This window comes from Podospora pseudocomata (genome assembly GCF_035222375.1).
Source record: "Podospora pseudocomata strain CBS 415.72m chromosome 1 map unlocalized CBS415.72m_1, whole genome shotgun sequence".
NCBI lineage: Eukaryota > Fungi > Ascomycota > Sordariomycetes > Sordariales > Podosporaceae > Podospora > Podospora pseudocomata.
Window position 1 is genome coordinate 1 of NW_026946363.1, and position 66746 is coordinate 66746.

Sequence of the window (66746 nt, forward strand, 5' to 3'; positions counted from 1 at the left end):
CCGTCGTCCGCACAATAATCTTGCTGTTAGGATTATACAGCTTCCCCATACATGTGTACGCATGCAAAACCCCCGAATCATACACAACCTCTGCCTCCTTCGGCACCAGTGTATCTCCTGCCCCCAACTCACTACCTCCACTCATTCAAAACCCTAGATCACCACTCTGTCTTGAACCCCTTCTGCTTTGCCTCCCCTGATCCTCCTCCCAACCCATCAACATTGCTCCCAACAGCCGCAACACTCCCATGCCTAGACACCACATCTGAACCTGCACAATGTCCGCCCTCCGGCAAAGGCCACTCCTCGACCCCAAAACCCCTTAGCTGGTCTATACGGCGTCAAAAACCCCCATCTCCCCAAAGATACCCCCTTCTCACTCCCATCCCCACCCCCGCACTGGCACCTGCGTCTGCACGGCTCGTTCGAAACCACGTCTTCCCATCTTCCACGCCCCACATCTTCGTCTGGGCCAAAAACCCGGCTTGCCAGTAGCAGCTGGGCCCAGCCCATTTCCCCTGTCCTCAGTATTAAAGTACTGAGGCACAGTACTAAGTCGGTTCGCACCCCCACCACCAGCCCCAGGAACAATAAACTTACCGTTTGGTTTCGTGGCTGATGGGGAGGGCGAAGGCGAGGAGTGATACCTAAACAGGGAGCCATCCCCGTAAACAACGCCACCAGCAGCACCAACGGCAACGACACCAGAAACGACAATGAGAAGGTGACTACATCCCTCCTGTAGATCCTGAACGCGCGGGGGTCAAAGTTTCGGGGTGTGGGAGGGAGTGGTTTGCCAGCTAGATCGTCCATTGCGTAGACATTGTTGTTGTTTGTTGTTGTTGTTGTTGCTGTTGTTGCTGTCGTGGTCGGTGGTCGACACAGGGGCGTACCCCGATGTGGCCGGGTTGCATTTTTTGTAACAACAATCAAAACACACAGGCGCGGGCGAGTTGGCGGGCGGGTGTTCTTTGAAGTGTCACAAAGAAATGAATGTCCCCCTGTGCCCTCGAACGGAAGGGAAAATAAAAAATTAAAAAAATTGTACTCCCGTAACGAATGAAGAAAAGGGGGGTCGAGAATGTCGACGAGTGATTGATAATGCCAAGCCCCTCAAAAGTCGGTGGACATGTACCCTCAAACAAATGTCAAACTCGTCATCAACCTATCCTCTCATCTCATCATCCCAACTTGTCCTTTTCCCAGTGTCGAACATGAGCAATGAATGATGAAACAAAAACGGGAAAAAGGAAGCTAAACGACCGACCGACCAAACTCCTACTCCGTGAATTTCCCGCATGTTGATAGAATTACCAGACCATCCAACATATAACGGGCAACCGCGACTTTAATAACACCCTGGCAACTCCTTCCCTTTTGGATCTCATCTCAAAACACACACACACACACACACGTACACAGGTCAAGTTTGACAAGAACGGCAAGTGCGACTGTTGCAGAAACTTGCATGTGGTACACTCTTCATTATGAACGTTTTGTTGCAACAATTTCACAGCCTCTACAAGTAAAGCAAAACGTTCCCCACGTGAGCCCACCCCTGAATTAAAACCCCCATCCCCTAAATCCAGTCAACTCACTGTCATCCATCTAGTGACCATCATCTTCCGACTCTCCTAACGAGGCAGACAGTCTCACAACCCAAAAAAATCCAACCCTCTTGAAATGGCCTGACGAACACACCATTTATGATACACACATAAAATGCCAACAGTAAAAAATCTCAATCTCATATCTCATAAATGACGGGTATCAAAAAAAAACTCTTCGTGTCCCCCTCCCCCTCCCAGTATGTACGCAACGCTTTTAACCCCCCATCTTCTTCTCTTCTCCCTCCCCCACCCTAACCCTAAAAATCATCAACTCCTCCTTCGGATCCCCCTCATCAAATCATACATCAAAATCGTGTGATCCGCATAATGCAAAATCAACCGGTACACCACCGGCCCCTCCTCACCATCCCAGCCGGGCACAGCTCAAGCTGCCCCTTCACCTCGGACCCGGCACCGGCTCAGGCGAAATCGCATCCCCACCAGCCCGCACGACGGCCTGACCTTCTTCTTCTCCTCCGCCTTGCGAGGGAGTACGCAATCAACCCTGAACCCCCTCCGCAGCGGCACCCCATCCACCACCTTGCCTGACTTCGTCAGCGTCACGAGCGCGACCTTCCCACTTCAGACCCAAGCACCACCCAGGAACAACTCTGGCACATGGAGCATCATGTGAATGCGCCCGAGCGTATCTGGCTGAAATCATACTGGCTGGCCCAGCCCCGGCGCCAGGAACGTCAAACGTGCCTCGGAACACCGGCCGCGCCAATGTCCTGTCAAAGGGAACAAGTTCGAGATCCGCCGCCGAGGTGCGCAGCAGAGAATAGTTTTTTGAAGCACCCCTGAAATCGTCCACCCGTGCCAGTTCCGCCTCTTTGCCTGTCGTTGCAAATCCTGGACACCGATTGGTGTCAGCGGTGGTTTCCCCGGGTCCGAGTCTCTCCTGACATCGGGACGATTTCGGCGTAGCTGAACCTCGTCGAATAAATCTTTGATCGCCGAGGACCCCTGAGTTTACCGACCTGTTAAGAGCCCCCAACGCGTGGTCGACGCCGCATTGCCCATAGGGAGGGTTGAGTGCCATGCTCGGAATGAGGCTGTCGTCGTTATCCGAGTCCGAGTCCCCGCTCACGCTTTCCCATTCACTGACAAAGATGAGCTGCCCTCTTCAGAAGGAGAGGGACAACCGCCGGCAGCTAGATTATGCAGCTTTTCGTAAACGGTAGAGTTGGCGTAAGGCCTGTTTTCTGATCATGTCGCCCACATTGACGGCAAGGTCCTTTTGACGGTACAGCCCACACGTGATGTCCAGAACATTGGCTTTGGGCTGAGAATCTCCTTTTGCAGTCACTCCCAATGTTTCGCGGGCACTTTTTGTCGGTTTGAAGGCACTGCCAGGAAGAATCATGACACACCATCCCCGAAGGTACCTGTGTGCTTCCCTGAGGTGGCTGGTATGACAACCGGCCCGGTTCCACTTTTAAATGTCAAGTAGCCACACCACCCCCCAAATGTCAATAGCGGCTATCTTGTCCGCATTGCCATGCTCGTCGTCAAGAAAAGACACGCTGGGTATGTTGTGGCCACTGATGCCAAGCGGCAAAGTAATCTTCCACGTCCTCGTCCTCGATTGGAAATGCTTCTGAAGCTGCAAGGCGGTTTGTCCCGTCCACAACTCGGGCGACTCGTCGAGCTCAAAAGCGTCATCCTCCTGGTCCTGACGAGGGAGAGCAAACGCAAACACAGTGACCTCGTGTCTGTTGGATCCAACCGCAATCAGGCGAGACTGCTGATGAATAGCTAGACCCCACGCCGAAAAGGGTAACGTTCTCGTGAAAGAACATCCTGGGTTTTGGGGTAGATCGAGAAAAAGGCCCAGCCCCGTCCTGCTTGGGGTACGTCTTGATCCAGTGCACCAACGTGTGTGTATAGTAGGCTCCAATGTCGCGCTGTCGTCGCACGCAAACAGGACGATCTCCAGGTTCCCAGATTCCCTACAATCATGTTATTGATTTGGTGAGAAAACCTCCTGTCGAGCTCTCCGGGATACAAAGCCGCGAGCTTTGTGGTGGCCGGGTGAAGAATCAGACATGGCGGCGGTAGAATTCGTGGTGCTCGCTGCGGCTGATACACGCATATCTTGTCTTGATAGGCCGCAAAGTAGAGGTTGTATCGCTGTGACAGGGCCGTCAAATTACACCGCCCGCTAGAGCAGTGAGGAAACGAAGGCGTATTTGACGTTGTTCCTGCCCTCATTTGCGTCCGCCAGCCCCAGCCCCAAGGCCTGACCGGGCCCATCATGTCATCAACTCGTTCGCAGACATCCCGATCACCGAAGGCAACCAACCGGTGCCGGGGGATTGGCATTATCCGACTCGTATTCGTCCTCGTCATCGGGGTAATCATCGTCCGCGCTGTCTGCGTCGTCTTCGTCGAAATCGAAATCGTCCCCGACAGCCGCCGTGTTGAGCATGTCCACATGGGCCGTGAAACTCACGGATACCAGGTCCAAACTAAATGCCCATCAGCAAATATATTCGAGCTGGTGATCAATCCGAGCTTCGAGGCTCACCCTGTTCTCCGGAGTCTGGACATGGCACACCGGGTGGACGTAGACTTCCTCGTACCCCGCCTCTGTTGGTTGCTCGGTTCCTTCGGCGGCGTTCATCATGTCCTTGGAAGAAGATGAGAACATCGGGGTTGGTGCGTGGACATAGCTGAAGGAGACTCCAATACGGCCAGAGAGAGAAAAAAGTCAGAAAGCTCAAAACTGTGGTAAGCGCAATAGGTATGTTTGATCGTTGCAGGAGCTCTGGATCGGCGGCTCGCAGGCGGGAGGGGGAGCGTGGGAGGTCAGTGCCAGTAACGCTATCGATAAGCGTTGCAGCTTAGGGAGCTACTAATCAGAGATACGTCACTGCGGGCCAGCTATCCATACCTTGATGGACACAAACACACACTGTGATGCTTACACACCCTCAAACAGAGACACAAGCAGTTTGATAAAAATCCCATCACATACATCCATAACGCGCCTCTATATAACCAATCTAACGCTGCCAATGGTATCAACCACATCTCCAGAAACTCAAAGCAAACACCCCATGCCAAGTCAAATCTGCTTCAACGCCAATACACATATACAAAGCGCCATAACCAATTTTATACCTTCCCCAACTCCTAACCCAATGCTTATGTAGGAATTCCAACTTCTCTACTCATGCCCAATCCTCATCAACTCCGTCATATCCTTCATCCTGTAATCCAGTACCGGCGTCACCCAGTCATCCTCTTACAAGGCAATACGTCTCCTTCTCATCGTCTTTGGCTTCCCGGGTTGATCGCCCAGTACCCAAAAATCGGCATCAATACTTTTCAGATACCCTCATCGTTCTCCCCAATACCTGCATCCCCCTCCCGGGCTCACTCGGCGCCCCAAACTCCCCAATCCACACCGGCGCCACGTCCCCTCGACCAAATACCCCCACTGCTCCCTCATAGACGCAACAAAACTCGGGTACGTTCTCTGGGAGTACCTCCCCTTCAAGGCTCCCCCACCCGCCCCAATACACACATGTGCCGAATACACCACCCCATCCTCCACCTCCAACCTCACCGGCCTAGTCCGCCCCCCAAATCATTCCCGCTCCGTTCCCCAACAATAATCAACCACTCCTTTTCTTCATTTTCAGCAGTCTGTTCCCCGCCTTTTCCGCCGCACTAGCCCACCGATCCCAAGGCATAGTCCCCAAACCCCTAACCTCATTCCTCAGATCCGCTCCCAATCACCAGCTCATTCCCCGCCAACTCCCCATCACCGTCTCCCCAGTGTTCCGAATCCAATCCTTCCGTCTGCCTCACCTTGCAAACCACCCCGGCAACCAATCATTGCTCCAGCTGGCATCGCAAAGGATCCGCCCCGCAGCACCAAGTCGCAGTCGTAATGTGATCATTCACAATCACCGCGATCCCTTCCGTCAGCGCCTCCACACAAGCCACAAACACGTCCAGCGCCCCTTTTCCATCAAGTCCGGATTTTAGCCAGCAGGTGCGGCAAAATAGTCGGGTTCTTGACAACCATCCGTCGCTGTAGGGCATCCGGACAGAATTGAACCCCAGCCTTTTGATTGTTTTGCTATTGCTTTTGCGGTGTTGAATGTCCAGCCCGCCGGGGATGAACAATGATCCGAGGCGCCGTACCAGTTCACGCTCGACAGCTTGAATCGCTTTGCCGTTTTGGTCGACAATGTTGCGGCCTTTGGGTTTTTGAGGGGAGGGCATAGTTTGATAGTGGTTGGGACTCGGTTTCTTTTGAGGCGGTGGTGGTAGAAGAAGACAAGAACGAAGCTTCGATGGGTGCGGGGAGGGGTCGTTGGCTGAACAGACGGGCGTCGGGGGAGGGTGTCCAGGGATGGCGAGGGCGGCTTCGGCGCGCCAGAGGTGGAAGAAGTATGTCCCCAGGATGAGGATGGATAATAGTGTGAGAAACATTGGTGGCGGTCGGGGACATGAGGATTCGGCGTTGGTTTGGAGGCGGAATCAGTGGAAGGGGAAGAAGGGAGGGCTTTGAAGTGGCTGCTGTTGTTGTTGTTGTTGGTAGCTGTCGTGATTTGCTGCGGTTGGAGTGAGGTGAGTAAGCTGTGTAAGCAATTGATCCAAAGAAGTCAATGGTGTAAATTTACGTGTTCAGGTCTGCGCTGCCGCTCGGATGGGGAGGGACCGTAGGTATGCATATACAGCGCGGTAAGTGCCGAGTTGAATGTCTTGTTGCCCAATGGTATTAGTCGAATATCAGCCTCTTGTGATGTTTGAATACGCCATAATATCCCAAACAAGGCAAAACAACCAAAACAATGTAGAGTGCGGCTGTTGGACCAAGTTTATAAGCAGCCGACGCGGATGCCCTGGGAGTTGGGAATCTCAGCACACAAGTCAGGTTCGTCGCCAGAATCGAACGAAGCAAGATCAGAAAAGTGGGGGAAGCTGTTTCTGAAGGCGAGGCCCGCGCTGAGCGAGAACCGGGAAGGCTGTCGCTGGCCTCTCGAGGGGAGGAGGCCACGACACAAGCGACGATCGTGGAGGGAGCTGGATGGTCCATTCACAAGCTGCAGGGTCTCTCGACACGGCAGGGTTTTCCCGTCCAGCAGCCACTTTCAAACTGTCAGGCGGAGTTGCCCGCACCGGCGCCCACCCACCAGGCCCACAGCTGACAGGGCTGCAGCAGCTCAAAGCGCAAGCAGCCGTTTTGGCATTCTTGGCGCACCTCTTTCCAGGATTTCCCCCGCAAACAGCATTACCTTTCATGATAGGAGCGTTGTTTTTCAAGAAACAGCGTAGCACACCCAGTTCTTGTCTACGTGATAGCACGAGGTTCTGATAATGATGATGATGGCGATATCCTCAAGTTCAGATGTCGTGATGTATTGTACAATAATTGATGCAAAAATGGCGGTTCTGGCACGCGTATATGTCCGCAATAAGGATTAAAAGCAAAATATGTAGTGAATTGAACCCCGGCATCCTTCATTTCCCAACCCCTCCCTCCTTTTAGTTTTTGAGTATTAAGTAAGGTCAAGAATATATTTTTTATGATTGGTTTTTTTTTTGGCGTTGCGTTCGTCATCATCCTCATAACCTGTTCATGCCCAGTGGGTTGACATAGTTGTTTGGGTTGCCGTCTTGGGAATAGACCCTGGTGATTGTCCCCCGAGCATATGTCTCTGTGGATCCCAAGTCACCGTCGCTTGCTGCGGTTGTTGTGGTGGGCGTGGCGAGAGAATGACCCGCTGGCGTGTGATATCTCTGCGTTTGACCGAAAAAAGTCGATGGTGCGACGGCCGCCTCGGGGTCTTGTTATGGCTGTGCATGGTAATTCCCCATTCCTGATCTGGCCAGCGTGGGGGAGATCGGAGTCACTACGAGGGGTGTTACTGATTGTTCCATGACCTTCCGGAATCGTCCTGGATAGCATCCTCCGTACGAACGTGTATCTTTTTCAGGTCGTCGAGCTGCGCATCGACTGAAACAAACTCTCTTGCTTGCCCGGGCTAGGGGAAGAGATCAACAAATCACGCCAGCCCGTAATCAGCGGACCAGCGGCTGAGGAGGAGACAAAGCTAAATGCCGTTCATCTAAAGAACAAAACCCGTATTAGTAAAAAGTGTGACCCTGTGCGACAAACAGGTGGTTAGGAAATTTACCCTGAGAAGGAAAAGAACAGCGCCAACAGTTAAGGCATATTGACTGACCAGGGGCACTTTGCAAGCTCCAGGCAGGGGCCCTTATCCCACCGTTATCAAGCAAGCAGAGAGCCCAAGGACGAGCAATGGTGCTGTCATTCTGACAGCCTCGACAGTGTTGTCTTGGAAAACGAAAAACGACGGAAAAGAAAAATGACATCGGCGATGATGATCAAGACGATAGCGATAGCCTTCCACTGCAGCGCAATCACGCGGCGTACGCGACGATAGGCCTGCTTTGGGAGTCATGGTCCGGATGCTGTTGGTGTAGGATGGCATGTTGGAGCCTCGGTCGAAGCGCGCTGTTATCGGCCAACGATGCGAGGTAAACTTGATGCAGTAGCCGAATGTCGCGAACTGAATGATAATTGTCAGGCCGGAGAAGACCAGAAGCGGGATCCAGAGATCGGCAAGACTGTTCTTGTGGTTGATATGGCAGGTCTGTCCGAATCGGAACGACACACCGCTCAAGAGGAAGGCGAGAACAACGCCCGCACCAGGGAGGCCCCAGCCGACAACCTGAGCAAACCATTACAAAGTTGCGTCCCCACAACAAGCTGCCAGCAAATCTGAAGGTGCAGGAGAGCGCGCAAGAAGACCCAGTACACCTGCCCATCCTCCCAGGATAATAAACATGCCGGATGCCGCGCAGACTGAGCTCGTCTTCATCGAGTTGGGTGTAATTGCGTCGAAACATTGTTCGGGCTGGGCCAGAGGATAACGAACCCAGTTATCAAGGTCATCAGCATATTGACCCAAAATCAGCTTGCAACAGCGGCCGACCCATATTCATAAACACCACTGCTGTCAGGAGATACTGAGATAATGCTGAAAGTCTTTTCTAACCGGCAGCACAGCCAAAGAGCAGGAGGAAGACGCAGCCAATCTCAGGTTTCACGACCGACACCCAGTTGGCCGCTTCACTCATCGTTCCGAAGGTGTCTGGGTAGGCCCATGTCATGGGGCACGGTAAGCAGCACGTTGCGTCAAAGTATGGCTGGCAACACCTGCCCTCAATAACTGCACAGGCACGAGATTAGCAACGTCAGCAAGTCCACCGAGGACAAAGCCGTGACTTACAGCCGCCATTATCAAAACCCGCGACGTTCAAAGAATGGCTTTGACATTCAACCTCTGTTCCGTTCGACATCTTGGCGTCTCTTCTGAATGACCGACGTTGTCGGTACTCCACGTATTCCACAATCCAATCCACCCACTTTCAGTCAATATCCCCGATCCAGATGGCCGGGATGATATGAGGTGTCGATCGTTCAACCTCCAGACTGGGATTCCTAGTTTCGATTCCAGCACAAGTCGAATCCTCCAGTCGACTATTCGGCCACGTGAGTCCGGTGGAAGCTATGGTGATATGGGCGTGCGGATGCAGATCTAAGAATCCATTCGAGCTCGGAATCCAGTCCCAAAATGTTTTCGGTTCGGTTGCTATATGGCGGTACGAGGACGTCGGTCTCGGTAAAACAGATCAAGGTGGAACGTGGCGCAAGGAAGTACCACGGCAAGATTGTAAGGGCCCAACGTGGTCTGAACTGGGTGCTGATTGTTCGTTGGGGTGGGCAAAGAAGGGGAAAAGAGAAGAGAAAGTCACCAGAGAGCAAGGTGACTGGCCGGGTCGCGTCGGGGTGTGGGACATATGTATATTGGGGACGAGCAGTTCTCCTGGTCTCCCGGTGTCGAGATGTGCGCCTGGGTCTTGGGTAGCATCGAGACGCAGCAAGAGTCTGGAAGTCCACACGAGAGGGTGACCTCTCGCCAGGTTGGCCGCCGTGACTAGCGGGGCGTTGTCCATGAAGCTGATCGAGGGTCATCGCCCTGCCGCCCGTCAAAGGTGCATCTGCCCCGAAGTGGCATCTCGAAAAGCACGGCCTCTCATTGGGGGGAGGACGAGGGTTTTTCGTGGATGACCGGGGAGGAGGGTCCAGTTGCGATGGAGGGGCCGAGAGGGGAGGGTGTGGATTAGTGTATTAGCCAGGGGCAAAGCCTGGGCGTATGGGCGTGCAGAAAAGGACCGGCTGCTTCGAAGTCAAGCCATAGCCATGTCCCTGGCTGCCTGGATACCCAGCCGACCCGCATTCTGGACAGGGGCTGATGGCAGGGGTCGATCTCCTCCCTCTTCCATTCCGCTTCCCACAGTTGCCCAATTAAGCATGGGAAGAGCTCTCCATGAATAGAGACAGGACAACGGAATACGTGTTGTGGTAAAAGAGGCCAGAGAAAAGAACTAATTGAGAGACGAGTGCAGTATGAGCCGAAGACGGGACATATAATACATGATAACCATGACACCTCGCTGTACGATCGCTGCCCCAGTGGCTGATGACCTCAGATTCAGCCGAGGAGGCCGTTGACTGCCAGCGCCGATGACTGAAGCCCACGACCGTTGCGGGGCTGAAAGTCAGGTTGAACAAACTCGAGATGTCTCAATCATCTCCCAGCCAAGTCTCGCACTTCAACGCTTGGCTTTCTCTGTCAAAACTGCCAACTGCATATCTTGAGATCAGGGTGTGGGAGCGAAATATATTGCGGATTGGGCGTGAGAAACAGCTCCATCCTCGCCGTTTTACTGTCGGTGGCCGGGTGGAGTGAATCGATCCTTCCCCGCGGTGAGCAACGTATCGGACCTCTCCGATCCACCCAAGGTCCAAAAAGTCCCTTCATTGTGCCACTGACGCGCTCAGGAAGCCAGAGGCTGCGCATTCTGTGTACCCAATCCGCATCAGTCGTGATGGCCCCAGGACTGGGCAGTCGCAGACGCCCCATTCCGTACCGACAGCCGGCATATAAAGAGTTCGGTGCTTACAGTCAGTCTTTGTAGAGGACGGGAGTTGGTTTCTACAAATCTACCAACCACATTTACGCCACGATCCCGTCTCATGTTGTACATACGGGGACTGCGCCGCATCTTTTTATTCTCGCGGGAGGCGGAAACATCCTCACTTCTGCAAAAGGTCTTCACCGTGACAGCCGTCGGTGAAGCCCTAACGGACCTCGTGTTGGCTTGTTCTGCACGAAATCGTCGTTCATGCAGGTGCCATGGGCGGCTGGAAGCGACACGCACCACCGTTCGACAGCCAAGAATGCTCAAGACCTTCGCTTCCATTGTTCCAAACCCTCTCAATACTGCATTTTCTGAGAATAGCTTCAGTGTAATTTCATTATGCGGCTTTTGATTAACAACAGAGTGAAATTCAGGCACCGTCAGCATCAGCTATACAACCAAACCCAGACGTGCCGGACTGTTGCAATTCTGACATCGGGACAGAAGCAACTTTGGTTGATGATCCGTTAGCCGGGAGAGTTGCTTTTTTCATCGTGAACCCTCCCCAGCGGAGAGAAAGTCGCCGCTGAACCTGGACTGCCACGAGACGTCCATAACCATCGCGTCTTGGCTGAGAAAGTGTTGTAGGCATTGGAAGAACAGGGTGCGTCTGATTCATGCACACTGTGAAATTTCAAAAAGATCACTCTTGACCAATCCGGGCAGTCGCTATTGCGCTCAGACAGTTCGGCTATGCCTGCCGGGCAGAAATCTACAGTATTCAACTTCTTGACTGGCCTGAAGAACTTGGCGATTGCACCATTCAGGAGCTCTTCTTGTTTTATCCTCAAGATGATGACCCGGTTTTCTGTCCCCAGGACCCCAATAACGACGAAGCTGGTAAACGGCTGACAAGACGGCAGAGAGCGCATTTCATAGGCCACATTATGTCCAGAAATCCCACCGACTGGTTTCCGTCTCAGCATTTCGCAGATCTTACTTGCATTTTTTGTTGGGCTGGAATCGCATCATGTCCGCACGAGAGGGTGTGGTCCGTTGCGGGTAGTCCACACCACCATTTCCTAACCTGTACGCAAATGGGATTGGCTGATTTACTCGCTTCCCCAGGTGTGTCCTGAAGTCCTGTCTTCACACAGCCCTCAACCCCAGCATTGCATTCTCCCGAAATTATGTCTGTTCCTTCGAGGCGATAAAAGGGCACTCGATAGTGCTTTAGGAAGTCTAGACTCGAGGATAGATCAGGGCAATTCAACATTCGTGCAGGGCATGGCCAACCCTCAATCGCAGGCGACCGTTGACGCCAACAACCCAGCCAAGCCTTCTCAAGACATTATCATCGTGTGTTCGTCAGGTTCAACGGCCAACAAGCACCAAACTTAAAAATGACGTTGTCGGCTATTCAGCCAGATCATGGACCACATACACGGAGGGCAACATCCTCCCATAGGCCGGTTCTGCCCGCCTCTGTCACAGAGACCACCCAGCAGAACTGTCCCAATCATCACAGGATTTGCCGTCCCGCCAGCATGGCCCTTCCCCGGTTCCCCACAGGTCGCCCTGAAAGCTCAGAAGTCATGGGACTTGAGCCACGGCGCGTACAATACCAGCCGAACGAAACCACGTTTTCATTTTTTGAGACTACCTACCTTACCACGACGCCGATTATCACTCTCGTCATCAGTTTCACAACAACTTCTGTTCGTTTCACCCCAAAGCTGATGTCACACTATGAAAAGGTTACCGTGGGGCGTGGCCATCGGCCCGGCAAAGGCTGCTGGATGTTACAAGACGGCATATCCCCAAGACCTTCTGACATCCAACATACATAGTGCAGTCAGGTCCCAACCGCTCGGTACCTAATTTGTGGGCTTCGTGAGGCCAAAATGCCTTGTCCAAATGAAGCAAACACCGTTGTTGGGCGATACAAATCGGCATGAAAGTCAAAGATGCACTTCATACTTTTCTAGCAGACCTGGCCGTTTAGGTTGACGGCGAGGACCAACTACCGAGCAGTGAAGACAAGGCGGTGCCTGCATATTATGGTACGAACCACTCGTGATCCTCAGCACCAGAACCACAAGTCTGTGGCGATTGGAAACGGCAGTTGCGCACCCAACCAAACCCCAAAAATCAGTCACCTTCAACATACGAGGCCATTCCGAACGGGCCAGGGCGGGCCGGACTCATCGACAGGCGGTTTTAGCCCGCCTCCTGAATTGACGCCCTCATGCTCTCACGCCCTCCCCGAGCCTCCTTGACCGAGCAATAATTCCCTCTCATTCATACAGCCACCTCCAAAGCAGCTGCCTGCATATTGTTGATTCTTGGTCCCCGAGGCCAAACTCTGGGCAATCTTCACATTCACCGTCCACAATATTCTCATCACAACATGTGCTCCCCCAAACCTCGGTCTAAATGTCAAAATATTGTTTTCCTCCTCGCAAGCCCCTCACAGCTAGCCACACCACGCCTGCGCCCCCGATGTAAGGCGATGCACCTTGACGAATCTGGGTGTGGATAAGTGCCATCATTTTCTAGGTGAGGTTCTAGAATTCAACTTGTTCAAAGACCAAGAGCCAGGGCTGGACGGCAGCTAACTTGTTCAGAGCAAAACCCCGCTGTCCTCCCCGACCCCAAGAATTTTGATGCGCCTTTGGTGGGTCGCTGACAATGACCGTGGCTCGGTCAACTTTTTTGAGGGGAAAAATGCGATTCTTGTTGGTGGTGACAGGTGGAGGGGAGGGGCCGAGGAGAGTCCGACTCATTGGTTCACCTACCTCATTAGGAAGGTCAGCTAACAGCAGCAGCAAGCCACTCGCGACATTCTCTTTTTTTATTATTTTCACAGGTTCCAAAAAAACGCCACTATCATCGGCTCAAGCCATATCTTATCACGATTCCCACTGTTGCATTTTGCTCAACGGTGGTGAGGTGATGATAGTCCTCCGCGGTGAATGAAGGTGGTGTAATTCCGATCGTCCGGTTTATGTCTTGGGGACAATAAACGTCAAACAGACCGTTGGTGCGCTTGTCATCATGAACCATATGAGGGGCACAGAAGTCTTTTTTTTCTTTTTGCATGGTTCATACGACACAGTGTTTGGTTACAGTGCGTGGGAGCTTGGGTTGCGTTGAGACCCCTGAAAACAAAAAACACCAACGACAGTGACGGTTACGACGGCATGGGTGATGCATGGCACTTCAACTCAGCACTACATACGGTGAGACGATGGGACGGTGGTGGTGGGTTTTTTTCTATTGAAAACTTGCAGTTGGAGCTGATGCAGGAACCGACAGGAACACTGCATTGCAGGTTTGGTAGTTGCATTTGGTAGTGTCTTGTCAGTGGAGGCGATTACGGTAAGGGAAAAGAGAGAAAGTTTGGTTGGGTTAATATAGGTCAGACGCCTGAGAGGGAACTATAGAAATCCGGGTGGGTTTTCCCAAGCGAACTGCTGGTATGTATGGTGTTTAGGTTTGGCTATGGGATGATGGGGACTTGTTGACCATGAGGTAGGTTGATCAATCTCAAGTCATCCTAAGACCTCTTCGATCAGTCAACTTAAACAGCGTTAAATCATAATAAACCCCAATACATCACAGTTGAATTCCCCTATTTTTTTTCAGACTCCTCACACCATCTCATCTATACGACATAGAAACGCTCCCGAAATTCATCATTAACGAGACCACCGCAACTCATTCGCCGCCAAAGATAAGTATCAACGACAGAAAACTCTCGAGATATTCTAACTCACCCATGCAAGTGACAACCCCATTCATCACAGTCGTATTCCCAGATGAATATAGCCTGAAGAAGAACAATCTTTTGCGCACAGACTGGAACAACCCGACACACAGACTGGAAGGGAGAGCAGAACAAACACACAGACATCATCATGCCAGGAGGCTCTTCAAAAAAAAAAAGATCTTGGTAATGTATCGCTTCCCCGGAATGCCGCGCCTGTTTCCTCCTTCTTTGTCCCCGGAGGGTAAGTCTGCAGTTTGATGTTGATCATGATACTTAGCCGGGTAGGGTTCTCAAGCTTCACTTTTGTTTCGTGTAGCTTTTGCGTCTTCTCCCGGGCCTGTTTCCGCTGCAGTAACGATGCATGTCTCCGTCACCGTTGCATCTACTGTATGTATGCTGATGTCCTTCGTTTCCCAGTTTCGGCAGAGACATTCGCTCGGTATGCCTCTACTGCCGGGTAGGTTTCCCCACCGTGTTTCGAACCTTTGCTCGAGATAAACACCATCGTCGTCACTTTACTACAACGTGATGTTCGGTGGCTCGTGGTGGGTGGCTTGGTGTAGTGTTGCACACCCTCCATCGGTTCTGTTTCGCCCTCTGTAGCAAGTCTGCCCAGGAAGTCTCACCTTCATCCCAACTCTCAAGATGTGTCGTTGCAACCGACAACAACATCATCACCACAACCCTCCATTACACAGCCCAGCAGTGATCAACAACCCCAACCCCTTCCTCCCCATCACCCCCGAAAAGAAGAGCCGATCAGCCGACCATGTATGATATGCCTCGCGGTGTTATCGCATATGTATTCTGCAAGGGGTACATCAAACTCCCTCTTCAGTTTAGCAAGTTCAACATGCAATACAACATTGGCATTCTTCAGCAACACACTCAACTCCCAACAAAAAAAGCAAAAAAAAAAAAACCAAAAAAAAAAAACCCCGGATAAAAAGCAACAACCGTTCCAAAAAGGCAATCGCTCTCTTAAAACAGACCCCCTGTGATGAATATCACCAAAATGAAAAAAGTCTGAGCGCTGCTGCTCCCAACGATGAGGCTAAAAAAGTGACAGATATCAAAGGGGAAAGAAGCAAAACCGAGCGCGACGACACTACGGACGCAAAAAAACACGTGTGGCCCCTGTACCGTCGTCGCGATAATCCAGCGAAACCTTGACCCCGAGATTCATCGGTTGGTGAGTCCTGTAGCCGGGAAGGTTAAGCCAGTGAAGTGTGTTCTCGGCGCCTAGATGTCCCATCGGTGGAGTCGCTCGCTGGTGGACGGACACACGCTACCGGTAGCAGATTCCGTGCCTCTTTTCGATTGATGTATTACGTACTTCGTGTTTGATGAAAACCACCAGAATGTGCGGCTTCTTGATAACATTTACTCCGCAGACTTGGCGAGTTTGCTATCGTGCTGTATCATTATCGTCAACTTCGTCTTCTCTAGCATTTTGTCCTGTTAATGCCCTGCCTCCCAGACCCGACCTCACCTGCCCCATCAGCAGAAAGCTTGTTCCCTCGAGCGCGGAAAAAAAAGCAAAAAGAAAACCCTCTCCTAGCGCCCCGTCGCGATGAAGCACGCCGTCCAACGCCCTTCGCCCCGCAATCTTTCCGGATCCGAGAACGGGCACTGCTGCTGCTCGCTAGCTTAGGGTCAACGGCCGATATTGCGGCATGGGGTAGGTAAGCTACCCTAACGATGTTCGGCTCATGGTCCGACGACACTGGCCTTGTGGACGCCGAGAGAAACCCCAAGCAGGGGGCAGGCACTCCTGTTGAGAAGAGGGGTTCATCATCTGAGACCGACGAAAAGGGCTCCATGTGAAAAGCATGTGAGCCAGGATGTAACTCGCCAGATCGTAGATTGATCAACGATAAAATTGCGCAAGGCAAGTTCAAAAACCCACCCGGCGAATGTTTCGAATGATCAGCAAGAGACTCCAGTTCTCACGATCCTGTCCGTGAACACGGAGCCCATATGGCGTGGTGTTGTATTACAAAGGGGTGCGCCCACGCTTTGACAGGTGGGGAGGGAGGCAAACGTGTGGAGAGTTGGGCCGAGAACACTACTCGTCGCGGACATTTGTTGCTGCTGCCTCGTGAGGCTACCTGTCGCCATCTAGGACTGGAAAGACTGTCCGGTTTGCGTGGTATCCTGGGGCTTATTGTTGCAGGACAAATTGGGTGTGTCGTGTATTACTTTCGGTCCGGTTCCGCAGCCCCGGAAAGGGAATGAGCCAGCCGGCTTCTGTCCGTCAGTGACAAGAGAACCAACCTGTCTCCGAACATGGCTGCGGTAGCATTATAGGTGACCACCGTATTCTGCGAGTCTGTGGTGAAGAGCAGTCCTTTCGTGCGAGAATGGCCCGCAGTGATCCAAGGCATTGCGACGTTGAAGAATTGCGGATGCTACATCCGAACAATGGGAAAATCTCTCCCAAATGAGACCACTTACCTGGCAAGGGCCTCCTGATTCGATCTCGCGATGAACCAAAACGGATGGTGAACGGTCGATCATGGCGGCTCCAGATCCGGTTTGGTACCTATCTTGTTAGTGAACGGCATGATAACGACATGCCGCCTTGCGCCTCAAATCAACCGGTATCAAGGCTGAACGAAGCCGCAGTAAGGGATGACAAGCAGGACGACGGGTCTTGAATACTCCTGAGTGGTACCATGGTTCTCACTTTTCGGGTTCCTACGTCCCCTGGCTCCGCCAAGGGCTCTCAATCGAACGGTTGGGTCCCCGGCAGCGGATGTCTTTCCATGTTGATGCTGTCCCGACGGTCAGCAAATCCTCTCCCAGTACGGGTTCGTAGAAAAGCGGGGGTGAAGCCAACTGGCAGAAAACTCTTGAGGCGCGAAGGATTCAGATTGGACGGCTTCTTTAATGACAGGATGGCTGGTCTGTCCTTGATGGCAGCGAGGGCGAGAAGAAGATTGAAATCAAAGGTTGGTCAAGGGCGCCGGAGAATTGAAAGCAAAACCCAGGAAAGTGCGGTAGGTATCTAAGCGTGTTACTAATGGTGGCTTTCTCGAGTTGAGGGAAGGAATGACTTGACCAAGGACACCATGGACGACTAATACACAACGTAAACTTCCTAACCCTTAGCTACGTTATAGACTATATTCCTCATGAAGTGTGAAATAAACTGTGCCACTAGCAGGAAGGAAAAAGGCTGACGCAGTGACCCAGAGGCGGCTCAGGGGCAACCACACATCACACAAGACACACGAGTTCTGAATGTTCATGATTTGCATTTCCCAGGAGTTGATCCCAAACCAGAAATAACAAAACAAAAAATGTCCCCACACTGAATGAATGGCCGGGGTAGAGCCCATGTGCCAGAATCAAAATGCCAAAAGCGCCTCCCTCCTTTCCTTCCTTTGTTTCCACCAGGTATCATTGTCTACTGTTGATCGACCAAGGAAAAATGATTAGAGCCTACACTCACCAATCTCCACTTTGACATTGACCTGGTAAAACCATTTCCAATCCTCCTTTTGTTATGATGTATGCTTATGCCCACCAGACCATGATGCTATAGACTTGAAAGAAAAACTACAGTTTAAAAACGCCCATGATGATGCCGAGTGTTTTACCCTGGGCGTCAACAAAGACGTCATCTTGTGAGTCTTCTGTGTCGGCTCGCTTGGGATTCGCAGGCAAGGCCTTCTTCATGTCGTCGTGGAAGTCAATTAGCGGCCCGGCCTTAGCCTTGTCGCCTGTTGCAGCCAACATTGTCTGAATCTCTGCTGTACTGCGATGGTTGGGGTCAAGGGAGGCTTCTCCCCTTGAGTTTGTTCAATGAAACACTGCTTGCTTTCGTGGACATAGAATCTTCCGAAATCTTGGTTGGTAGGGTCGGGGTCAGGGCCGGTGCTCTGCTGTCATCGGCTGATGGTCCGTCATTGTTGAGATTGATGAGATTGCTGTCATTGCTGTGGGCTGTCTGAGGGCGTGGCTCAGAAAATGATGCTCTTGGTGGTATCACGATCCTTTTCTCACATTTTTGGCCTGGGATGATTGGATAGATGGCCATGATCTGAGCTGCCTGCTTCTCTGGTGTCTTTCCGTCTCTGTACACAGTTGTTAGCTTGTGCCCTCAAATTGACCGACGATGGCGTCAAACATTTGAGCATTGATAATCCACTCGAGATCTTCCTCGCCTTCCTCGGATCCGCCAGGACCGCCTCTAACTCTCCTAAACAGTCTGGGGTGCCATTCGACACCCTCATTTGCTCTCAAAGCAGCCTCTTCGCGCTGGGTCTCCTCGATTTTCGTCTTTTCGTCGGTTGCCAGCTCATGGTTACGTTCTTTGACTGCTTGGGCAGTCTTAGCCCACAACCTTTGAGATTCTCGTTCTTCTTGTTCCTCAAGCGGTCGGCTCAGAGGGGGACTATGCTTTGACTTCGTGGCGTTGAAGAACATCTCCTTGTGGCCAGTCTATAGGATTTTAGCATTGTGCATCATAGCGGCGCTCAAAATCACGTACCTTGACGTTTCTGAGAAACATCTCTTCGCTCCACAGTCCTGAAAGCTCATAGAGCACCTCGCCCGTTTCCTCATTTTTCACCGTTCCACCAATGGCATTATACGTGCCGCTGACCCAGCCCTTGGTTTTGAACTCAATGTCGGCAACAAGGCCGGTCTCTGGACATCTCACATAACTGTGATCTCCCAGCTCATATTTCATTTTACCAAAGAGAATACCTCTTGCGTACATGTTCGGCTGGGTGAGGATGCTAAATAGTCGAATTGTGTTAGTGCATTTGTGCGAAGCTGCAGCAGTGCCGGAACATAGGGTGCATATGCTTACTATCTTTCTCCCTTGGTAGGATCCTTGCCGCGATTTTGGAGGGTCAAGATAGCAATGCCTTCCATCATGCTAGCGGCGGAGTTGCAGGAATTTGCTCCTGGGTTTTAGCGTCCCATCCACCCGAATGTGGTGACCAGGTACCATATAAAAGTAGCTCGACTTTGGAGGATGGTGAGAGGTTTGTTCGGAAATGTAGTACGCTCTGGTATTTGTCGGGGAAGTCCCAGTAGCACGAGAAAATCTCGCCCAGAATGGGATTCAAAGGCTTCTTGACACCACTAAACAGGCGGGTTAGTAAACAGGCATGACTGGTTAGATATCAGAAGGGACTCACGGAGGGCGAATGTGCCAGCCGCTCAGGTAGAATTTGACGACGCCTAAAATCTTTCGACCGGATCGTCAATCTGAGGAATCGGCAGCAGCATTTCGGGATGGCACATAAAGCTATAGCGGTTGTCAGCTTCAGTCCTCCTCTCTGTTCCTTTGAGTAGCGGAGGCAAGCGTACTTTGTGATCCTTTCCAGCATGGAACGGGGCTCCAAGATGAAGGTAGGCAGAACGACTCTACTCAGATCGGCACCAGGTCTCAACTGGGATATGATGTGGGAAAGGACTGGATACCGGTGTCAGTAGGCGTATATGACCGGATAGCCCTGGAGTGGGTGACAGACCGTTGCCCTGATCGGGCTCGACTACGAGGGTATCATCTTCGATAGGGTCTGATCCGTCGACAGAGGATCCTCGGCTGCCTACGAAGAAGCGGCATGTTAGCAACAAATATGGTCATATATGATCCCGGATGTCCAGTCTCTTGCCTCCCTTGGTGATGCTGTCGGTGCGCCGGTGATGAACTTCAACTGGCTCGCCGTCTACATGATGCATCTGCTCAAAATAGGCTCTTGACAAAGTGGAATCGCATGCGACTCACTAGCATTAGAGGTTGCCCTTCGGCGCCCGGAGACGAGTCCCATGACCATAGTTTCAGACTTCTGTTTCCTTTCGACTTCACCACTACTCGCGGCCTTTTCGGCAGAAAAATGTTGAGGAAAATAGAGAAAAGTGGAGATTTGGAGGGTAGGATGCACGATGGAGAGTCGGAAGAGCTGTCAGTATCTTGTACTCGGCACGGTATTGCTGCGCTATGGTGTTGCGAAGCCAGAGAAGGTCGAATTCTGGTGCCTAGAGGCTTCGCAAGAGGAAACAGAAAAATTACGTCGTTGATCTCTTTACAGGCAACACCAGGCTCCGGATGACGAGCGGGATTCGCAGCTGCCAGAACGGCCGGGGCGGGGCGGGAGCTGGGTGGAGGTCTGGACCAGGGAGCAATGACGTGGGGTCCTTGTCAACAGGCGCCTTTTACATCATTTGTTGGGCAACAGATTTGATGGACATCAAAGACACTCAGTACATCAAGCGCGGTGAGAGACCGGCAACGCCTGGACGACACCTCATGCGCCCCAAGACCACGAGGCCTTTCTAAAGAGGGCAGCTGGAAAGATGATTCCGAATATGTGCCCTCTTTTTTACACCATAGAGCATCTGCAAGTGCTCTCCTAAATGTCTTGGATCGAAGACTTTGGAAGAGATTCTTCTTCCATGCCATGCCTACCCCACGTGGTGGGGTGAGGGACGGAAGAGGGTTCAGTCCGACCCCGCAGGAAGTCGCTGTTCTTTGTGCCGCCACCGTCATGGCGGCTGTAGCGGCGGCATTCGAACACATGCGCCGGTGCACCCGTCAACGGGAACGATCAAGATCGGTGATGGCGGAGTTGAAGTGGATTCTTATAAGTCTACAGAGCACCCAGGATCCGGCAAGGTCGACCCGGGGACTACAACTAGTTACCGCAGCTCATGGTATCGTGCAACCCTAACCCTCACGATACTGGCCCAGGCTTGAATTCATATCTTGTGCATGTCTCATCGAAAGACGAAGATGCATATATATGCTGTAAACAGGGTATCTATTCGTGTAGCGCCAGCACTTACATATATAGCAGGCATAACATCTGAGGGTACGTGTTCTTTAGATCATTCTTCCTGCCATGGTCGTCAACTATCTCGATTCCTCGCTCAATCTCACCACTCACAACAGATGTGTAGGGCTCAGTCTGGAAACCGATGTCACTGAGGTTATAGATGGAAGCATCGACTGACATGAATCACAGCACCGGTTGAGGTTGCACAACACATAGGAATTCCAGATACCGCCGTGGTCCAGACTCGCCCAACTGCCTAGGCGGCCGAATGGTGGTCTGGGGACCTGAAGCCCATGCCTGTGGGCTAGTGCAAAATTTCAGATGGTTCCTCACCATGTTGAAAATGAAGGGATCATTGATAATTACTGCATCAGCCGAGCAGGTCGAGACATGATTTTCAAGCAGGAGATAAACCAGTTCTTTCTAGACATCAATATCATCACAGGTTAGGTAGTACAGGTACGCACTGCCCCTTCCTTACCTTGATTACGGATGATGAACCCTTCTTTTGACGTTGAATTCCTGGAGCCGCAGATCGACATGGATAGACGGCCCCCAGTGCCGTTTCAGGCGTGGGCACGCTAAAAGCCATTGATACCGCTGCTTGGCCGTCTTGCAGCATGCCCGGTCCAGGTTCCGGGCAGGGCAGGGCAGTACGACACCAGCACACAAAACCCCCAAAATATCATCTCGTGAAGATCAAGTTCAGCTGCACGCTTAATGCACCGTTACATCAGGGCCTTAGTATACGATTCCACGCTGCCTTCGTATTGATGAAGTCTTTTATCAAGGGAAGCCAGCCAACCAGGTGCTTGCTTGGCCGACGAAACAGCCGATGGATGCCCAAGTCACGAACGTGGAGACTGGAGGGATTACTGCAGCGGGAAGATGGGCCCGTTCTCGACCCTGAAACATTGAGCCATCTCCAGCCAGCTTCACCTCAAGATCTTCAGCAGACAGAAATGGGGGTGGACCGGCCAGGACATAACAAGACAAAAACATGGAAAAAAGAGTGTGACGAGAGAGTAAGCTTCCCTCCCTTCTGCAATTGCTTGCCTGCTTCGTTGGCCAGCTCGCAAAGGAGTAGTAACACACGAGTCCGGACTTTTGAGGCGCGGGCATTGGATTTCCATTCTCTCAAGACGCAGTTCAGGTGCATCCACTGCTGAGCGGCTGTCTCCCAGTTTAGGAAGTAATTCCCTTGTATCACTGGCGGTATGATACCTCGCTGGATAGCCCTGGTGCCCCGCATTACCCGCTAACATCAACCCTCGCAGCAGCAAGGTTTCCCGCACGTCCAGTTCATCCCAGGCCCGCACCACATACCACGGGTCCACGAACCACCACAACTTTGTCTCATTTTTCCCATTGAACATAAAACTTGTCCTCTCTCACACCACTCTCCCCGAACCCGGCTGCCCGATCCGTCATCTCTGGGCTCGATCGAGCCATATGCCCACCCACGAAGCCCATACGAAAGGGTCCAGTCGGCAGCTCCACAATACATTGTTGGGCTGCCAGAGCATCGACGACGAGCACATGCCCGCCTTCCGTTCCGGTCGTGGAAGCCAGCTTGCCAGTACGACCGGCAATTTCCTGCCCACACGCAGCAGCAACAACGACTGGACAACGTGAACGAGTACAAGCTCAATGATGGAGAACGAACCCCCCGCCATTTCTTTGCAGGATGATGGCAAGGGATCAAAAAGGGGTCGAATCATGGGGAAGCTCTTTGGACGCGACCGAGATCGAGACCGAAAGGGGTCACAGGGTGCCGCTGATTCTCGTGACCTCAACGACTTCTTCCATGGTCCTGGCGACACATTACAGGTCACCCATGCGGCACCTCCCATGCTCGCGAAACTCGACACCAAGAGCATTTCGCGATACCCCAATGCGCTTCAGGTTCAGGGGACCGGAAGCAACAACTCGCAACAATCCCTTTCCATACGATCCCAAAATGGTAGTCCCAAGAAATGCAAACCTAACAGAAGGGGATTGGTTCTTAGATTTGCAGAAACACCCCCTGAGGTTATGGGCGAGGGTGGTGACATCTGCGAAGTACCAACCATCGAGATCTCGAAACGTCGCAGAGCAAGGCCGCCACCTTCTCCGATTCCTCCTCGTCATACCGATCTCGGTAACAGTCCAAGATTGCCGATCCGAGAAGCTCAACCAAGCCCGGGGACGTTTGACCCAGCACCTCTCCGACGCACCCAGACAGGTTTCTCTACGACCTCGGATTCCCCCGACTCAGATATGTCTGCTTCGAGAAACCCATCCGCTCGGCTCCTGGCAAATCCCACGGTGGATCATGACGAGAGGCGGAGGTCATTCATAGAAATTCAGCAGGCTGAAATGCGGGAAGCCGAAGGACAGGCGTTTGTCAAGGCGGTTAGAGCTGCTTCTGGTGACAAGTCCAAGTGGGACGAAGCAGAGGCTGCACCACCTACACCACCAGAACCAGAGCCCGGATCGGCCATGACTGCGTCACCAGAGCCCATTCAAACACCCCGATTCCCACCACAGCCGTCGCCAAACCCTCCAACCTCAGCACCACCGCCAATTCCAGCCAAAAGACAACGACCTCATCCATCTCCTATTCCGCCACCACCGCCAGAGCATGCCCCACCGCCATACACACCGTCAATGCCACAAACAAACTCGCCAGAGAGACTAAAACATGCAGCAAGACAACATGCGCATAGTCCTGTGTCCGCAGTCTCGGCAATCTCAGCAGCCTCGAGCTTCCATCATCCATTTGCAACGAGGCAGGGAAGCAAATTGGGTGATCACGCGTTGCCAGTCACTCCTCTAATGGGGGGCTCCAGCTTCCAAGATGTTGTGTCGGCAGCAGCCGACGATGCCATGAACACGTTTGTGGAGCGCACTCGTCACCTCTTTGAACTGTTCCGGTTACACGCAGAAAGTGTACGGCCATTGCTCGCCTGTACGCCGAATGAACTCGCCAGGGCGTCTCTTTGGTGGTTTTTGACTGGTAGAATGGCCCTTGAGAATGCCATTCGAGACCGACCCTCGACCCCGGAATCTCAGATGAAGAATGAAATCTGTAAACAACAGGCTTATACCGACTTGGCGAAGGGATACTGGCTGTTGGAGGAAATCATGCCTGAGATTGTCAACAGCGGGCGTAGTCCAGTTGACAGGGAAGCGGAGGACGTGCGTGCTACTCTTGCGTCGAGCCTTCGGAAGCTGTCGGTGTCAATGAAGCGAAATGGTTTCCTGCCGCCAGAAGAGCCCTTTCTACCACAAACCCTCGATCGAACCATTTGGTTGGAATATCCTCAGTTGCCAGGCGATCTCAAGTCCATGCTTTGGGGGTCATCCAGCTTAGCTCTCTCACAAAATCAGCTGGCCAGCTCTGGCATGAGCATCCTTGAAACGCTACCACTGGGCGACTCTCCCTCTGCATTCTGCTTTGGCCGGTTCCAAGTCAGTCTCTTCTTGATGGAGAAAGGGCGAGAAGCGCAGCGCATTCATCTGCCATGTTTCATATCGATTGTCAGACCCCAATCGCAGCCTGATATTCTGTTTGTGGCCGCAAGCCAGAATGGAGCTGTTCAGCTACGGATCTCTGGCAACAAGAGCACCGGACCGGTATGGGAAGATGTTCGTTGGCGTTCAGACAGCTGCACTTTGGAAGTCGCCATGCCACGAGGCTTTATTGTTATGATACAGTGCTCTCAACCAGCCTTCCAGACCTTGCGAAGCATGTACGAGTTCAGTAACAAAGTACATTCCACCCTGTACCCGAAGCAAGACGAAGCTTGCGTCTTCAGATCAACCCTCCGGTCTTTTCAATACTTCGATAACGACCCGCAGGCCAGACAGTTTCCGAAAGAGCCGGCTCCAAACTGCGAGATTGCCATGTTTGAGAGGTTGCATAAAGAAGGCGCGGCAACCGGTCCTCGCACATACCACAGAGGTTTCCGGATAGCAGTCATCACAGGTCCAAGGACGAAGACTCTCAGTGGCGTCAACCAGCTGTACAGCCCTGAGGCGCCTATTCGGTTTGGATTCTTACGCAGCGACAACAACGAGCCCTCGCTTTCCCTGCGTTTCGAGAATGGTCGTTTTAAAGGGAGCATGGTCATGTCTTTTGCTGACGAAAAAGAAAGAGTCCGGATGCATACACTACTCATTGGGACTGCACTGCATCGGGAGGAGTCGATATTCTGCGAGTCTCCGCTGAAGGGAGCTTGGATCTCGGAGAGGTTTGGCGATTCTCAAGATGGAGGACTAACGGCACTTTCCAACCTCAACTGGAACAAAGTCAGGGTCATCAACCAGGACACAGACGGTGACCGGGCTGCGCACTGTGTGTTGTCTGATAAGCTGCGGGTCATCTTTGAGTTCAAGGACGGAACGATGACTGATCGGATTAACGTCGCGCCAGGGGAGCTTAAGATGCGCCTTGACGTACAGAATCCGAGCTGTATGATGATCTTCCGTCAACCGCAGGCGGACATTACGCTCGCCGTGACGGAGGCGAATGTCTCCTCTGAATCGGCCCAACGGCTGGCCAGGGCTCTGGATACCATCAAGCAAAGGCCAACCATCAGAACCATCATGTTTCCAAAGATGGAAGACCTGCACACCTTTGAGATGGCTATCACTGGGTTCAAGGTGCTTTTTGATGGGATTGCGGCAACATTTGCCATCTCGCGCAGACGAATGGTGGTGCCTATCCACAAGAAGTGGGAGGCCAGTGCTACTCGGATTCAGGTGGTGCAGCAAGAAGGAATCACGCAGATTCTTGCCTTCTTTTCGGATTTTTCTCATGGACAATGCATGGGCTTCAGCTTGAAGGGAACAGATGTGTTTGAATCTTTCGGAAAGCAGGGGAAGGCGGGGCTCAAGATTGTGGATGCCAAGTTCCCGCTGCCGAAGGTGCTGCAGGCTGGGATGGATGGAGCGCAGGACGCGGCGGATGCAGCGTTTTTGTGTTTGGACTTACCTGAGCTGCCCGGGGAGCATGATGATATTTCGATCGTGTTTGAGGATGAGGCTGGTAAGTTGATGCTGCCTGGGATTTGACGAACCTGTTCATCTGCTAACATTGTGGCTTTACAGAACGTGATAAACTTGCTGCATGCTTGCCTGCACCAGTCAAGGGTGGCTCTAGGCTGATCCCAAAGATGAAGGGGTCGAAGGAGTAAGTGGAATTCATGATGGTGGGGCGTTCAAAGATCAAAACAAGAAGGGGTTCAAGAGGTTGTTCATCAGGTCACACGAGATATATCCTCTAAATCTTATTAGTTAATGTTGCTAGCACGGATGGGACCGACAGGACAGGGCAAGATACATGAGTCTCTTGGTTGGAATGAAAGCAGTATTTTTGGGTGCATTATGGAGGAAACAGAGCAAGACGGTCATCATCATACAGCGCGTTACAGTCATGTGTATGGTAGTATTAAAACATGCAATTCTTTTTGGAACCTTCTTCAGTCGCTCAGTTCCCTTCATCAGTTGCTCAGTTGCCTTTCGCAAGTAACCGCTGCTTGTATATTACATGAAGTGTATGTGTACGCAGGCTTTAACGAGGCCTGCTTGACAAAAAACGAGGGCCCAAGTCAAATACAGTCTAACGCCCCAACTCCGTGAAAAGTTTCATGACTGGTGAGATGATTACTTCTACTCGTAGTCTCTCACAGCCTTCTGACATCGACCTCGCCCCCCCCTCAGAGAGCCAGTCTAGTATCTCCTCCTCGTCGGCTCCGGGCTAGGCGATCTGGTCGGGCTCCTGCTTCTCGGCCTCGTCTTCAACCACTTCTTGGTGCTCAACTCCAGCTCCCTCTCCAGCTCCGGGCTGGGATTTTTACGATGAATAAAATTGCAAAACCCGCCCCTCACGCACCCCTCCCCCGAGTTCAACCTGCAGCACGCCTCCCTAAAGTCCGTCACAGGGCTCAGCTCGCAGTAAATGGGGCGGGCGGCGTACCACCGGCTGTTGAGGTCGTCGCAGGCCTTTTGGGCCGAGTCCTCGTACTTGAAGCGGGCGTAGACGTTGCCGATGAGGTGGTCGTTGTTGTTGTCGCAGACGACGAGCTCCTCGATCTCGCCGTACTTGCACATCTCGCACCAGATGTCCTCGTAGAAGGCGTCGAAGTGGTTCTGGAGCTGGGAGGGGTTCATCCTGTTCTTCGGGTCGAAGGCCGGGTTCTGGTAGAGGTTGGGCATGAGGATCGTCTGCGAGTAGGAGGGCTTGACGTGCTTGCGGGAGCAGCGGTCGCCGTGGCGGCAGGCGCCGATTTTGTAGTAGAAGGAGCAGTTGACTTTGTCTTGTTCGGTGCCGAAGATGGAGGCGAGGAAGTTGGCCATTTTGGCGGGTTGGTTATTTTTCTTGTTGTGATTGTGGTTTGGGGATGGTGGTGAGATCGTTCGAGTGTTTGGTTATAGATTCGCGGGGATGGATGGGCGAGAACCGAATGGGAGGCTGAAAAAATGTATTGCGATTCGCGACGACACGAAAGTTTGGTGTTTGGCGTTGCAGTCCGGCAGGAAACACAAGGCAGTGGAAAATATCCACTTGTTCAGCCTGGCGTTGCCACATGTGGCGTTAGGTCTCTAATTGGTTTGACTAAGATTCTGGGGGGAGCAAGGCTGAAAGTTGTGTGACACGTGTGTGGCTGAAGCTTCTGGAAGCTCTGGCCAAGCTCGGTCAAACAGACAGGGTTCCACTCCGATCGATCCCAATCTCCAATCTGGAACTGATTTGGACCCTTGATCCAACCTCTGACAGAGCAATTGTTACAATTCTCTGGCAAGACCATGAGGCATCCGTTCAACTATTTTGTTTGTCTGACGAAAAACCTCAGCTTTTGCGCGACAATTGACTCTCTTCCCGGGCTACACAGGTTGTCCCATGTTCATCGGGCTTGGTCAGTTATGAATTATGGATTCCTCGGCATTCACCACACTCACAACCACCGAGATCGTGCAGCCATCGTGGGGGGAGCTAGCGGTGGCTAGATATGAAAATTGCCTCGTTTTTAGCCAACCTCCTGTCACCAAACTTCCCCTCAGATGAATCGGCAGCCATGATCAGCAACAGCCAATGATGAGGGCCAATGGCTCCGCAGTCGAGGTAAGACATGCCGCCATCACCGACTATCTTCTGCGAGAGGCAGCACGCACACACAGCACATTCGGCCTATGGCAACCACGAGTTACCCGAATGGCGGTGTCTGAGGGAGCTTCTTGATACACAGCACACAGCACCCCAGACCTTTTTGAACAACTGTATTACCATTGACAACAACAAACCCCTTTTTGGAGTCTCTGTGCTGGCTTCCGAGATGCAGAAAGGGGCTTCGCTTGCGCAGTGTCGGTCCACATGTTTACCACCTGGCACGTGTGTCGGTTGATAAATTGCGATGGGGAGGCAGGGGAGCCGACATTGCACTGCGACGGTCAAGGAATGACGAGTTATTTCACGGCGCACGAGCCAGCTGGAATCACAAGTGACAGCATCATCGTTGTGGCTGTTCGAGACATTCTCCAACCGCTTCGTCTGCCGACAGCTTCAACGGACTGGGTTCCGGGTATTCGGATCTTGATAGGGAAGAAAAAAAAAAAATAAAGACGGGAACAGCGGAAGCACGGGCTCGCCGGTGTTCTTCCCGCTGGCTCCTGCGTGTGGGTTCGTAGTCGAGAGATTTTCGGCAGGGATCTATACTTTTAGCGCCTACCCGAAGTGACGGGGCGGCCTCAGGGCCAAGGTCGACTTATGATGCAATGTGGTATCAAGTATCAAGCTGCAGATTCCAAGAAGACCTGTTGTCGTGCGACACAGCAGCTACGGCGACGTACACTGTAGCAGTCCAGAGCACACCGGAACAAGGCACAAGCAAGAAACATTGCCATGACTGTGCCAAGGTGACGCGATAGCAGCTTCGCACTCTCTAGCTCAAGGGCCGACCGATGAACAAGCCACCTCTGCACCCCTCAGCTGGGCTGGGAATCTGGGAAAACCCTCTCAGTGCAGGATTCGTAATTCGGAATTGCGCCAGCCAATTCGCGCTCTCCAAAGCCCACGATAGCTTGCCTTTTGGGACCAGCCAAGACCCAAATTGCACCACCAATCCCCGCCCGGCTTAAGGTCCCTACTGACGTAGCACCCGATCTGTTGCTGATCTCCCCATCCCAGCTGGCCCATCCTTGCCAAGGCCCCACGCAGCTTTTGGACAGCTCCTCCACTTCCAGTTTGAGAGACCTCCACGCCAGGTTGTGGCTTCGCTGTGCTGCTGTTGCTCAATTTCATTTTCCCCTTCCTGGTTTCCCCCCCCTCCTCTCCTTGAGCAACTCTCTAAAGCCTCTTATCCGGTGGTTCGTAGACCCAACTTCTGCGATTCCAGCCACATCTTTTTTCTTTTCTTCGAGTCTTGTTCTTGGATATCCATTACCTTAGTAGCCTTCTTCTACACACTAGCATTTGCGAGCTTCCAGGTCGCTTGTGCCGCAATCCGCCCGCCCACTGACGGAGCTCCCCCGGTTCTGTCTCTGGCAGCCAACCCGACAACAGACACTCGGAATATCGGCCTAGGCCAACCGACATTGCCTCTTCCTCGCCATTGAACCAATTGACCAACGCAAGCGTGGCTGCTGAAGCAGCGTGTACACAGAGACGACCATGGCGACGGCGGTTGCTGCCGCGGAGCTTAAGCAGCAGGGAGCTATCGAGGCTGCTCAGGATCCAGACAGCAAGGTCACCGCTGATGACGCCCAACAAAAGATTGTCGAGGAAAGTCGACGAGCTGGCGTGACGGCCTTCACATTCAACCCTGACGCCAGCCCGGAGGAGAAGAAGGCGCAAGCTCAAGCTGTACGTGTTATTCTTGGCAACGAGTGTATCCCCCCAAAACTAACCACAAAGTTATACAACAGGCTATACCAGAAGGTTTCCACCGAAACCCAGGTGGTGTCGCCATCGCATCGGATCTTGATACTGACAGCAAGTCTGTCATCGACCTTCCCACACCGTCCAAGGCTGGCGCACTCGAGGTGGTCAAGGCCGAAAATGGCAAGGTCATTGTCGGTGGTCATGTTGAGGAGGACGAAGACGACTGGTGGGAGAAGACCGGTTGGGAACCCAGGTTTGGGTGGCCGGCTGAGTCGAGTCTCGAGGGTGAGAGCATGCTCGACCATCAGACATTACTAGAGACTCAGATTCCCGAGAAGTTCTTTGGAGGTATGGAACCCCCTTTACTGTCCTATGCCGGGCCAAATTTGCTGACACTTGTGTGGTATAGACTGGTATCACAACGCCGCTGTCATTGCTTTTGCCTGCTTGTCTTCGTGGCTGGTGGCTGTTCTTGGTGGTGGTCTCGCCTGGGTATTCATCATTGGCGCAGCTTGCTCAACTTATTACCGCACCTCTCTGCGCCGCGTGCGCCGGAATTTCAGGGACGACATCACTCGTGAACTTGCGCTCAAGAAGCTCGAAACCGATAACGAATCTGTCGAATGGATTAACTCTTTCTTGGTCAAGTTCTGGCCCATCTACCAGCCAGTCCTTGCCCAGACCGTTATCAGTTCTGTCGATCAAGTTCTCAGCAATGCGACCCCTGCCTTTTTGGACAGCTTGAAGCTCAAGACTTTTACCTTGGGTTCGAAGCCGCCGAGAATGGAACATGTGAAGACGTACCCCAAGGCCGAGGATGATATTATTATTATGGACTGGATGTTCAGCTTCACCCCCAACGATACCGCCGATATGACTTCCCGCCAGCTCAAGAACAAGGTGAACCCCAAGGTTGTGCTTGAGATCAGAATCGGAAAGGCCATGGTCAGCAAGGGTTTGGATGTTATTGTCGAGGACATGGCTTTCAGCGGTTTGATGCGTCTCAAGATCAAGCTGCAGATCCCTTTCCCCCACGTCGAGAAGATTGAGATGTCTTTCCTGGAGAGGCCGACCATCGATTACGTCTGCAAGCCTCTTGGTGGTGAGACGTTTGGTTTCGACATCAACTTCATTCCCGGTTTGGAGACCTTCATTATGGAGCAGATCCACGGCACTCTTGCCCCGATGATGTATGCGCCCAATGTTTTCCCCATCGAAGTCGCCAAGATGCTCGCCGGTACTCCTGTTGATCAGGCCATCGGTGTTCTCGCTGTTACTCTTCACGGTGCTCAAGGCCTCAAGAACACCGACAAGTTTGCCGGTACCCCTGATCCCTATGTTCAGCTCTCTTTGAACAGGAGACAGGTGCTCGCCCAGACCAAGGTTATCAAGGAGAACGCCAGCCCCCGCTGGAACGAGACTCACTACATCATTATCACTTCTTTCAATGACTCGCTCGATTTTGACATCTTTGATTTCAACGATTTCCGCAAGGACAAGAGGATTGCCCAGGTTTCTTTCCCTCTCGAGAACGTCGAGGAGGTTTGGGAGCACGAGAACGAAAGATTGGAACTCACCAACGATGGCAAGGCAAGAGGGGTTTTGTTTTCCGATATCCGGTTCTTCCCTGTCTTGGAGCCTAAGAAGCTCGAGGACGGTAGCCTGGAGCCGGCTCCCGAGTCTAACCAGGGTATCTTGCGCTTCACGGTTGAGCAGGCCAAGGAACTTGATGGTGGCAAGAGCATGATCGGCCAACTCAACCCCTACGCGACTCTCACATTGAATGGAAAGGCGGTCCATACTACCAAGAAGCTGAAGCGCACCAACAACCCTGTTTGGGGCGAAAATGGCTCCAAGGAATTCCTCATCACTGACAAAGCGCATGCCAAGCTTGGTGTTGTTATCAAGGATGACCGTGACATTGCCGGAGATCAGACTGTTGGAAACTACCAGATCAAGCTGGAAGACATGCTCGAACTGATGGCAAAGGGACAGGATTGGTACAATCTTGCTGGCACAAAGACTGGCCGTGTCAAGATGCAGGCTCAATGGAGGCCGGTGGCCATCTCGGGTATTGCGACTGGCAGTGGCGGCTACGTAACACCCATTGGTGTTTTGCGCCTTCACTTCAAGCATGCCAGGAACCTTCGTAATGTCGAGGCTCTTGGCAAGTCTGACCCGTACGTGCGCGTGGTCATGTCGGGCATAGAGAAGGCCCGTACTGTCACGTTCAAGAACAACCTTAATCCCGACTTCGACGAGGTTCTCTACATCCCCGTACACTCGGCGAGAGAGCGCCTCCAGCTTGAGGTCATGGACTCTGAGAACGTGGGCAAAGACCGCAGCCTTGGCCTGACGGAGATCTCCTCCGGTGACTACATGGTTCAGGGTGAGCTTGGCGAGTGGCTTGTTCACGACGAGAAGAAGGAGCACGAGGATGGCCTGCGTATCCACAACAAGGGCACACCCAAGGGCACCCTTACTTACACTGTCGCCTTCTATCCTACTCTCAACATTGCCGATCCCGAGGAAGAGGCTGAGAAGGAGAAGAAGAGGCTTGAGGAGGAAAAGGAAGCAGCAGATGAGGAGAAGGAAGAAGGAAAGGAATCCGATGCCTCGTCTGGCTTGGATGTTCCTCGCTCTACCGAGGCCGGCAAGTTCTCGGCTGACCTTAAGGAGCCAGCGACGCCTCTCACGCCCAAGACCCCCGGTACTCCCCTCTCGGCGACATTCTCCTCCCGGAGATCGCATGAGAACAGAGAGCCCCCCAAGGTCTACCTTACACCCCAGGAGCTGCTCAAGAAGGAGTCTGGTCTTATCATATTCAAGCTCATGGAGGCCGATTTGCCCAAGAGTCAGACCCGCATCGAGGTCTTTGTAGACGACATGGCCTTCCCTTCGTATACCTCTTCGGTTGCCAAGAAGTCAAAGACGACTTTTGACGAGATTGGCGACTGCTTCATTCGTGAACTGGAGTTCTCCAAGTTGACCATCAAGGTGTCGGAGAAGACGGACAGCAAGGAGGGCAAAAAGGAACGAGTCCTGGCCCGTCTTACCGGAAATACTCTTGATACGCTCAAGCAATGCTTGGTAAGTGCTTTTGCTACAGTCAGTCGTGATTAGACTTTCAGCTAACAGCCTCAGAACAACCCAACGGTGCTCAAGCTGAAGGATGATGATGGAAACGTGTATTCCATCCAGGTCAGCCTCAAGTATGTTCCAGTGCAGATGACACTCGACCCCAGCGAGAGTATCAATAACATGGGTAATCTCCGGGTCGATGTGTTGGACGCCCAGAACCTGCCATCTGCCGACTCCAACGGCAAGAGCGACCCTTATTGCAAGTTTGAGCTCAACGGCGTGGAAGTGTTCAAGACCAAGACGGTCAAGAAGACGCTCAATCCCGAGTGGAAGGAGTTCTTCACGATTCCAATCCCCTCGAGAACGGCGGCCAAGTTCAAGGCGACTGTTTGGGATTGGGATTTCGCTGACAAGCCTGACTTCCTCGGCGCTGCTGACATTAACCTTGAGCAGCTCGAGCCATTCAGGGGCCAGCAGTTCACTTACACCCTGGACGGAAAGTCGGGCACCCTGCGGCTCCGTCTGCTCTTCACGCCAGACTACGTCACCAGGACAAGACAGGGCACTTCAACCCTCACTGGTACCTTCTCGGTGCCAGGCAGAATCGTTACTGGTGTGGCTGGCGTGCCTCTCAAGGGCGGTGCCGCTGTGGGCCATGGTGTTGCCAAGGGTGCCTCTTTCTTGAAGCGCGGATTCCGCAGTGCTACGGGCAGAAGGGATGATGATGAAGAGTCTGTCAGCTCGGCCGACATTCCCATCATCACTACCAATGGCCCCGACTCAGGGCCCGGCGGCGGACTGAAGAGATCAGGCGGTCTTTCATTCCCCGAGGCTATCCCAGAGGCACCACCAAGCCCTCCTGGTGACAAGACTGCCGGTCTTGCCAACGGCGCGGGCGGTCTCACCCTTCATCACACAAGAACCAGGAGTGTAGGTGCCTCTTCGGTGCACAGTGCCATTTACCCTGGAGCGTCTTCTGGCACTGCCACCTTCAATGTCGTTTCCGCCACCGGCTTCCCTCCGTCGGCGGATGTCTACGTCATCATCACGCAGACCAAGGACGGCAAGACCAAGCAGGTCGGCAAAACCAAGCATCGCAAGTCGTCTAGTGGCACGATCAAGTTCGATGAGACGTTCAAGATTCAGTGCACTCCAGACGCTCAGTTCAAGGTAGAGGCCAAGGAGCACCACACCTTCGGTAGCGACGACCCGCTTGGCGAGACTCTCTACTTTGTGGATGAGACCAACTCTGGTCAGGAGAAGCAGCTGTCGATTGGTTCTGGGTCTGTCTGGATCAGGAGCTCATTCGTTCCGACTGAGGAGAAGGGTCTGCCAGACAGCCCCAAGTCTACGTCGGGGATCAGGAGGAGTTTTCTGAGCAAAAAGGACCTGAAGGTGCCGGGCTCTTCGGGGTCATGACTAGATGGCAGTCGCAGTGTTCGTCGCAAGTTTTCATGGGGAAGGAGTAAGAAGGACAAGGGCAAGGGCAAAGGGTAATTGATTAGGGTTTTTTTTTTGGGTGGAAATGGCATTCATATGGAGTCTGAGGCGAGAAGGGAGGAGGGTTGGGGTTAATAACTAACTGTTAGTCCTGGATTGGGGGTTTATTTTTGTTTCTACTGTTTATTGTTTGTGTCATGGTCATGGCATTGTTGCTATTAATTGCGTGATTGATGGTGGTAGTGGTGGTTTTTATGATACCTGTTTTTGTTACTGGTAGTTTTATCGGTGCTGTTGAAATGAAAAGTACTTTTATGAATATTGGAGGATATGTGATATTAAATCGATGGAGACCTACCTGCCCCCTTTTTCTTTTGTGATGTTCTGGAAGAATGTCTTGGCAGGGGTAGCTCCTTTTTTGCGCTGCCGGCCGGGGAATTAATGGGGTGAACCCGACTAAGATTTGACAGGTGTTGAATTGGCCAATTCCGTTTCTTGGAGTGGGTGGGGTCTGTGCGTCAGTGGCTCAGGCAAGTCACGGAAGCTGGGGTGCGCGCGCCAGACATTCGTGGGGAACAATACAACTCGACAATTTGCTCTTGTTCACTCTTTTTTGTTTTTTTCTTTCGTCAATTTAGCGAACAACAAACTGTTTCAGATTGAAGTGACGAGTAGAACAAACAAACAAACAAACCAGCGATGTCTTGACACGACGACGTGGAACAAGATACCACTACGTACAAACTGTCCGCAGGCAGTAACGAAAGCAACGACCTGATCAAGAGCGAGCGAGACGAAGTCGGTATTAGTCGACACTACAACCACCACCACCACCCCGACGACGACGATTCTGGTTTTTCTTTTTTTTTTAAAAAATAATAAAGAAGAAAAACCTCCGAGCCCCATAAATTACATCCATCACGATACTAAAGAAGAAGGGGAATCCACCGCCCATCATGGACCAAGCAGACATCCCCGCGCTCCTCTCCCGCCTCGCCTCGGACGAGGACGCCGCCCGCAAAATGGCCGTCTTCAAGCTCCAATCCAGCATCAACGACCCGGCCTTTGCCGACGTGTTTATATCCTCTGGTGGTCTAGTCATCCTCCGCCGACTGATCATGACAACGGGGGGCAACACCCTCGCTTACTCCCTCCAGTCTCTCTCCCGCCTGTTGGAGGTAGACATGGGCTGGGATATATTCGAGGGTGCCGGGGCGGGGGAGCTGGTGGAGAGGGTTGTGGAGTTGGTGGTGACGAACCCGTTGGTGAATATCCTGCGAGGGGCGATGAGTATACTGGTGGGAGTGGTGGGGCATCAACCTGGACAGGGGCAAAAAGGGGGGGTTGTGCCGGGGACGTTTGGGTTCCGGGCGTTGAAGCCGGCCGTGGCGGTTTATCCACAGTTCTTCGAGCTGGTGATTCAGCAGTTGCAGAGTGCGGATCACGCGCTTTGTGCGAATGCTTTGGGGTTGATTAATGCGCTTGTTAGGGATGCGGTGGTTAATGATGTTGCTAGTGGGACGGTGGCTGCCGGGGGGGCAAAAGGGGGAACGGCGGCGGGAGGAGGGGGAGGGGGGGAGGATTGGAGTAAGTTTATCAAGAGGTTGCAGGATTTGGGGTTGATCAAGGCGGTGTATAATTTGTTGCAGAGCTCGAGTTTGCAAGATTTGGCGCACCCGCTGTTGGAGTTTCAGGGGCTGACAAAGGTTTTGCTGAGGAAGTGGAGGGAGGTGAGGGTTGATCTTGAGAGGCCGGAGCACAGGCGGGCGTTGAAGGGGTTGCATTTGGCGAGTGCGCCGGATCGGAGGCATGTTAATGGGGTTGCGGGGGGTGTGGTGGTGCCGATTCCGCCGCAGCAGGAGGGGACAGCTGGGCAGTCGGGGACGGTGACTACCACTACCACTACGAGAAAGACGAGCAGGAAGCACAACCCGGAGAAGTGGAGGAGGTTGGGGTTTGAGACGGAGAGCCCGGCGGCCGAGTTCGAGACGGCGGGGTTTTTGGGCATGATGGATTTGACGGATTATGTGAGGAAGAACGAGGATGGGTTTCAAAAGTTGTTGCTGGAGCAGTCGACGCACCCGCTGAATGAACGGTGTCCGGTTGCGAGGGCGAGTTTGGCCGTGACGATGATCTTGTATGATCACTTTGAGGTGGACAAGTCTGACTTGGAGGATATCAGGGGTTATCTGGCTCTGAATGATGGGAAGAACAACGACAGGCTGTTCAAGCCGCTGCTGCTTCAGTGGTCGAGGCTTCACACAGCGGGGCTGCATGCTTTCTTTCGTATGTGGAAGGCTACGGGGGCGCAGAGGGAGGACTTTGACAAGGTGGCCGAGCTAGTGAGGATTCTCATTGAGCAAGTTGTCGGCCAGGCTAGCAGAACCAAGGACGTGCTGGAGGTGGAGGATGACTTGCAAGAGTACGATGCTGGTCGGTTGAGGGAGTTGCAGATGGAGCTGTTGGAGCTATCGTTTGAAGACCAATGGGGCACGCATCTCTTCCAGGTCCGCGAGGAGCTCAAACACGAGGCGCTGTCGTTTGTCAAGGAGCAGCGTATCCGGTGTCTGCTGCAGGGCTCGTGGTTTACCAAGCCCATGTCCCGCAACAACAACGCCCACTCGAGAGAAAACAGCTACCAGAAGAGAAGGCTTTATCAGCCCTGGCGGTATGCCAAGCTCTCTCACAACCGGCGCTACCTTCACTATGCCGACTTTCCTGAGCGTCTTGCATACGATCCCGGCCTCGAGGCTCTGACGGAAAAGATTGATCTGAGCACCATCAGCTCTGTCGTGTCGAATGTTTCCGCTCCGAATGAAACAGAGCCGGTGGCAGATCCTGATGCCGCGGATAGCCCGGCTGCCAACTCGACTGCCTCCCGTCATGGCGCGCAAGTCCACAAACCCACGACCAAGATTACGATTTACAGCTTCGTGGAGGACATACCCGGCGGCAGCAGGCCAGAGAGCGTCGCGGGGAACAGCACAAGCGCCGTGGCCGCCACCTCGAACGGGGAACCAAAAGAACAGCCGATCCTGACGCTGTTCCCGCTGAACCACAGTTTGGCGTCGGAGTGGCTGGACGGGTTGCTCATGTTGTTGAATCAGACGCCGATCACGGCCGAGACGAACAAGCTGGTGACGTTGGTGAGCGAGTACGGGTTGAAGATTAGGCTGTTGAATGTGAGGTTGGAGCAGATGTATGCCGGGCCGGTTCCTGGGGCGGGGGTGGTGCCTAGTCGGGAGGGGTTGGATGAGGATTATTTTTATGAGATTTGAGTCTTGGGATTGATTGTGGGGAGGGAGGGAGGTGGTTTGTTGTGTTTTCGTTGGTTTTATATACCCCGGGTTTGTAACAATAACCCCTTTTGTTCTAGTTTCCTAGTTTTTGTTTGATGCTGGGGAGGAGGGGTGGGTATATAGTTCGGTGTGAGATGGTGTATTTGTTTGTCATAGAGGTGTCATAGCAGCAGGTCTTTGAATCAATGTTTGTGTTGTTTGGGGAGGCTTTGTGTGAAGTTTGGCCATGCTGTGTGATGGGTCTGAAAGGTGCCTCTTGTAAAAAAGTGAGTCAAATTTTGTCATGACACCGCACTATTCCAAGTATATATCTAGTATTTTTTTTTTCTTCCCAGGCGACCTGCAACATTGATCCTCTCATACACTATTCTTCTTCTTCAAGTGTCAAATTTGTCGGCCTCTAGAAATCAGATCTGACACTTGAATAGAAATGCTATCTTTCACAAGACAACCGCGTTTTCTGAAAGATTACATCTACATCTTTCTATGGACTGCTTTTGATCAATCCGGACTAACACCGTTGCGTTTCATGGTTCCAAAACATACTCACGCCATCCCTCTCTCCTTACCAGCAGGCTTGGTGATTGCTGGATTCTTTTCTTCCAAGTGTAGCACCCCGGGCTCAACAAAAACACACCAGATTACCACCTAGACCTACCCGGAGTGTATAATTTACCAAGGAGGACACAATCGGGGACCTGGAGAAACTGGGGGGGTTGTGGGCGAGACATATGGTGATGTTGTTGTTGAGGAGTTCTGGTCAGAGGATTTCATTGGGGCTGTTGAGGACACGCGATGTTAAATTAACGAGGGACGAGCAGCTCACTCATGAAGGAACCACCACAGTTACCAGTAGTAGGTAGGTGTTACTTCAGTCAGGGCAAGATTGCCAATCCTCACCGTGGCGATATGGGGTTTTCTCCCAACGGGCAGAGATTTCGACTTTCCGATGTACTCATTGAGCCAGTCAGCGCCCAGCCTGAAAGAGTTCTCCTACCCAGTCCCGTGGCAGCAAGATGGTGGCCGGTGCCATGATCGTACAGTCAACAAACGTTAAAACACCCGATTCCCAGCATTATAAACACCACCACCCTCCGCCATCATCATCATTCCCACCCCCAAACTTTATAAACGACCCCCAGCACCTCCTCCGCCCAAGTCATAGGAAAATCATGCCCCCCCTTCACCACCTCCCAAACCACATTCCCCCCTTCCAACAACGGCTTCAAATCCTCCTCATACTCCCCCGGATTGACCAGCTCGTCCTCCTCTCCCAGTATGATCGCCGTCGTCTTCCCCTCATCCCCCCCCCTCAAAGCCAATCTCTTATAAGCCCCCTCCTGCCCCATCAACGGCCCATCCTTCAAACAACCCATAAAAGCATCCACAAACCCCTCGTGAACCACCAACTGCTGCTGCACCTGCCTCAACACCCTCCTCTCCAACCCCGTCCTCGGCTCCCCATCAGCCCCAACATCATCCGCCGTCTCCGCCTCCACCAGCCTCGACGCAGGATCCTGCCGCTCCTGCAACCTGGCCGTCACCTTCCCCCGTTTCGTGCTCGACCGAATCGGCCTCCGCAACCTCCTCCTCGTAGCCAAATGCAGCAACCCCCTCGGCACAACGCCACTAGTGAAAACCTTTCTCGTCAACGTCCCAAACGATGCGGGCCGAATCATCCCCGCCGGGGCAAGCAGCACCAGATCCCTCACCAAATCAGGGAACGAAACCGCAAAGTGGGTGGCGATGCCCCCGCCGAGGGAGTACCCCACCAGCTTGAAGGCGTTTTCGCTTCCGGTCCAGGATATGGGAGAAGAGGCCAGGGCGATGAGGATTTGGGAGATGTACAGCCTAGCGTCGTGGGGGAGGTCGGCCGGGTTGTCGGAGAAGCCCCTGCCGAAGAGGTCAAAGAGCATTACCCGGCATGGGTGGGAGGGGTGGTTGGAGAGGGAGAGGGCGAGTTTCGAGAGGGTTGTGCAGGGGGTTGAGATGCCGTGGATGAAGAGAACTTTGGGGCCGGTGACGGGGCCGAATTCGTAGATGCGGATGGAGCCATACTGGGAAGGGGTGGAAGGGGGGGTTGGTTAGTATTTTTGGTCAGGGAAGGTGGGGAGGAAGGGGGAGCTTACGGGAGTCTCGACATCACGGGCGCCGGGGAAGGTGTCGGGTTTGTATTCTAGGTTTTTGAGTTCGTCTTCGGGGAGGGTTGGGAGGACGGTTTTGAGAGGGGAGCGAAGGAGTTTAGGTAGGGGAGGATATAAGATTTTGTCGAGGATGACGAGAGTGATGGTGGTGATGGAGGCTGTGAGAGCTACTATGAGTGGTGTGTTGTTCCGGTCCGGTATGAGATACTGAAAGAGGCTCATATTTGGCAAGGTGGTGTGGTGATGTATGCAATGTGAGATATTATCGTAAGATGTGAGGGCTTATGAAAATTGAAGGGTCGCACAGCAGCAGCAGCAACGCGGTGCCTGGCTAAGATGTGGGTGGCGGCGTTGAGGTGGTGTCGTTGAGGTGGTGTCGTTGAGGTGGTGTTGAGGCTGTGAGTGAGGGGTGACAGGGGTTGATCAAGTCCAACTGCGCCTTATTGCCGAATGTGCCATGTCTGCACGTGTTGTCCACAATTTGAAACATTGTTGACCTCAAAACCAACCAACGATTATGTCTCATACTATATCTGTTTATCCCATGTCACAAAACTATGTTTATTGGCCATCCTCGCCTCGTCGGCACTGGCAGTACTGTGCAAGGCGGCGAACCACTGTCATGAACCCCTCCAACAGCTAGTTCAGATTCCTCCAACTCTCAAACCCACATCTTTAGTCTCAGATCTCCCCAACATCGACAATCTCCGAAATCCCATTCCCCTTTCCCATCCACGCCAAAACAGGGACCTTGTCTTTCTTTTCTGATCAATTTTAGAACCCACGATGACGCCAACCTTGGCATTACGTACCGTATCCCCCCAGCCGGGAACTGAAATGTTTCCTTTCTCTTCTCCACCAGGCGCGCGCCCCCCATACCCGCTTTCCCGTCCTTGGCGGCGGTATTGTTGTACGTAATTTCAGCCCCACCAAACGGTTTCTTAATCTCACTTACACCAACCCTCGACTTCCATCTCCTCTTTTGAAAATCAAAATAAAGTAAAGGTATAAGGTTTCAAAGATTTTTGTTCTGGAGTAGGATAAACGATTTCAAGTGTAATGGCCAGCCTGGCTTTGACAAAAACAGCATACCACCGCTGTGCTCCTCTATCAATGCTCTCACCTATACCAAACCAAATCCGCCATCACTGCCCACCAAAACCTTCTAGAAGGAATGGAACAACCCTCCCCTCCATCCATCCTCCCCAGCCATCACAGCACCTGTCTGTTTTCAGCAACATTGGTCGATGCCCAGCACCCAGCCACTCCTCCTTCCCCGGCTGCACCGCAGAAGCTCCCAATCACATGATATTCTCCATTCTCTCTTCTCCCACCTAGTCCCAGCCAGTTTTCTTAGCCCTTTCATCCCATCTCATCCCATCCCATCCCAACCCGACCCGACCCGGCCACGCCCAGAGATAAGAACCCGCACCCCCTCTTCCCGCACCTCACATCCCGTCCCATTGTTGTTTGGTTGACTTAAAAACCACAACTACCGAATCCAGCCTTGCGGTGACTTCTTCGTAGAGAGATAAGCCTCCCTCCCAAGACTTCCTAATGCAACCACTACAAGTTGACGATCCTGACCGGCTTTCCACCTCTTATCGTGATCCGTTGTTAGGCCCCCCCCCCCTCCCTTTCCCCAGTCCGGCGGCATACAGTACACCACCCTCCCGGCCTCCCCAGATGCCATCGCTTGACTCGGCGTCCCCGACCGTGTGGTCCTTAGTTCCGATCTCACGCCAGAGCCGGCATCAAGGCACATACCAAGGAAAAGCTTGACAAGACAAGACAGCATTGCATATGTCTGATCTGGGATCCATCCTACTGTAGCGTCCAAGATTAGACGGAAGGTGATGGTGTTCTAGACCCCATCCCCCCGCCTGTTCTTCCCTCAGGATATAATTGTTAGTCTCACAGTTCCGATTTCGCTGCTTCACATGCTTGCCTGCAGAAGACACGACATAGCAACCGACCTGTCTGAAAGATTTTGACATGATCTTGCCTCATCCATGTCTGAAATCGGTCTCGTCTAAACACTTGATTTCTCAGCAGCAGCTCAATGGTTAAAAAAAAAAAAAATACCGGCATCACAAGTGATCAAGAAGTAAATGTTATATCTTTAGATTAAACACCATATCCATCATCCATCTCACACATAAATATCGCTAAGCTAGCTTTCAGGGGTATTTTTACAACAACGTCATGCCCGCAAACCTTATTCTCAAAAGGGTCAAAACAAGGGACAATGTAAATGAAAAAAAAAAAAAAAAGATCCAAAACGACACGGCAGAAAAAATATACTTCTTTGGAAGCAAAGCCGTTATGCTTCCCAGGGGTTGCCGCTTCCAGGCCTGCCTGTCTTTTCCACATTGCCTCCCTTCCGTTCCTGCACCCCCCCCCCCACCTTATCCAGATATCAATAGAAAAAAAGGAAACAACGCTTTCAAACAATGTTCAAATGACTGGTCGTGACACCCTAATCAGTCGCAGACCCGGACACCTTCTCCTCCTTCCCGACAGCAGTAGCGGGCTCTGAGGGAGGTGTGGGAGGGGCGCTGGAACGAGTGGCCATCTCTTGATGCCCGGTGATGCCGTGCTGAGGGACGACAACATCGCCATCAGCTCTCTGCTCCTTCTCCGCAGGAGTCCAGGCAAGGTAGTCACGGCGGACCTCGACGTAGTCGTAGGCGAACTCTCCGTGCTGGTCGTCATCCATGCCGAGAAGCTCAGCCTCGGTGGAAGCACGGAGGTGAAGGCCGGGAACGAGGTCGATGGCCTTGGCGATGAGAGCCGAGACGACAAAGGTATAGCCGCAGCCAGCAAGGATGTAGACAATCTGCTTGTAGAGCTGAGCCCAGTTGCCGTTGAGGAAGCCACCCTGAACGCCCAAGTTGATGCCATCCAGGCCGATGATGTAGTCGGCGGCGAAGAAGGCGTTGAAAATAAGACCGACGATACCACCGATGGCGTGTTCGGCGAACACATCGAGAGCATCATCAATGCGGAGGTAGAACTTGATCTTGGTGCCAAAGTTGCAGGCAACGCCCGTAACGACACCAAGCAAAACACTGGCCCAGGGAGTGATGACACCGGAAGCGGGAGTGGCGGCAACGAGGCCAGAGATGGTGCCGGAGCACCAGCCGACGAGCGACCACTTCTTGGCAAGGCGGAAATCGAGAAGGCACCAAGTCATGGCGGCGAACATGGCAGTCAAGCAGGTGTTCCAGCAGGCCATGGCAGCGCGGAGGTTGGCGCCGAAAGCAGAGCCGCCGTTGAAACCGAGCCATCCGAACCAGAGAAGGATAGTGCCGAGAGTAATGAGCGAGATGTTGTGGGGACGGAAGTTGAGCATCATCTTCTCGTTGCGGCGCCCGAGCACCCAGGAGTAGGCCAAAGCGGAAACACCCGAACCAATCTCGACGGGACCGCCACCAGCGTAGTCGAAAACACCCCACTTGAAAGCCCAGCCTTCGGCGCCCCAGGCCCAGTACGCAAGAGGGCAGTAGACGAGAGTAGCCCAGAAGAAAGTAAAGACCATGCCGGGAATGACGCGACCACGCTCAGCAGTAGCACCGATCACGAGGGCAGCAGTAACAGCAGCGAATTGCATCTTCCAACTGTTAGCATCAAGCCACGTGCGCAAGTCGAAATCAGCCAAGTACTTGCCTGGTAAAACGAGTACAGCAGCTCGGGAATGAAGGGGGAGCCCGGAGACTCATCACCCAAAGCGTTGCGGAGGCCAAATCTGTCGAGGTTGCCAATGAAGCCGTTGGTAGCGGTCGGGCTGAGGGCCAGTGAATAACCCCAGAAATACCATTGGAAGACAATGACACTGAAAGACATCATGACGACCCATATTTGCGACAAGGCCGACTTTCTGCGAGCGAGGCCGGAGTAGAGGAAGGCGATGCCGGGAATCATCAGCAGGACCATGCCAGACGACACGAGGATATAAGCTTGGTCACCGGCATTGAAGGGTTCATTGAGGTTATCCCTCGCTGTTGGCACCCCCTGGTTAGCTTGTCGAATGTCATTGAGAGGCGCAATCAGGGCCCGATTGAATGGATAGTGAGATCATTGGATGGTTGTGGCTCTACGTACCGGAATGGAGCGGCGTCGAGGCCGGAGCCGCCTCGGAAGTTGAGTCGGACATGGCGCGGTGTCGAGTCCTTTGCCGACGTGCGTGAACAGAATGCTTGCTAGAGCCGGAGCAGGGCGGGCGCCCGGATGGATAGGGTAGGTAATCAGGGCAGTGGACGGGCGTGAGGGTCGTTTAGTGTCGTCGTAATGGATAGGCAATCTAAAGAATGGATACCTAGGAAGACAGAAGAAGGAGGAGTAGTAGTAGGAGGAGAAGGAGGAGGAGGCCGAGAGCAGCCGTTGGGGAAAGGCTGTCGGAAGGTGTATAATTTTCGACACAAGTCTGGTCTGAGACGGGGGAAGGAACGAGAAACAATGGACGAGGGTGGGACAAAGCCTGAGTATATAAACCACCCTACTACGTACGGCATCGGATCCATCGACCGTCCCCCATCCCACCCGCAACGCCTATCTAGGAGAGTGGGGAGCAGCGAGAAACCTCTGACGCACGACGCCAATTCAGCGCCAGGGCCCGGGGCCGGCAGCGGCAGGCACTTTCCACTCAGACTGCCCCTGGTGGGTGAGGCCGGATATGCCTAGCGCAGTCCATCTTTCTGCAGTGTTTCCCGAATCAGTTTCAGTTCCCTCCCAGATTAAGTGGGTTCCAGACGCGGGAAAATATCTTGCCTGGTGATGGGGAGCTGTCCTCTGTTCCGCCTGCTCACCACCATGCTCGGCGACGGCCATCTTCGACGATAGGCCCAGCCCCAGTCGTCTGGGGTCATCCCGGGGACACGCACAGGGCTTCCGCAAGCAGCTAGGCAGTCCTGCGGTACCGGGGTACGGTGGCGCCCAGGTGTGGGACGACCCCCGCTCTGCTCCCACGCTGCGCACGAGCCAGGTACAAGCTGAGAGGTACACCGTACCTCCAGAATGGATCCATCACAGCTGCTGTTCGACTGACTGCCCTGACTTGTGGTCGACGTCGATACCGTTGTCTGAAAAGGTTCTTGAATAGTTTCTACTGCGTAGACTCCTGTCTGTTTTCTTCTACACCTAAGTAAAGACCTCATGCGTACACTCCATGGATGGCCTGTTCTGTTTCGTACCCCCACTCTTCCTCCCTCTCGAGCTTCAGCAGCACTGAGCTGGCAGGTCAGGTCAAGTCAAACCATTGCTTATTCAGATAATCCCTCGTGGTCATTATCAGGGCCTCTCTTGGGACTACATCAGCCAAACAGAATAGGCCATATGCAACCTGGATATGGCCTGAGCTCTGGTCAGCTGGTGAAATGTGCAATGTGTAAAATGATGGACATCAGCAATTGCACACAGCCTCAGCTCCAGAGCTCTTGGTTCCTGGGGTGTGGTGGTGCATCATGTCTGCTAAGTGGGGGTTCGCCGCACACCTGCACACGACCATCTGCTGACGGGTGTGGGTGGAAAGAAACCCCTCCCCTCCCTCCATCACGCTTGTCTACCCGCATGAACGGTAGGATTGGTTCACTAGGGCGGTAATCGGAATGGGTGCGCAATTTTTTTTTGTCGTTTCATTCATTAATCTTTTCGAAGGAGCAGTCTCGAGATTACAGAACATGCATCCCTTCTTTTTCTTGTCATCGGACCACCACACCTCAGGTTGGAGACACACCGATACCGAGGCAGCGGTTTCGTGATGATCTCGGGTTCCCATCAATGGGGTCCTGTCATACACTCTTCACTCTTCCCTACAGCTGACTCCGCCCTACGGAAACGAAGCATGTCGTCAACGGAGACACAAACTTGTTCTGGCTGAGACCTTGAACACCGAGAATAGCTTGTGCAACAAAAGCGAAGCTCCAGTCGTTGTATAAGAAACCCCCATCCTGGAGCCCCCCCCCCTTTTCCAAGTCGGATTGTGTTCCTGATCCCCAAGAGCTGAGGTCTTGGATTGCGCCCTTTTCGGTTTCTGTCTGTCTTGATTCGTCTTGACTCGAACTTGGCAAAAGCTTCAGCTGCAGCGTCTTCGCTCCAGGAGGAGTGCACTGCAGCGATCCCGCACCGAGTTGCATGACGGGGCCCAGAGGCCAAGGTAATTAGGGATTGCGAGGCTCTCCTGTGCTCACCGAGCTTTCCGGATTGGCCGTTTGCCTGTGCGACAGAAGCATACTTTGTTGATGATCCCCGATGTCTTTGGTGTAGTCATCGCAGCCGTTGAATTGTCTCCAATGCTAGCGTGCGAATCTGATATTGGAGAACATGGAATTTCGATGAGGCTGGGAACGGAGACTTCTGGGCCGACGTGGGCCCTGGAATCTGTTACCAAATGGTTTGTGTTTTTTGGGTTCAAGACGTTGAAAAAGAGCCAGTCACAGCGACCCGTTGTCCGGCAATCGGTTGGGCTCTGCCGAATCACAGGCGGCGATCTTTCTTATCTCAGGGCCCCGCTTTCTTCCGCCGATCTTCCACGCACCTTTTCAACTGCATTGCGAAACGTGTGGAGTTGAACCCTCTGAATACCAACACCGGCTAACTGACAACTGCATCACGGGTAGGGAGTAATCAGCAATGAGCCTTTTTGTTATATAAAGCTCGGGGGTAACGAGTGCTGGGCAGACAGACTTGGCGAGCACGGCGAGCAATTCCCCGGTCAACAGCCACAACATCATGTCGACGACACCACCACTGATGAACGATAGCCCCAGGACGCCGACGGACATGTCCAGCCTCGCGGACCTCTCGCCGCTGCATGACCGTACGATTCCAGACCTCAGCGCCAACGCCCAGACCGAACATCTAATCTATCTACCAGCGTGCCAACACAAACATCATGTGGTTTTGCTCAATGAAGTGGCTCGACACCAATAGCTTGAGGGCCTCTGATGGTGGTGGTGATGGCGGTGGTGGACGGACGTGGTCTCAAAAGTCCCGCTTTCGGGGTGGACGGAGACGGACGAACCATTGGACTGCTCGTTCTTCTTTTCCTGATGTTGCTCTGCACCCCGGATCGCGAAATTGGAAGCGTCGCCAGTCTGCTCGAGTCGTCGGAACCCCTGCCCAAAAGGAAACATGCGACCTGCGGGTTGCTCTCCACCCTGGACCAAACCCCCTGTCAGCAGTGGCGTCCCAAGAAGCTGAGAAAGCGGGTGCCGAGCCCGCCAAGAGATAGGCTTCTTATCTTGAATTCGGGATCCAATCAGAGAGCGCGGGATTTCACAAGGGAAACAGTCAAAGACAACATCACCTCGAAAGCACCCAGATACACACCCCAATCGCCAACAGCAGCAGAGGGAAGCGAATGCCCGTATTGATTTCATTAATTAACGAGTCCTTCATGCAGGCCAGGCCTCCAACGAGAAATTTCTCATTGTTTGAGATGAGTTCATCTTTCTCAAAAGCGCCTTCATCAGTCTAGCCTTTCCTCTCCCCACCAGTTTCGCCAGCCTTACAAATAGAGAGAAACCAGAAACCGCCCCCCATCAGATACGACTTTTTCCGATCTCCACTACAATAGCGGAGCCAAAACCACATGTTTGACGCGCATCAAAGACGAGACGGCAATCCATACTACGATCCCAGAAAGACACACCGATCCAACAGAACCGTCCCATTCCGCCCAGCAGATGGGATGACATGTCACCAGAAGGAAGCCTCAATGCAAGCCAAGGTAAAGTCCGGTCACCTAGTGTTTTAGTGTCCGTCTTTTCCAGTCTGCGGGAGATTACCGGCTGCAAGAGCCGCAAATATCAACTGTATATGCGCGCGGATATATGTGCTGATGTCACCGCAACACCGAGGCTATGAAGCAGCTCCGAGGTCGGGTGAGTCCCACGGATGGCAAAAACTGAGAGTTACGGATGCGGAAGGGGGTGAGGGAGATCATCCTAGGGTTTCTCTCTTGATCAACATTGATTTCCAATCCGTAGAATGCGGCCCACGACGGCGATATTGTATAGTGTATGCGCATCCTCATATAGTGAGATGGAGTGATGGGCCCAACGGACAACCATCATCCAAGCTGCGTTGAGCCTAGACAACGGTTCTTGGACTCCACATTCAAGCGTGATCCACCCTTAGACAGAGCCTCACGAATAGCCACACCATGGACAGGTCGAGAGCCTAGTTCAACTCCATATCTGTGGAATGAGAGGCAAATTGGAGCTGCTGTAGTATATTCCGCGGTTTTCCGTGGCAGCGGAAACAAGCTCGACGGTCATCAACCTAGACTTTGCTTCGTCCTCAATGGGAACAGATGCGGCAACTGAAATAGGACCAATGGGTGTGGCTTCTCGTTCCCCATAGTCAAACTGAGAAAGGTTCTACACTATATCCTGAGATACCAAGTTCAACAAGGGCATTTATTTCATATTAAACCAATAAGCTCCAACAACTGCATCCTACACAAGACTAAAAGCAAACAACCGCGAGAGCAGCTTTTAAAAGGCTATGTTAATTGGTTGGCGTATCATGTCTATCCCCTGACAAGCGGGGCCATCTGCGGTGATGTTTGCCTCAAACATACCTGTGATCGAGTCCACCAAGCTTGCACAATGTCTTGTTTTTGCTTTCAAATTTATATGCTCATCAGTTTTACAAGCATTCTGGTGACTGCATTGCTTCCTACCTCTGTCTTCAGTCTCGAAGTGTTTCTTCCCAGTCTCCATGACATTTAAATTTCCTGGAACACTAGTTCCAACTCAAAGAAACCGCCAGAGTCTTTAAGCAAACAACCCGAGACATGACTTAGTCAAGATAATTGAACCAAAGATGCCTGTCCACGCACCTGTGAGAATCCGGTGATCGCCCGGTATAGAATCCGTCTGGTTTTGGCGTCTAGAGAAAGAAGAAGAGGATACCTTCCCTAGAAAGGACAATACAGCTGTTGGAGGAGAAGCCGAGCAAAACGAGAGAGCGACAGCTGTCCGTCGTTTGCTCCCCGTCAAAGACTTTCCATCTCGACACCAACAATGCAGTCTTGTGTGTCCATCCCGCCCTCGGACGGTGGCTATGGTAGTCCTCCCGAAAAACACAGTCGACAAGCTGACAACCACCACATCATACCACCACCACCATCACCACCACCACCACCACCACCACCACCACCACCACACCACCACCACCAACAACAACAACAACAACAACAACAACAACAACAACAACAACAACAACAACAACAACAACAACAACAACAACAACAACACCTTCCTTTACCCCTTCCTCCCTCCCAACAAACACCTCCACCACCGCCAACCTCCACGAGCGCCTCCACCGCCTCGAATCCCACCGCCACCGTCTCCAAACCCTCCTCCTCCTCCACCAACACCCCGCAACTTCATAACCCCCCCCTTCCCCCTGGCTGTTCCCCAATACAAGCGAAGAACCTCCTCACCCAACCACTTACTTCAACACCCCACCACCCCCTTCAATCTCAACCAACCCCCTACTCCCCTCAGGATACAACATCAACCCATCAACCTGCAACCACTGGTCCGAACCCTACCCCAACCCCAACACTCACACCCCAAACCTCGACAGGCCATGGGAGCCATTTGATGACCACGAGCTCACCACCACCGATCGCCCCACGGAGTCGGTGTCTCGAAAAAAAAAAAAAAAAAAGAATAAAAACCGGCGTTTAGCGCCGTGGTGGACTGTTAGCCATGCTCCATAAAAAGCAGTCCTTCAAAAACACACCTATAGACGACCAATATATAAATAAAATCCCTATACCCCCCTTCCTTAACAATCTCCCCATTTCTGTTGTGATCCCATCTGTCTTTCTGCCCACCTTTATCAAAGCCACAGTCCAAGAAAAAAATAACCTCACAAAACACCATTCACAGCAAAACATCAAAATATGACGGACAACCTCAAAACGAAACCAATATCTCACATTAATCACTACTTCCTGCGGGTAAAATCTATGGAAAAATAACAACGCCTAATGATGCTCCTCCAACCCCTCATACCTCCCCTCAACATTGGCAATCGCGCTCTGCAGCGCGCTCGTCAGGTCAACATGAAACAGCGGCCGATTGATCCCATGCACCGGCGCCACCACCGTCCGCCCACTGTGCAGCTCCGGCCCCAGCGACATCCTCTTCTGGTGCAAAGAAAGAACCGCATGCTCAAACGTAACCGTCGGTTTTCTCGGAACACTCTCACTCCCGCCCGTCCCAACCTTCTTAGGATCATTTGGCCCACGGTGATGATGCTGCTGCTGCTTCTGCTGCTTATTCCCAACCTCCACATCAGCAGCAGTCTGCCTCCTGCTCCTCGCAATCTCCTTCTCGTTCACCTCCACCTCGGCCGCCGCAGCCGCGCTGTGCGACCCCCCAATCTCCGCCACAGAAAAGATGCTCCTCCACCTCCTGTGCGGCCCGTCCGGCACAACAGTCGGGTACCCAAACCCCGCCGCCGCCAGCGCCCTCTTCGCCCACCGGTTGTTGATGCAGGCAATGTGCCAGTCGACAATATCCGGGCTGGCATACCGGTCCAGCTGATTCCTCACGTCAATCAGCTGCTGCACCGAGGTAATGTCGACGTGGTTCACCGAGCTGAAATCCAGAATCACCGCCTTGAGCGTCGGCAAGCTCACGTCCACCCCCATGATCCCCGCGTCCACCCCGGCCGCAGCCGCCGCCTTCATGTCCTTCCTTGACGGGCCGGGCTCGTTCCAAGGCCGATCGCCAGGCCGGTCGAAATGCGACAGGTTCGTCCGCCGAGTGTGCGCAAAAATGTGTTCCACCAAGTGCTCCAGGCTGCTCCCCGCGTTCGGGTAGCTGAACCCCTCGGCGAACCGGTAGATGAAGATGCCAGGATACGGATTGTCCAGCTCAATCTCGGGGTTGGACCCATCCGCGTGCGTGATAGGCAAGAAGATGTTGCGTGTCGGCGCCTCCTGCGAGCCGGTAAACGTGCCATACCCGGGTACCGGCTGCTGCCTGTCGTTGCCAATAACGCGATTTCCAAGCATGGATTGAACCTTGACACGCCCCAAGAACCGGCCTTTCGATCTCAAAATCCGAAAGAGAAGCATCGCTGCCGAGAGCAGCACCGTGGTGTAGATGCCATTCTCAATGCTCGAAAAGATGGTGACGAACACACCGACAAAAAAGATCAAGACCTCAAATGGTGATACGAGCCAGAACTGATAGATGGTATTGGGAGGGGTGATGAGGTCGCCGACGGCATGGATAATCACCGCAGAGAGTGACGCGTTGGGAATGTAGTAAAACACGGCCGGCAAGGCGTAGATGGCGAGGAGAACCACAAAGGCTGTGATGACGCCGGCAAACGGAGTCCTCACGCCGGCCTTCGACTTAATGGCAGTGCGACTGAAAGAGCCCGTTGCAGCGTACCCGCCGAGGAAGGGCCCCAGCATGTTGGTGATGCCAATGGCTACCATTTCTTGAGAAGGGTTGATTCTGTAGTTGTTGACCCGACCGAACGACTTCGAGATAGCAATGTGTTCGATGAGCAGCACCACTACAGTAGCGGGCAAGTATCCCATCAGGTTGCTGACAATAGAGGTATTGATGACCGGGACAGCCGCGTTTTGGAACCCTGGCAATACATCAGTCACCAATCTATTTCAGACGTTTGGCTGGTACATACCTCTAGGAACGTCAAACAAGATTTTGAATCTGGCTGTACCCCTCGGCAAGCTCCTGTTGACCAGGTAGCTGATCAGAGTGTAGAGAACAATGACGAACACGACCCTCAACGTCGAAATGAAGAAGGCAAGCTTTTGATGTTTTGGGTAGTGTGTCCCAATCCACATGCAGACTCCCCTGATAAGGTAAAGCATAGCAAGTGCCGACAACCCCATGGCGGCATCCATACTCGCTGTGTTCAGGTGTTTGAGTATGTTGATGAACACAAGATACGTCGGATCGCGAGTTGAAAAGCCGCTGAGGCCCATCAGCGATGGAACTTGCCCGACAGCAATGCAGATGGCTGAGCCGGTCATGAATGCCGAGAGTGAGGTAAGCGAGATAATATCGACAATCCATCCGCAGCGGATGAGCCCGATGGACACCACAACGGCACCGGCCAAGAGTGCAAGAGCAGATGCAATGACATGGCCTGGAACGTCAGGAAGGACAGCAGCCATATCAGTCACGACAGCGCCGGTAAGTTGAGACATGACAGCAACAGGCTGTCAGAGTGTCAGTAATCTAGCACCAAGACGAGCTTTGGATGCACTTACACCGATGGTGATGTCCTTGGAGGTTGCGAAGAACCAGTAAACAAGAACACCCATAAAGCTCGAATACAGACCAAACTGAACATCCAGGTTGGCCAGTCTGGCATAAGCCATACCTTGAGGTACGACAACAGCGCCGATGGTGATGCCTGTTGTCTGGTTAGTAACAGGGTTCAATAAGCCGGCATTGAGTTCCTTACCAGCAACCAGATCTCCAGCGAGCCATTGAAGGTTGTAGTATCCGATCCAGGAGAGAAACGGAAACAGAGACACCAGATATCGCCATACTTGCGGGCCAGAAGGTACTAATTTCAAAAAAAAGTCATCCACCCTCGGTGACTCCTCCACAAATGTCTGGTCTGTGTTGAAATGGGCTGTTTCTCTTGGGTCATTGACATGGTGATATGGGTCTTTTGGTTGTAGCTGGATTCCCAGCAGCCGGGCCACCTTGTGGCCAACTCCAGATGTCATGGCTAGTTTCTGATGATATGACCACACTGAGAAGAGTCGATGTTGAGTTCTTGAAATGCTGTCACACCATGGGCTGGTAAGGAAGAGATCAAATGCTTGAACAGATACACCGCCTCGGATCTTTTCAATCTTTTTAGATGCTGTAAATGATGCGATCCGAGGGCGTATCGACCTGAATAAGCACCGGATTGCCGAGAAGTCGTCGTCTAAGCTGCGGGATGCGCCAGGATATGCAAACCATGCCGTAGGTGTAAGGATTATAGGTGATGCGAGGTTTGGCGGAGATGTTGATTAGGAGAGGCTGCAAGATGGAGTGTGCCCCAAATCGTGTAGATGGGCGGCGTGAGTGTTTATCATTAGGTAACAGGTCCGCTCGAGTGCCGGGTTCTACTTTCCTAGCAAAGGTGACGGGAGGAAAGAATGAGACATCAGGAGACCAGCTCCAGGTCCCAACAACCTGGAAAAGCAACAAGGAAGGCTCGATACATATCCTAGAGAGGCAGGGAGATGTTGGACTGTTGACGTCGGGCCCGACAGGCAGTGAAGAGGCGGCGGGGGGTCGGGTGCGGTGGGCAGGTGGGCATCAAGTGGATGGCGCAATCGATGCCCTTGCCTATCACAGCTAACAAATTACCACTGGCACCGCTGGGTCCAAAGTCTTGAGTCCGCGAGTTGGTGGGACTGGGAAAGGCAAGAAGTGATAGCCAAGGTCTTTGCCGGCCGGGTTGAATGGTGACGATCAACAGATTCACACCTTGCTAACCCAGCCAGGACATATCCTCAGTTGCAGTTTCAAACCTCAAAGTCGAGCTACCATTACGGGAGACCGCTAGGCCAATCGATTCGACACCAAAAGCACAGTCATCACTGAATGTGACACCGGCTTAAGGCTGAAGACCCATGTGAGTAAGATATTCGAGAGCAATGAGGGCTCACTTGAGCACCAATGTCAGCCGGCCGAGAACACGAGACATCCATCGTCGCTGTCTCAGTAAACACCGCAATGTAGGCGTTAGCGGTTGCAAATGCCATGTTTCCAGCATAATTCCAGTGGGTAAACCCCACGCCCCCCAGCCTATCAAGCTGGATGTGTGGCTGACCTCGAGAGAGTCACCGTGTCTCGTGGAAGATATGTATGGGGGTTGTCTTGATGATGCAATGAGCACCGAAGTTGAGGTGCTTTGCCAAGGGCCAGTCCAAACCACCCAAACCCCGCGGCGGGCTGCTGAGTCATCCAGCATCACCAGAGACGAGAGGAGGGGATGTTGTTCTTCCTCTGATATACTTGCAATGTTGATGGGAGCCTTCTGGCGTTTTGGGAGCTTCAACTCCGATATCCTCCATGGCTTGGCAGTGATGATGTGAAGCTGTGTGGTCTGGATTTGATTCTGGCTGTTGATGGCAGGCAATCGTGCATGATGACCTGCAGATTTTGGCCCGCGTCTTGGCAACGTTGCTCTGGGACAAGACATCAGCTGTCTTATCTAATCGCCCACAGTTGTGATTGTTCCCTTTTCCACCTGAGAGCAACATGCTGTTATCAGGCTAGTGCCATACCACAGTGGATGATGGGCATGAGCTGTGGTTTTGCCCTAGGGGACTCATATTCGCAGGGTGAGATGAACAAAGGTTTGAGTGATGCGGCGGAGTGCATCAGATACTGTATATACTGCCAGCTTGGTATCTAAACCTCTCACAGCTGTCTCCATCTTGAACGAGGGCACGGAGCATTGCCATCTAAGTGGTAGAAAGTGGCTCCGGGTGATCATCTTGGCAACCGTCAGCCGCTCCGGGCCGCAGCCGAACATCCACTCCGGGGCCGGCATCAGCTGGGGGGATGCTCCCCTGGCGAGACGGCCGTAACCTTTGGTCAGGCCGGCATCCTCCGTGAATTGTCTTCGGCCTCGACTCTCAGATCGGCAGGGCGGGGCCCGACTCAGTGACCAATCCCGTCTCGACGGCGATCCATTTAGGGAAACTGAAACCATGACCAGGAAGTTGCCAGAGAAAACAGCTTGATCGTCAAAAGTTGGTTCTTCTGGAAGGATGGGACAGGGGGTTTCGGTCCACGTGCATGGCGACCTCCTCGATGGGAAAGTGGTTGCCGAAATTGCAGACCCGAAAGAAGCAGCTCTGCAAAGGTTTCCGTTGTTCTAGGGCCGCCGTTGCCGGGGAGAAGGTCCGGTTCACGAAAATGGTTGTCTGGGCAAATTGAGTCCAATTACGCTAACTATTTGGATATCGTCGGTACCTTCGGTCGATCTTCGCGGAACCATTGCGTAAAACTGAGTTGTGAAGAGCTTTTCCGTCAAGAAGACGAGAAAATTTCATTCCTATTTTCAGGTGTTAATTGGACAGACAAGAGGATCTCGCTATCTTGATATTCGAAACAGAGGCTGGTTGTCACAGGTTCTTGCAACCTGGTGGAAACTGCACCGGGGACCAGGGCTTCGAGGCCGGTAAGTGGAGAATGCAACCCGAGGTTGGGGAACCGAGGAAGTTCGTCGTCCCAGCCACGCGTCAAGGATGGGAAACCGTTCTGCCAAGAGGTCAAGGGTGGCCTGCTAGACGGTCACTTTGTGAGCTATCGATCATTCATCCATGAGCAGATCCAGAAAGCCATCCATCATCAAAGCCTTGTTGAGTAGCCTGATGAGAACTTCAACGAGGAGTCAATATACAGAAAGGTGAATGATTGAATCAAGCCGGACAATGGATAATGTATGTAGCTTACATAGAACGCGTCTAAATCGGTACACGTGACGTGGGACGCGAAATGAACACGCCGAAGCAAGGGGCGTTTGGAAGCACGGGCTTCTGTGCAGACCAACCTCCGACTTCCAGGAATGTTCCCCGCCCTCCAGTCTTGATGTGATGCAGGTGTCCCAGAAACCAACCACAACGGCGCCCGATCAAGTTGCGGTCCAGTTTTTGTTATTGTCGGCGTTACCAGCTCTGCGCCTCGTGGTTCTTCAACAACGTTAACCACCTGTAAGCCTTCAATTCACATTGCAATGACTCTTCGCGACCTGAAGGCAAACCCCACGGAGGGGTTGCCGAGTTCTACCAAAGAAACCCGGACCATGTCGCCGATGGCGAGTCTCCAAGCACCAGTGCAGCTCCACTCGCCTCCATCCCCCGGTTCACACAGGACCTTGAGGAGATTGCAATCGGCTCATAGCTTGGGTGCAAAAGTCGCCAGCCAGGGTTCTCTGATTACCCAGCAGAGGCTGCAACAGCAGCAGCAGCAGCAGCAGCATATTCAACACCATCCTCCCACCCAGCAGCAGCATGCTCGAATCCTGAACCCCCCCCCTATCCCTCCTCGCAGACATGTAAACACCATCAACCGGTCGCCACAACGAGGACGCGCCAACAGCGACGCACCCATTACAGTTCCTTCCCCCCACACATTCGGAGCAGCCATGACAGCCACGCGACGTTCCGCTTTGAATAAGCGGTCCCCCGCCGCCGATGCCATGTCTCTCGACAAACTCTTGCGAGAAGGGCCTCCAAACGGAGATATCGAGGGTGCTTTGGAGAGCAGCCGGCTGAAGATTCTTGATCAGGGCATCAAGGCAGACAGCGACGGCATGGTAAGCCATCTACATGCTGACCATAGCATAATACCAGTACACTAACCTTGAACCATAGTCCTCTCTACGCATCTATGTATGGCTGATTTTGCTCAATGCGCCTGTTCTCGAGACCGATTCATACCTTGCACTTATCCACCGTGGCGCGTCACCCGCATACTCAAAAATTCGTAATGATACGTTCCGCACTCTCACAACTGATCCTCTTTTCCGACGGCGTGTGAGCGAGGCGAGCCTGATCCGCCTACTCAACGCCATTGCCTGGAAACTCCATGATGCCCGCGCAGAACGCACTCGGGAGCCCAGCATATGCAGCAGTTCCCGCCAGTCTCTTGACCAACCCAACAGTCGGCCGGGAACGGGCTATGGGAGCGGCTATGATTCCAACCCAACCTCGCCCATGTCGAAACATCGAGCCCGTGCTCTGACGCTTACAACGGAGGGTTCTGAGGCAAGCATGCCTCTTGATCCAGGAACTTACGTCCAGGGAATGAATGTTCTGGCAGCACCCTTCTTGTACGCCGCTCGCAGTGAGGCCGAGGCTTTCATTGCTTTCCACCAGCTTCTAACCAAGGAGCTGCCCGGCTACATTCGTGGTGCTATGGATGGTGTGCACAAAGGGCTGGCATTGGTCGACAAAGTGCTCTCCATTGTAGACCCCAAGCTCAGCCTGTATTTGCTCTCGAAAAACCTGACGGCTGAAATATACGCCTTTCCCTCTGTTTTGACGCTCTGCGCCTGCACCCCCCCGCTCCCCGAAGTCCTTCGTCTCTGGGACTTTCTTTTTGCATATGGGCCTCACCTCAACATCCTTTGTATCGTTGCACAGTTGGTAATGATCCGAACCAAAATTATGGAATCTCCAAGGTATGAGAGTTCTGCCACCGTGTTTACCGCATGCATTCAACGCTAACCGAACCAAACAGCCCAAATAAGCTTTTGAGGTCCTTCCCAGCTCTTCAAGCTGACCAGATCAAACGTACAACCCTCGCCATCATCAAGATGATTCCCGATGATGTCTACTCCGATATCATTGCCCATGCCCGATAATTTGGAGTCGAGGAGGGTTGTTGAGTCATTGGTTCTGAACAGGCCGATGGTTTCAAAATCACCGCTTTCAGCACACGTTGCATTGGAGACAGATTCAGGCACAGGTCGCCAGAAGTTCGTCAACAAGTATGCTGTCAGACCATAGCTCGAAGTCCTCAGCCATGCTGAGTGAGCGCTGGACCGCCTTTCACAACGATGCCAAGACGGGCCTTCCCAAGTCGACGGCTTGAGTGTCATGCAACAATTTAGCCGCATGAATATTCATGGGGACTCTGTTCAAGTCGCTGGCCGATGGGAAGCAAGAGGGGAGGACGAGAATGACGCGACTATGTGGAAGAAAACCGACAACACAGTGGCTGACAAGGATTGCGCCGACCAACGACGCCCCGGTGTTACAAGCCGAGTGTCTATAAGCCACACCTACAAAGCTCGCCCGGAAGGGAAGGGATATGCGGCTACATGGGCGGCATTGTACTAATTCACCATACCTTGGTGCCCTCGGCAACGGCGCTGCGAGGCATGACGGACCACAACATTGTGTACTGCACACACCACGCTACCCACACCACGCTACCCACTACAGAAAACTGGTGGAGATAAGGCGAGTAACCGGCAAGGTTGGAATAACATGTGAGAAGTATACATTAGAAGCGGTATGTACGAGCAGATCTTTTTGGACAGACAAAACAAAACCTATTTTTGGGGACACGAAAAGGGATGTTGGAGGAATATATAGAGATCGAGAGGGGAGATGAATGTTTTGATTTGGCAGAACTTTGGTTTTAATAGGAACATTGGCCGTATATTCATCGAAGTTTTTTTTTGGGGGGGGAAGGGGTGGAGGGATGGCCAGCAAGGAGTGCCTTTGTGTTGTTATTATATACATTGCTAGAGTATGAAGAAGGAACAGCAGTCAGTATATGCTGTATTATTATCTACGCATTTTACTTGAAGCTTGGTGCCAGAGCTCAACGTGTGTGTATTTGCTGTCGTGAACCAAGATCCGCTGTTTATGCAACACAGCCACAAGCACTACATGTGTTGTAGTCAGTCTGTACCCTTCTCTCTCTGTTACCATCGCCTCTCTTGCATTTGCTTGCCGACGTCCCCGGACATGGCTGCCACGACAGCTTGCCTTGCACACCTCGTGGCACACGATCTCAAGTGGGTTTAGAAGTTGTCCACGAGGTTGTCTGTACACACGACCACAACCACAACCACAACCACAACCACAACCACAACAGATGTTATCCTCTTTGTTTTGTGTGGCACGCACTGGAGTGATCACGATGACTTTAGATGGGTTCTACGAGCACACACAACAAAACTCAAAACGTTCCACAAAACTCTGATATCATAAACACATAACAACTCTGATATCGTGGTGTTTATGTACTTTATCTATTTCCATAAGACCGTCCATTTTTTTTCAGTCCATTAACTACCTAGCTACTACCTTCTTTTTCCCAAACTAACACGCTTTTTTGTGTACAAAAGCTCTTATCTATTTATGCACATGCCATGCCATGTTATGTACTGGTGTATATACGTACGTACTTTCTTCTCCCCCTCACTTCATGCAGTATACTTCACCACGTCATGTCCGCCTTCCGCCCCTTTTTGATACCTAGCCTGTCCTCATCCCTCATCACCCCCTTCCTTCCTTCCTTCCTTCCCCCCAAAGAGCTCTCCCCATTACCCATCATCTGCTGTCTTAAAAACCAAAATATGCCTTTTTAACGCCCAAGTCCCAAATGCAAATATGCAATACCACAAATAGATAAAAATAACCTTTCACACTAACCAACTTACACCAGATGGAACCACCCAAAAAAAAGCTTAAATCCAATCTCGTCGGACACCACCACCGCCGCCGAGCAAAAAGAAAAACAGTCGGATAGTTCCTCAAACACCACACAACAACCAACACCAACAAAGTCCAGCAGACCTCTGGAATTTATCTTGGCTGGTCGCCAAGAAAAACCCACACGCACCCCCTATCCGCTATCCCTTGTTTCGACAGCAAAAGCTAAGCCAGTGTCTCGGAAAGCATCAAACCGTAGCGTGTCGCTCTGATCACCCTTCAGCACAGGATAAGCTTAAAATATCACTCCCGCCAATTCCTCCATCAGCCTGGTTTTCTCTAGCCCACACAATCGACAACAACGGAACCCAACAACAATAACACCAATCCTGTTATATACAGTCAGTATGCGCCTCCCCTGCATCTTGACCCTTGGCAGCGCAAGCGTTGTTCTAGCAGAAGATCAACCCCGAAACCAAAAACCGCTATTCCCCCACCCGGGAACAGTGACGACACCCCCCCAAAAATTCATGTCCTGCTCAAAAACCTACGGTCCCGACTGGAAAACCTGCGGCGACGAAGCCACAAGCCGCTTCTGCTACAGCCCCGCCCAAGGACAGTCATGCTGCGCTGTCGACAACGGCTACTGCGAAAAGGGCACCTGGTGCGCCCCCGTGGCTGGGTATTGCTGTTTGGACGTATGTGACAACCACCACCCACGTAGAGAAAAGGTGCTGAACAATTTCCCCCCAGGGCGAAAATCTCGAAAGCTGTGCGCAGAGTGCCGGGTTTGAGCTGCCCGGGTCGGAGAGTAGTTATCTACCGTCGTTGAAGAGAAGTGTAAGCCTGCTTGAGGACAGGGAGGTTGTTGTCGGAGAGGTCAAAGTATCCGTGGCAGTGAAGAAAAAGACCTTGGTTGGGTTGGGGTTGGGAATGGGCGTGGCTGGGTTGTTGATGCTTTCTTGCTGAGATTTTGGGACGTTTGTTTTTTCGGGATAGCGCGGCGTTGTGATATTTTATGGCAGGTAGGCAAACAGATGCATCTTGGGACCGGTTGTTGACATTGAATTTGTGAAAGCTGCTGATGTAGGTGGTGATTTTCTCTCTCCGCTAAGGAAACGTCTAGTTGGAGAAAGCTGATAATATATACAGTGCCGGTTTTAATATACAGCACAACCGTCCTGGGCGAGGGCGAAGGCGTGCGAGAAGAAAGCCTGCATGGCCTTGTAGTGAAACAGAATGCCTCCCAGCACGGCGATGTGCCACAGGTTGTGGCTGCCACCGCAGTAGTCAAACATTCCCGGACACCAGCGCTCTGGAACCTTGCTGGCGTAGACGATGGCTCCAAGGAGGTAGACACCAATGGATTTGCCAATGGGGCCGTAGAACTCCATGGCGGAAGCAAAACTGCGGGTGAGCGAGATCTGGAGGATGGGCAGGAAGCCAGTGGCGCCGAGGCCGCAGTAAAAGGCAACTCTGGCCCAAGCCATGTCCGCTCCGTTGAACTTGGGGTGCCATGGGAGAATGACGCCTCCGACGCCAAGGAGGGCGGTGGTGATCATGTAAGCATAACGGCTGACGGGATCGCAGTAAAAGGCCGTGTATTCGGTCGTCATGATGGACGAGGCAATCAGGAGCGAGATGCCGGTGTAGTCGACGCAGGCAAACATGGAGATGAGATCGACATCGGCGACCGAATTCATCGTGTGCCAGATGGTGCTGCAGACAAGGCACTGGCAGGCGGCAAAGAAGAAGACGGCGGCAACAAAAATGTCGGCTTTGCTGCTCAGGGAGAAGTTGGTGCTGGTGGGATAGAAGTAAAAGGCCACAGCCAAAACAAGGACGAGGCCGATAGCGTGCGACCAGATGTTGACAAGCTCGTTGGAGAAGCCAAACGCTGACCGCACGCAGGCCAGCTTGGTTTCGGAAAACCGATAGCCCTTCTTGATGTGGGGGTTGATCCTCCATGGGACTGGCAAGTCATCGTAGTGAAGCAAGCCGTGTTCCCGGGCCCGGGCAATCGCTCGCTGTACATGGTCCTCGAGGGACTCAGCAGCGCGCATTGCTCTTTCGATACCACCATCGACAACACGATGGGCCTCGTCCATGAGCACCTCGGCCGCATTGGCCAGGCCTCTTTCCCGAAACTTGGCGGCTTGGTTCTCCATATCCTCTAGCAGGTCGTCGAGCACCTCGATACCAATCTTTGCCTTTTCGTTGAGCGACTCTGCGGCGGCCATGGCGTCTTGGTATCCTGACTCGAGAGTTTCCACCATAACATGGAGTCTCCTCCTTCCAGCCCCCATCATCTCTTCCGACACCTGCGAGCATCTTTCCTGAACCGCCTGCAGCGTGGAGTAGGCGGCCGAGATACCGGAATCCAGACTGAGCTCGCCATAGCTCTCCCAATCCTCGAGCTTCTTCTCCAAATTTGTGAGGAACAGATCCAGCTTGAGTAAGAGACCCTCCTCCCCTTCCATGAACTGGTTGACCAGAGACTTTCTCCTTTGCTTGAAATGCGAAGGGCGGCGTTGTCGGAGGGCCGGCCGTTCTTGCGCCTGTGCTCCGGACGACTGGCCGGCTTCGGGGGCGTCTTCGCAAGCGCTGAATGTAAACGGGGAGGGGCACCCGAGACCCGGAGAGACGTCCATCGTGAGCGGCGTTCAAGATTAAATTCCTTGGATAAGACACCGCAGCACGAGGTTCCGTGTGTGTGTGTGTGTAACTGGAGAGAGGCGGGACGGTCACAACCAAGTCGGCTGTTGCTTCGGTTGTGGACTACGACGGCGAGTCGTGGACCCGGCGCTTCTTCCGGAAAAATTCTGGGTGGAATAGGAGGTGCGGGAAGAGCGGTCGGCTTGCCACCTGCGTCGATCGAGACCCTGAAAAAGTTGGAGATTGGGATGCGCTCGTGTCGCACAAGAAAGGGGTAAAATATGCAGGGAACCAGAACGAATAAGATCTAGAAATTAACAAACCCACGATCTTGCAATCTTCTGGGACATGTACATGGAAGAAGGATAGGATGGCTTTAAGAACGCATACAAAACAGGAACAAGTAAAGCAAAGAGGGGCCCGAGTGGTTTATGTGTGGACTTGCGGGCCGCCATGCTCGCAAAAGGAGGTCCAAGTGGAGATTTACCGTGTTAGCCAAGCCCAAACGGGCCCAAAGTCCGCTGTAAGAGACCGCTAGAGGACTGCCACCTGCAGCGCCCAGCGCCTTCCCTCAGCGCCCCCGGGGCCAATTGAATGCCGTCATCGCACCCACGCTCCCCCACTTTTGGTACCAAGACCCTGCGCAAGCCTGCGATTGCGACCTGTGACGCTTCTTTCACCGAGGCAAAACCTTCCAGCAGGGCATCTGGGCTTCCAAAACCGAAACAAAAGACGACCTTGAGAGGCACCGCTATCTCCACGAATAACGTCATTGGCAGTTGAACAGACATCTTTGGGCCCTTTTTGACACAACCTGTAATCTACCCCGCATCGAGCAGCAATCGACGACGCTCATCGACAAGCCGCTTGACTAACTTTTCCGACTGCTTGTGCGACGGCTCTTCAATTTGGCTTCCGCTGCCCCGTGGTGATCTCATCGCCAACCATCCATTGTCGCAGCAGCTCTCATCATCTGCCAGCTCACGTGGTCGCACTACACCCGCCAACCGGTTTCCAACCATTCTTTCAAAGAATACCCGCCTCATTGTAATCGCGACCCACGCGGCTGGAAATCCATCATGACGGTCGATTCGCAACCACACGTCGTGGGCGTCACCCATCCTACGCTAGTCCAAGCACTCGAAACCTCCAGAGCAGCTCGTGAACAGGCGCAAAGCATAGTAAAACTCGTTGCCGAAGCCCAGACCGCAATCGCCGACGGCACCGGCACCAAAGCAGACTTCAAGCTCCCTATACAAAAGGCAAAGAAACCTCTCTGGACCAACCTCGCCGTTCTTCGCGGACAACATCGTCGCGCTCACTTCAAGGCGCGCGAGACAAAGGCCTTGACGGCAGAAGCAAGACAGGAGGTAGATTCTCTTCACCTGTCACTACAGAATCTACATTATGAAGAGCGTCATTTGGAGCTGGAAATTGCGGCTTGCGAGGGGTTCGAGTAGGTTCTGTTCAGGTCTGGTCGAATTCAAACGGATAACTAATGTTGGACATCAAACAGACACACCTACCAACTCCTCCCGCTGATTCCCGTCGAAGAGTTTCTCGCCCTGCACCCTGAACACGCCGAGTCGGATGAGAACACTTTGATGGTCGCCCGCATCAACCACGAGCGCACCGAGCGCGAAGCCCTCGAGCAGCAACGGCTCGAGTTGCAAAAGCAAAAGACCAAGCTGACGACGGAAAACAAGAAACGTAGAGAGGATCTTGCGAACCTGGATCAGAAGATGGAGAAATTCATCGATGCAAGTCTTTCTTCTTTTCAGTCTTATTTCTTTGATCAGGAGGGTGGTGGTTGTGTCTAAGGGTAAATTAGAGATGGATCGGGAGTAGAGTATCAGGTGGAAATGCTTGTGCTAACTTGGCTGCAACGGATAGGCCGCGAAACCGATTCAGAAAATGCTCGAGCAAGATGTCTAGGATGGCAAACTTGACAGTGAGCTATCAGCTGCGCGAAAAACGAGAAGCGAAAGAAAATGGGTTAAATATTTGAAAAAGAGGGCTGAGAAGAAAGCTGAAAAGAGAGAGCCGAGAAGAGAGCCGAGAAGAGAGCCGAGAAGAGAGCCGAGAAGAGAGCCGAGGAGAGACCTGGGAAGAGAACTGAGGAGAGGGCGAATGATGCCGGGCCTTGAGTCAACGAGAGACGATGTACGCTCTCCAGCAATCTTAGTACTTCTTTCAAGGGACAATTGGTTTCTTGTTGTCAAAGGGCGTTCAGGTCAGCATTCTTTTCTTCCTCAATCCCCAAGCACTCACAATAGGACTGTGACGGCTGAAACTTGTGGTTCAGGAGATACATAGGTACCAATATTATTCAGCAAAGGGCTCGATGAATGCGGCCGATGGGAGCAAGGCGTTACCCGTGGGTTCTTGGATGATTTCGCAAACCCCTCTGCAAGCAGAGAGGGGTTTGCAAATCTAACTAAACCCTCGAGTAGACAAACCGTTAATCGAGGGGAAAGGGGGGTGGGATAGTTGACTAATGTATTCAATCACCAATAATAGTATTATGCCTCCACAAAGGGGCCTCCTCGACTTTGGGTCCACAGCCAGCCCTACGAGGAAGCAGCACGAACCAAGAAGATCGAGATCTACGAAATGCCGTCGTATCCGTACCTTGGGAATCCGGGATACCTCGTCGAAAAATAATTCAACGGCCGACGGCGGATTTTTTAGGGAAGATGGTGGGATAGGGGAGGGGGGAACAACAAGGCGGGGACGGTTCATCTCGCCTATCTCTTGTTCATCAGCCTTGTCGGATGGGCCGGATAGGAATGGGGCTTCTATTCACCGCTCTAGGCCAAGACCCTATGGCACGCAAACACTGGCGAGGAGGGTTACCGAATCGCAAGTTGTTTGAGGGCTTTAGAACAACGCTCTGGAGTTGAAAAGTCATATGGTCGGAGTGCAAAGGGAAAGAAAGATGCAACAGGGCAAGGCGCAGCAGGCAAGGCCTCTCTCATCTTTCAGCCTTGCCGATCAGCCGATTGGGTTGAGCACGCACTGTCCAACGACAAGGCTGAGCTAGCAATGGGCTACTCCGTAGGAAACACTCAGTTGGTAAATTGCGATGGAGTTTATCTATCGTCGGATCGTCCCAGTGACCGTCGTGTGGTAGGTGCTCCGCAATTGGCGGTTCTTGTCAGCCAGGGGTCTCTTAAAGGAAAAAGGAGGTTCTCTCACACGCCAGGTCAGGCTTTCTGGAAAGAATGACAAGCGTGAGGCTTTATATATCGCTGCCCTGTGAGGAGTGTGGTGGCTGCGCCGTGTTGTGGCCGATGCCGTCCCCCCCTTTTTGATCCTCAGTTCTCCCCGTCGGCATAACAATGGAGACAACTTGCGGACGACCCGTAAGAGAAAAAATGTCGGTTATATGCCTATTTTTGAACCCTTTTTTGCGGCGCAGTTTTTGGATCAGTTTAGGATAGTCGTTTCCGAGTAGGGTTGTAGGTGGTGGAATGTGTAAGCACTTGTTCCCGCTGCGCCTTTCTTAGGAGCTTAGCAATCTCACTTGTGTGGATATCCATCACCCGAGAGAGGAGGACGAGGAATTCTTGTCAAAGCTACCTTGGCAAGTACAAATAAGAAGAGAAAAAAACAACCACAAGATGGAATTTCATCAGCTCGCTTGTGAGGGCATGCATGAGGTTAATACATCACATTCTCATATGCGACACACACAACACCAAAACGCCACCTCAAAGGCAGCCTCGTGGCGCGTGCTGTGATAATGATTTTGTGATTTTGATAAGGGGTGATTTTTGTAGTTCGATAATGGAGGGATAGATAAAGGCATGATCTGATTTGCTCCGGTGACTGATCGCTAAGAGAGCACATCTAATCCCCAATCTTACTGGTCCGTGTGATGAAAGGGTTCCGAAGGATTGGGTTTCATGGTTTCATGACCCTTTTTGATGAAGTGCTTACATATTGTACGCGGGTTCTAACCATCCTCGTGGTTCGTCGTCGGATTAAGGGTCCATGGGGATCGGGTTTGCCTACCTAGGTATAAGCCGAGTATCTTTTTTCGCAAGGTTCGGATATCTTTTTGTGGAGGGAAATACTTCTGTAAGGAGATATTTCTTACAACACCAAGCTGACAAAATTGGCAGCTGTCGTCTTGCAATATCAGTCAGCCTGAGACATGGTTGCCATAATCCTGACCCTGAGATAAAGCCAGCACATCTATTTCTCACCAAATGGCTTCATCCAAGCAAGACTGGCAACTCCACAAACACCATGTTGGATTTTGGCCCATATCATCATCCCCGTCCATCCCACTATCAAAGTGTACAACGCCGCACGGCTAAAACAAAGGCGCGTAAGTTGTAAGATGTGCCGCGGGATGGGAGATATTTCAACACACACATGGACCAATCTAGATTGAAATGGAAATAGTTCCCAATCCAACTGCGAGAAAAAAAAAAGAAGAAAAAAAAGAATCGCGTCGCGGGACGCGGTTTTGGTGTGCTTGATGGCCGCAAATCTTGCGTGATTTTTTCTCTCACCAACCCCTGGATGTTGTAACCACCAGCACAGATTGCTACCGTCAGGGGGGTTTGATGGACGGACCGGACATTGCAGCCGCCGGGCGGGAAGGGAAAGGAAGGGTCCTGGCCGGCCTTTTCTGCAACCCTCCCCAATGAACGCCTGGAAGCTTGTTCCTAATCAACACCACTGGTGCTGGCTGTCGTACAAAATTTCGAGGACAAGGTTATTAGTGATATTGGAGGGTTTCAATTCGAAAACATGCTTCCTTATTGCTTCTCTGCCAGTTCCCAGCAGTTGCAAGACATGTTTCGAAACATTCTATTGCATTTCCCCCTCATCATGCAGATGCGTCCCTAAACCCGGTCGTACAGAAAAGGAAGCGGCTTCGGGGTCTGAAAAGTTAACGCCTCTCCC

The 66746-nt window shown here is 52.6% G+C and overlaps 17 protein-coding genes across 17 annotated transcripts; 7 read left to right on the forward strand and 10 right to left on the reverse strand.

Annotated features, from left to right (window-relative positions):
- Positions 1–1855: 1855 nt before the first annotated feature.
- QC762_0000010 (uncharacterized protein) lies at positions 1856–4263 on the reverse strand (the record flags this gene model as incomplete). The annotated part of the gene is made up of 2 exons (XM_062882716.1): positions 1856–4081; positions 4169–4263. The coding sequence occupies 2 exons, from the start codon at positions 4261–4263 to the stop codon at positions 3898–3900; spliced, it is 279 nt and encodes a 92-aa protein (XP_062747549.1). The 3' UTR covers positions 1856–3897.
- A 2723-nt stretch (positions 4264–6986) lies between these two features.
- QC762_0000020 (uncharacterized protein) lies at positions 6987–9504 on the reverse strand. Its single transcript, XM_062882717.1, has 5 exons — positions 8888–9504; positions 8591–8827; positions 7769–8534; positions 7553–7699; positions 6987–7483 (listed from the first exon to the last, which is right to left on the reverse strand). The coding sequence occupies exons 1-2, from the start codon at positions 8955–8957 to the stop codon at positions 8649–8651; spliced, it is 249 nt and encodes an 82-aa protein (XP_062747550.1). The 5' UTR covers positions 8958–9504; the 3' UTR covers positions 6987–7483; positions 7553–7699; positions 7769–8534; positions 8591–8648.
- Positions 9505–17919: 8415 nt separating this feature from the next.
- OSH6_1 (Oxysterol-binding protein OBPa) lies at positions 17920–19245 on the reverse strand (the record flags this gene model as incomplete). Its single annotated transcript, XM_062882718.1, has 5 exons — positions 17920–18143; positions 18175–18437; positions 18491–18804; positions 18854–19103; positions 19178–19245. 5 exons carry the CDS (start codon positions 19243–19245, stop codon positions 17920–17922), a joined length of 1119 nt encoding a protein of 372 aa, XP_062747551.1.
- A 309-nt stretch (positions 19246–19554) lies between these two features.
- Positions 19555–20464, reverse strand: OSH6_2 (Oxysterol-binding protein OBPa; the record flags this gene model as incomplete). The annotated part of the gene is made up of 4 exons (XM_062882719.1): positions 20105–20464; positions 19848–19925; positions 19684–19789; positions 19555–19621 (listed from the first exon to the last, which is right to left on the reverse strand). The coding sequence occupies exons 1-4, from the start codon at positions 20151–20153 to the stop codon at positions 19555–19557; spliced, it is 300 nt and encodes a 99-aa protein (XP_062747552.1). The 5' UTR covers positions 20154–20464.
- Positions 20465–20586: 122 nt separating this feature from the next.
- QC762_0000050 (uncharacterized protein) lies at positions 20587–26614 on the forward strand. The gene is made up of 4 exons (XM_062882720.1): positions 20587–21188; positions 21342–22367; positions 22430–26184; positions 26247–26614. The coding sequence occupies exons 3-4, from the start codon at positions 22803–22805 to the stop codon at positions 26330–26332; spliced, it is 3468 nt and encodes a 1155-aa protein (XP_062747553.1). The 5' UTR covers positions 20587–21188; positions 21342–22367; positions 22430–22802; the 3' UTR covers positions 26333–26614.
- Positions 26615–26867: 253 nt separating this feature from the next.
- Positions 26868–27494, reverse strand: QC762_102890 (uncharacterized protein; the record flags this gene model as incomplete). Its single annotated transcript, XM_062884673.1, has 1 exon — positions 26868–27494. One exon carries the CDS (start codon positions 27492–27494, stop codon positions 26868–26870), a length of 627 nt encoding a protein of 208 aa, XP_062747554.1.
- Positions 27495–27883: 389 nt separating this feature from the next.
- TCB2 (Tricalbin-2) lies at positions 27884–34895 on the forward strand. The gene is made up of 5 exons (XM_062884674.1): positions 27884–29269; positions 29323–29997; positions 30060–30363; positions 30425–33105; positions 33160–34895. The coding sequence occupies exons 2-5, from the start codon at positions 29806–29808 to the stop codon at positions 34513–34515; spliced, it is 4533 nt and encodes a 1510-aa protein (XP_062747555.1). The 5' UTR covers positions 27884–29269; positions 29323–29805; the 3' UTR covers positions 34516–34895.
- Positions 34896–35492: 597 nt separating this feature from the next.
- Positions 35493–37814, forward strand: QC762_0000080 (uncharacterized protein; the record flags this gene model as incomplete). Its single annotated transcript, XM_062882721.1, has 1 exon — positions 35493–37814. The coding sequence occupies one exon, from the start codon at positions 35493–35495 to the stop codon at positions 37812–37814; it is 2322 nt and encodes a 773-aa protein (XP_062747556.1).
- Positions 37815–38941: 1127 nt separating this feature from the next.
- On the reverse strand, positions 38942–40201 carry QC762_0000090 (uncharacterized protein; the record flags this gene model as incomplete). Its single annotated transcript, XM_062882722.1, has 2 exons — positions 38942–39892; positions 39965–40201. The coding sequence occupies 2 exons, from the start codon at positions 40199–40201 to the stop codon at positions 38942–38944; spliced, it is 1188 nt and encodes a 395-aa protein (XP_062747557.1).
- A 2257-nt stretch (positions 40202–42458) lies between these two features.
- Positions 42459–44135, reverse strand: MEP1_1 (low affinity high capacity ammonium permease; the record flags this gene model as incomplete). Its single annotated transcript, XM_062882723.1, has 3 exons — positions 42459–43592; positions 43649–43980; positions 44084–44135. 3 exons carry the CDS (start codon positions 44133–44135, stop codon positions 42459–42461), a joined length of 1518 nt encoding a protein of 505 aa, XP_062747558.1.
- Positions 44136–46871: 2736 nt separating this feature from the next.
- QC762_0000110 (uncharacterized protein) lies at positions 46872–47210 on the forward strand (the record flags this gene model as incomplete). Its single annotated transcript, XM_062882724.1, has 1 exon — positions 46872–47210. One exon carries the CDS (start codon positions 46872–46874, stop codon positions 47208–47210), a length of 339 nt encoding a protein of 112 aa, XP_062747559.1.
- A 2689-nt stretch (positions 47211–49899) lies between these two features.
- Positions 49900–55427, reverse strand: QC762_102940 (uncharacterized protein). Its single transcript, XM_062884675.1, has 4 exons — positions 52451–55427; positions 52254–52399; positions 51659–52202; positions 49900–51607 (listed from the first exon to the last, which is right to left on the reverse strand). Exons 1-4 carry the CDS (start codon positions 52719–52721, stop codon positions 49983–49985), a joined length of 2586 nt encoding a protein of 861 aa, XP_062747560.1. The 5' UTR covers positions 52722–55427; the 3' UTR covers positions 49900–49982.
- Positions 55376–58231, forward strand: cdc16. The gene is made up of 3 exons (XM_062884676.1): positions 55376–56317; positions 56376–57184; positions 57244–58231. The coding sequence occupies exons 1-3, from the start codon at positions 55736–55738 to the stop codon at positions 57365–57367; spliced, it is 1515 nt and encodes a 504-aa protein (XP_062747561.1). The 5' UTR covers positions 55376–55735; the 3' UTR covers positions 57368–58231.
- Positions 58232–59578: 1347 nt separating this feature from the next.
- On the forward strand, positions 59579–60140 carry QC762_102960 (uncharacterized protein; the record flags this gene model as incomplete). Its single annotated transcript, XM_062884677.1, has 2 exons — positions 59579–59869; positions 59925–60140. The coding sequence occupies 2 exons, from the start codon at positions 59579–59581 to the stop codon at positions 60138–60140; spliced, it is 507 nt and encodes a 168-aa protein (XP_062747562.1).
- A 191-nt stretch (positions 60141–60331) lies between these two features.
- On the reverse strand, positions 60332–61822 carry IZH3 (inc metabolism membrane protein; the record flags this gene model as incomplete). Its single annotated transcript, XM_062884678.1, has 1 exon — positions 60332–61822. One exon carries the CDS (start codon positions 61820–61822, stop codon positions 60332–60334), a length of 1491 nt encoding a protein of 496 aa, XP_062747563.1.
- Positions 61823–62905: 1083 nt separating this feature from the next.
- On the forward strand, positions 62906–63775 carry QC762_102980 (uncharacterized protein; the record flags this gene model as incomplete). The annotated part of the gene is made up of 3 exons (XM_062884679.1): positions 62906–63282; positions 63343–63590; positions 63720–63775. 3 exons carry the CDS (start codon positions 62906–62908, stop codon positions 63773–63775), a joined length of 681 nt encoding a protein of 226 aa, XP_062747564.1.
- A 1790-nt stretch (positions 63776–65565) lies between these two features.
- QC762_102985 (uncharacterized protein) lies at positions 65566–66420 on the reverse strand (the record flags this gene model as incomplete). The annotated part of the gene is made up of 4 exons (XM_062884680.1): positions 65566–65839; positions 66038–66147; positions 66350–66384; positions 66414–66420. The coding sequence occupies 4 exons, from the start codon at positions 66418–66420 to the stop codon at positions 65785–65787; spliced, it is 207 nt and encodes a 68-aa protein (XP_062747565.1). The 3' UTR covers positions 65566–65784.
- Between the last annotated feature and the right edge of the window lie 326 nt (positions 66421–66746).

Bases quoted from the DNA above. Each gene is read 5' to 3' on its own strand.
- QC762_0000050 (XM_062882720.1), top strand. From the start codon at position 22,803: ATGATGGAGAACGAACCCCCCGCCATTTCTTTGCAGGATGATGGCAAG. The intron at 26,185-26,246 runs GTAAGTTGATGC...GTGGCTTTACAG, and splicing joins CGTGTTTGAGGATGAGGCTG to AACGTGATAAACTTGCTGCA.
- QC762_0000020 (XM_062882717.1), bottom strand. From the start codon at position 8,957: ATGTCGAACGGAACAGAGGTTGAATGTCAAAGCCATTCTTTGAACGTC. The intron at 8,828-8,887 runs GTAAGTCACGGC...GTGCCTGTGCAG, and splicing joins GGGTTTTGATAATGGCGGCT to TTATTGAGGGCAGGTGTTGC.
- cdc16 (XM_062884676.1), top strand. From the start codon at position 55,736: ATGACTCTTCGCGACCTGAAGGCAAACCCCACGGAGGGGTTGCCGAGT. The intron at 56,318-56,375 runs GTAAGCCATCTA...CTTGAACCATAG, and splicing joins AGGCAGACAGCGACGGCATG to TCCTCTCTACGCATCTATGT. The intron at 57,185-57,243 runs GTATGAGAGTTC...CGAACCAAACAG, and splicing joins AAAATTATGGAATCTCCAAG to CCCAAATAAGCTTTTGAGGT.
- TCB2 (XM_062884674.1), top strand. From the start codon at position 29,806: ATGGCGACGGCGGTTGCTGCCGCGGAGCTTAAGCAGCAGGGAGCTATC. The intron at 29,998-30,059 runs GTACGTGTTATT...GTTATACAACAG, and splicing joins AGAAGGCGCAAGCTCAAGCT to GCTATACCAGAAGGTTTCCA. The intron at 30,364-30,424 runs GTATGGAACCCC...TGTGTGGTATAG, and splicing joins TCCCGAGAAGTTCTTTGGAG to ACTGGTATCACAACGCCGCT.
- QC762_102940 (XM_062884675.1), bottom strand. From the start codon at position 52,721: ATGACATCTGGAGTTGGCCACAAGGTGGCCCGGCTGCTGGGAATCCAG. The intron at 52,203-52,253 runs GTAAGTGCATCC...ACACTCTGACAG, and splicing joins CCAAGGACATCACCATCGGT to CCTGTTGCTGTCATGTCTCA. The intron at 51,608-51,658 runs GTATGTACCAGC...ATGTATTGCCAG, and splicing joins CTTGTTTGACGTTCCTAGAG to GGTTCCAAAACGCGGCTGTC.